The sequence below is a fragment of the Lycium barbarum genome, chromosome 12 (genome assembly GCF_019175385.1).
Source record: "Lycium barbarum isolate Lr01 chromosome 12, ASM1917538v2, whole genome shotgun sequence".
NCBI classification, from domain to species: Eukaryota; Viridiplantae; Streptophyta; class Magnoliopsida; order Solanales; family Solanaceae; genus Lycium; species Lycium barbarum.
In genome coordinates, this window is record NC_083348.1 from 97453314 (window position 1) to 97525402 (window position 72089).

At 35.0% G+C, this 72089-nt stretch overlaps 5 protein-coding genes across 6 annotated transcripts; 3 read left to right on the top strand and 2 right to left on the bottom strand.

Annotated features, from left to right (window-relative positions):
- The first annotated feature begins 533 nt into the window (after positions 1-533).
- LOC132622901 (probable esterase KAI2) lies at positions 534-2424 on the top strand. 2 transcript variants are annotated; one of them, XM_060337583.1, is made up of 3 exons: positions 534-1139; positions 1782-1980; positions 2053-2424. In XM_060337583.1, the coding sequence occupies exons 1-3, from the start codon at positions 772-774 to the stop codon at positions 2227-2229; spliced, it is 744 nt and encodes a 247-aa protein (XP_060193566.1). In that variant the 5' UTR covers positions 534-771; the 3' UTR covers positions 2230-2424. The 2 variants fall into 2 exon arrangements, with proteins under 2 accessions (XP_060193566.1, XP_060193565.1); XM_060337582.1 differs by having other exon boundaries at positions 549-1139; positions 1782-2424.
- Positions 2425-10825: 8401 nt separating this feature from the next.
- LOC132623127 (suppressor of RPS4-RLD 1) lies at positions 10826-30300 on the top strand. The gene is made up of 24 exons (XM_060337832.1): positions 10826-11140; positions 11216-11325; positions 13159-13847; positions 16076-16120; positions 16289-16390; positions 16471-16551; positions 17410-17476; positions 17831-17931; positions 18064-18171; positions 18928-18998; positions 19169-19225; positions 19426-19534; positions 19629-19709; positions 20813-20899; positions 22117-22323; positions 23588-23922; positions 24811-24897; positions 25543-25642; positions 26275-26366; positions 28004-28042; positions 28169-28259; positions 28874-28971; positions 29050-29358; positions 30041-30300. The coding sequence occupies exons 1-23, from the start codon at positions 11019-11021 to the stop codon at positions 29336-29338; spliced, it is 3168 nt and encodes a 1055-aa protein (XP_060193815.1). The 5' UTR covers positions 10826-11018; the 3' UTR covers positions 29339-29358; positions 30041-30300.
- An 871-nt stretch (positions 30301-31171) lies between these two features.
- On the bottom strand, positions 31172-33846 carry LOC132624882 (uncharacterized). Its single transcript, XM_060339623.1, has 2 exons — positions 31885-33846; positions 31172-31592 (listed from the first exon to the last, which is right to left on the bottom strand). The coding sequence occupies exons 1-2, from the start codon at positions 33626-33628 to the stop codon at positions 31426-31428; spliced, it is 1911 nt and encodes a 636-aa protein (XP_060195606.1). The 5' UTR covers positions 33629-33846; the 3' UTR covers positions 31172-31425.
- Positions 33847-55169: 21323 nt separating this feature from the next.
- LOC132621669 (lysine-rich arabinogalactan protein 18) lies at positions 55170-57306 on the top strand. Its single transcript, XM_060336009.1, has 2 exons — positions 55170-55864; positions 56956-57306. The coding sequence occupies exons 1-2, from the start codon at positions 55265-55267 to the stop codon at positions 57028-57030; spliced, it is 675 nt and encodes a 224-aa protein (XP_060191992.1). The 5' UTR covers positions 55170-55264; the 3' UTR covers positions 57031-57306.
- Positions 57307-58329: 1023 nt separating this feature from the next.
- On the bottom strand, positions 58330-62380 carry LOC132624946 (metal transporter Nramp3.1-like). The gene is made up of 4 exons (XM_060339712.1): positions 61740-62380; positions 60886-61022; positions 60125-60777; positions 58330-58998 (listed from the first exon to the last, which is right to left on the bottom strand). The coding sequence occupies exons 1-4, from the start codon at positions 62267-62269 to the stop codon at positions 58783-58785; spliced, it is 1536 nt and encodes a 511-aa protein (XP_060195695.1). The 5' UTR covers positions 62270-62380; the 3' UTR covers positions 58330-58782.
- Between the last annotated feature and the right edge of the window lie 9709 nt (positions 62381-72089).

Genomic DNA, 72089 nt, shown 5'->3' on the forward strand with positions numbered 1-72089 from the left:
AACTAAGTACGGAGTATCATTTAAGATGTAAGATTTGTAATATTAAAGTTACGACATGTTACACACTATACCAGTTTAAGCTAACATGATAGTGTAAGAAATTTCTTAGACTAATGGTATATATAACTTAACCTCTTCCAAAAAAGCAAAATATTCTTTACTTAACTTGGGTAGTTACCATCTTCATCTACGGATATTAATCTTGTGCTAGGGTAATTTGAAAAATCAAGATTGGCTAATAGGACATGTTACTTAAAATTATTTTGTAGTTAATTAGTTTTGCATCAACAATGATTAACTAATAAATTATTGTCCATTTGGGCCATATCAAAATTTTCTTCTCTAAAATATAGCCATCAGATGCCCAAATGTGCAAAGAAGTGAAAAAAAATTGTCCAGTTGGGTAATTTCTTTTCTAAAATATAGCCGTCAGATCAGATGCAACAAAGTGCAAAGAAATGAAAAAAAAATTGTCCAGTTGGGTAATTTCTTTTCTAAAATATAGCCGTCAGATCAGATGCAACAAAGTGCAAAGAAATGAAAAATATCCTATCAACAAAGAGCAACAGCGAATAAGACACCAACACATGCGGTCATATTATCCTTGTTTGCATTGTCCAGACCAAGACCCTAACAAAGCATAAAAGAGTTAAGAAGAAGTCCACACTTTTTCTTTCCCTTGCACCCCCTTTTCTCACCAACAGAAAAAGAACGTAAGAGGCAACCAAAAAACACAAATTCTTGATTTAATTTCCCCAAAGGAAAAGTGAGATGGGGGTAGTTGAAGAAGCACACAACGTGAAGGTTTTAGGAACAGGGGATCGGACCATAGTCCTAGCTCATGGATTCGGGACAGACCAATCAGTGTGGAAACATCTTCTTCCTCATCTAGTTGACGATTATAAGGTTGTCTTATTTGACAATATGGGTGCTGGAACTACCAACCCTGACTACTTTGACTTTGAAAGGTACTCAACCTTAGAAGGATACGCCTATGATGTGATTGCTATTTTGGAAGAACTCCAAATTCCTTGTTGCATTTACGTTGGTCACTCTGTTTCTGCCATGATTGGTGCTATCGCTTCTGTTGTCCGTCCCGATCTCTTCACTAAACTTGTCACCGTCTCTGGTTCTCCAAGGTTAATTTCTTCTTTTCCATTTACCATCTTAGATATTACTGCGTGCTATTAACGTTTGACTATTTCTCTCAAACTATATTTGAAGATTTCTGGCAAATAGTGTATGATTTGTGTAAAGAGATAATAGTAATCAGGTGATCACTTGGATAAAAGTTTCAAGTCTCTTTAAGAAAATAAAGTGATTGAATCAACTGTGTGGGAAATGGTCCTGAGCTATTTTATTTGCACGCGCTTTTGATATTTCCATACTGATATTTTCACGAAGAACTTCTAATGTGTTGTTTGGGTTGTCAATCAACAAGATATAGTCAGAGTTGGACTTATGTTCTACTGACAGTACAAAAAGGCGGTGTGAAAAAAAGGTGGAATTGAATCTTATGCTAGAATATGTGGTCTTCTCAAATTTTCGGAGGATAGGAAAGTACCTTGACAATTTTGTGATAATAAATTTTACTTAAACATTTGGACGACAGTTGTTTCTTAATTAGCACAATGGTGTGCTGGATCCTTTTCTTTATTTGGCTTAGAGATAGTTCTATGAAATTCTAGAAACTCTTTTTTCTTTTTTCAAATTTTTTAGAAGTAAATCTGAAGCAATTTATCTTACTAACTCGATTTTAAAATGTCAAAATTTTTTATTAGGTATTTGAATGACGTGGACTATTACGGAGGATTCGAACAAGAAGATCTGGATCAACTGTATGAAGCACTGAGATCAAATTACAAGGCATGGTGTTCTGGTTTTGCACCTTTAGCTGTTGGAGGTGACATGGACTCTGTAGCGGTACAAGAATTCAGCAGGACATTATTCAACATGAGACCGGACATAGCATTAACCGTGGTACAAATTATATTCCAAAGTGATTTAAGGCATATGTTGCCACATGTGACTGTTCCTTGTCATATAATTCAGAGCATGAAGGACTTGGCTGTGCCTGTGGTTGTCTCTGAATATCTCCACCAAAACCTTGGCGGCGAATCGATCGTGGAGGTGATGTCAACGGAAGGCCATCTGCCGCAGCTGAGCTCACCTGATGTTGTTATTCCGGTGTTGCTTAGGCATATTCGATATGATATTAATGTTGATTAATAATTAATTAGTGTACTACAGTAGAAGGTAGTTTCTTGGTGTAATTTATTTGGGTTATGTACAAAATCAGTCTTGTTGCTTTGCTAAATGCAATTCTTAGCAAAGCAATCCTATGAATGCAACTGTGCAAATTTCAAATGAAGATTATGGGTAGGTATCGATCGATCAATAAATCAATCACGTTTCTCTTCTCAACTTGTTGAGATAGGCTATATAAATTTTCTATTTTCGTTATGCTTTAATGTTGGTTAATCCTGAGGTTCTGGATGGAAGTGTGCATCGGTCTAATAAAAGGAAAAACAAAAATAACAATGAGCAAAAGGTAACGAGTACTGTCACGGGCCGACTCCTCCTAAGCGGCAGCGGCACACAAATAGCCCGTGCAGCGGCCGTAGTCCCACCTGACTACAAGTCAGCCTTTCTCTATCCCAGGTTTTCTTGGCACGACCCGATGCCTATGATGAAGCTTGCCTCAGAGGCTTAGCTTTCCTTGTGCCGCCGGTTTGATGTCAAGGCTTTAGCCTTGTCTTGCTTTCATACCATTGTGGCGCAATTCATATGCTGGGTCTCTTCTATGCGCAACCCATGGGTTGGCTACGGACATGCATGTCCCTCGCCTGGCACTGAGCGTCGCTCCTGCGCGCACAGTCCTATCCTCAAGCTTGACACTTGCCTTGTGTCGTGCCTGAGTAGGGCAACTTCCAATCCTTGGCCTTCGTCATGTGCGGTCCTCTTTTATGTGCCTATGGTTGTCCCATGGCATTGGCAAACATAGCCCTCGCAACATACTTGCATCCTTCTGTTATATCCCGTATTTTGTACATTGGGATATTCCGAGCTAACTACGATAAGGCTATTTTCCGGTTTTGTCTTAATGAACAAGTTGCTTGTAAGTATTATTAGTATGGAATATTAAGGAAGGCTAGGGGTAAAAAGGACAATTCACAAGGTGGTCTATGGTAATATTGAGAAAGGCTAAGGGCAAAATTGGAATTAGGGAAATAATATTTCATGAATTACAAAAACAAAAAAAAAAAAAAAATTAGTCTTGAAACAAATAGGCCAAGTGGGCCGTTTATGTGGTGTGGGCCTTGGCCCACATGGATGCTTAATGTGTATAAATAAAAGATGACCTATGGATCATATTATTCATCTTCTTCTAATTCAAGAAACTTGAAGAAGCTTCAAGAAAGAAAAATATAGTAGTATTCGGCCTTGGCAAAAAAATTTGGTGCCATGGAAATTTATCAAGAAAAATTATTTTCTTCTAGTATTCCAACTAATTTGAAGGCCCTAATTAACATGGAGTGGTTGTTGGAACAAACAAAGTATTCATGGTGCAAGATGGAAGCTCTAGCCGAATAGAGGAGTCAAAGAATAAAGGTAAGGTTTAACCCCTTCTTTCATGTGTTATGGATGATTTGTGAGTGTTGAAGTATGTGGAAATGGATGAAATTCATGATTTATATATGTGGAGGTGGTGGCCGAATAGGGCCATGTTGTGTAGGTATGACGAATTGATTTTATTTAGTAGTTTGATTGTTGATGTTGTGGATTCCATAATAAAAATGAAGGTTTGATGAATTGCAATGAAGTTGGAATCGTTTGTGGATTATTGAAGAAGTTAATGTGATATTAGTATGATTCCTTATATTTAAATGAATGAATTTGTTAATGTGTGGGTTGTGGATATAACTCATGAATTTGGAAGCAAGAGATGTGTTTGGAAGATTGTAAGTTGGGTTGTTGTGATTGTATTGAATATAAGAAAAATGTCGTTAGATCATGTAAAAGAAGTTACTAACGTTAGGATGTATTTTGGATTAATTGATGAAGTTGTTAGTATGTAGATTGTTGGTGTAGTTCATGAACTTGGAAGAGAAGAAATGTGTTGTTATTGTTCTTGTTGAATTTGGAAGGTTTCGGGTGAAGTGGTATGTTGGTTGGGTTGTTTGAACATTATGTGAATTGTTTGAAAGTTCTTGAACCATGTTAGAATATATTTTGGATTGAATTGAATATAAACGAAATGCCGTCGAGTTGTGTGACAAGGGTCGTTAATGTTAGAATGTGTCTTGAATTGATTATTGATGTTGTTGGCCGAGTTAAATTCTCGGATTGTTGATTGATAATTTGGCCGAGTTGGATTCTCGGGGATGTTGTATTTACAGGGGAAATGCTGCCGAAATTTCGGCAGATTGTAAACGAATTCATTTGAAGGATTAAGACAAGTATATGACGACAAATCTAATGATTGTGTAAATCTTCTTGAATGTAGATTAGCGATAGCAAGTTTGGACAATTAAGCGTAACTAATAGGACGCGGAGCAGGTATGTAAGGCTTACCCTTTCTTTCTTTTGGCATGATCCTTGTGAAACGAACAGACGATATGTATATGATTTCAAAGAAATTCCTATTCTTAGAGCCACTAGGATGGCTAATATTTTTGACTTCCATAAGCTATTTCATATGGTTTTGATGCGTATCTATAATGTCTGAAGATCTATTTGATATGTTTCCGAATGGCATTCGAAAGATAATTGATATGACTAAAGTCTTGATTTTCAAATGCTAGCACGTTCGATTATTCCATTGAGTCTTTGATATATTTTGATACGTACATATGGTTCTAAAGGCTCTATTTGATTTGATCCATAACGATATCCGAAAGGTACTTGATATGATTGTTGCTTTGATTTTCCAAAATGGCTTCTGAAACATTCGTAGAAGGTTTTGTACTAAAACGTCCATAATTTTTTCATACTAACTCGGATTGACTTGAAACGTGTTTATGACCCTCAAGTGTCGATTTATGTACGTACTCATCGAGTCTTGAAATTTGTTTTATATGCATATAGTTTCTCACTACTCTGCTCGTGCATGCCTCAATGTATCTTTCACCGAGTCCCGGGTCGGGTATGTTATCGTGCGCACTCTATTGCATTGTTCACCGAGTCCCTCATTAGAGGGCCGGGTACGGTATACGTATATGATGATATGATGAGATGATGATATGTTATGGTGGCCAGGAGGGCATATGATGATTTGATTCACCGAGTCCCTCACTAGAGGGCCGGGTACGGTATGTATATGATATATGATGTTCACATGCATGATTCTATCCACCGAGTCCCTTAATGGGCCGGGTACGGTATGACTTCATTCACCGAGTCCCTCACTAGAGGGTCGGGTACGGTATATATATATGTATATGTATGTGTATGCATGATGATATGAAAGTATGATGACATGATCTTATCCACCGAGTCCCATAACGGGCCGGGTACGCTATATGATATTGATATGCATGATCAATGCTTTAAAGGCAAGAGTTTTGGTATTCTGGACATTGTATATGTTTCTGCACCCCTTACGTCAATTATGATTCTTTTACTGTGATTCTTGCCTTACATGCTCAGTACATTTTCCGTACTGACCTCCATTCTTCGGGGGCTGCGTTTCATGCCACGCAGGTACACCCAGATGAGTGGAAGATATTACTAAAAGATGTTCCAGCGGGATTGGCGAGCTCCACCTCCTCCTGGAGTGTTGTCAAGTCAGAGTATATGTGCTATGATTCTGATTGATGTTAGAGACTTTGCAGACAGAGTCGTGGGTATAGAATGTCAGTTCTGTAAGCGGCTCCATCAGCCGATGTGTCATCTTGTGTTTGATATGAATTCCATATGATTTTATATTTTATTTGATTTGAGAACAGCGGAAAAGAATAATTCTGAAAGTTGTACTATGTATTTCATCTTTACTTGATTTAAAAGTCCAAAAAGATTATGTGTGCACTAAGGGTCAGTGGGTTCGCTTGGCCCTAAGTAAGGGTCGGGTGCCCATCACACCCTAGGGAGATTAGGGTGTGACACCTTCGTAGTGCAGCGTCACCCCACGACTGCACGTCTAAGCCAACATACCCTTGCTTGCAAGGCTGAACCTAAGCCAAGCTCACAAGTCAATACACGAGGCTCTTGAGTGGTGCCTCGAGTACTCAATTGGCGCGGAGGTCTTTAACATCCATAAAGATAGCCCGCGGGGCATAATTAGTTCCTACGTCAAGCCTCCGGCACTCGTTGTGCGCCTAACGCGGGCTCACAGGCACGGCGCCATCCATAGAGTCCCCTAACTCGTATGGATACCTAGGACACTCCTATGAGATGCCTAGGTAAGCCCTTGAGGTCCTCCCTCAAGGTTGCTCACTTAGTGCAACTGGACGACAGCACGCACGGGGAGGCTGGCTGAGCTGTAGACACCTCTGCCCCCTTATATATGCTTTAAAAAGAAAAACCCAAGTTCTAGCACTGGACATCATTTTGCCAGAGAATCACACTTGGCCTTTCTCACTCTTCCGAACTCCAAATAAGGCGCCGTCTGTTCCTAACTCTTTCTCTTGACTTCCTTCACTCCTCCATGAAGTTTCGTCTCATTCCCATACTCGTGGATCGAGATACAGCCTTCGGGAGCTTTATCACTGACACTGCTTCTTGGCTAAGTCAAGCCCTTAGGTGAACGATCTTCAAATGACGCCAACCTTGGTAAGCACATTTCATAACATCCTAGGAAGGGTCCTCTCACCCTAAATCCCAAGATTCCATCCATAGCTCGGAAACACACCAGACTGACACTCAGGCTTGCGCGTGGCCTCGTCCGCCAACGGCCCATGGGCTCATCCCAGATCCTTGCTAAACTTCCTTGGCACTCTTATAATATGCCATAGAGCATATCTAAATGCTTATTGACTCTCGCCCGTCGGAGCCCCTTGTCAGTGCACGTCGCCCGCGGATGGCTGACACTGCCTGCGCGGCCGATCCTGCCTGCGCGCATGGCTGACACTGCCTGCGCGCGGCTGACTCTCATCTGCGCACGTCTCCTGCACGGCTGACACTCGCTTGGCCTTCCTAGGGCACACAAGGGTTATGGGCACCAAGGTACAACGAAGGCAGCCCGTAACAGTACTAATGTAGGCTCTGAGTCCATATGAGATATTAATGCTGGCCCCATTGGATGTTTTGTCATCTTTCTTTGAACGAAAGCTCTGTTTTTGTTTGGGAATCGTTTGCTCCACGTGGATACAAGCAATATTATGTGCTAAACTGCTAATATTTGCTTATTCAGAGCTCAGCCCACCAAGAATCCTGCAAACTTGAGGCATATGTAATTTACTTTGGTTAGTGCTCAAGTTGTATGCACTAGAGTGTAAAAGGTGATTGTGAGTAATTCAATTTATTTGTACGAATGCGATGGAGGTAGAAGAGTGGATACATAAATTGTTTTAAAGTGTGAGATCACTCCACATTCTATCACAAGTATTTTTGCAATTCTAGTTCACTGGCTTGGTGAAACATCACTGCGTTTTCAAAGAAAATGATAAAGTGACTTGAATGTATCAATCGTTTTATGAGTTTTTACTTGAAAATACTTTTATGTTTTTCCTTAATTCCCCACAAAGAGTTGAAAATGAGATTATAAGCTTCATTCGCCAAGTGGAAACCTCTGCTATTCACCAATTGCATTCAACATTGGACCCCACCCTGGAAGCTTCGAAAGCAGCGGATTATTTGTTACTTACAAGTTACAACAAAGACTTTTTAATATACGGAAAAAAGATATGCTATCGAATTATCGGAAATGACTCATTTATGTCATTCGTTAATAGTTTGGCTCATTTATGCCATCGAACTATCAGAAATGGCTCATCCATGCCATTTTTCATTAACGCAGATTTTACAATACCAGATATGATACTTTGTCTTCAATTAGAGGTCCATGTCGTTTAATTAAACCAGCACAGATTTTTGGGTCGGGTTTTAGTTTAATTTAGGATTTAATTTGTGCTGGTTTAATTAAACGACATGGACCTCTAATTAGTGACCAAGTATCATATCTGGTATTGTAAAACCGACTTTATTGGAAAATGGCATGGATGAGCCATTCCGGATAGTTCGATGGCATAAATGAGCCAAACTATTGACGAGTAGCGTAAATGAGCCATTTCCGATAATTTAATGTCATATTTGAGCCTTTTCCGTTTATTATATTACTGCTCGGCAAACAGTGCCTAATACTTGCGGAAGTTGGTGCATTTAAATCGGTCTCTCCTTAGATCCTTTTCTAAAAGCCCAATAAGTTCAATGGGTATGAGAAGGCTACTTGGCGGAAGCTAGAATATGCGTTCCAAAGGCTGTCAGCCCATTTATTGTAGTTCCATCAACGGCGACGAATTCAGAATATTTATTCAGGGGTTCGAAAAAATAATAAAAATTAAATATAAAAATAATATTATTAATGGGAATCGAACCTAGCACGCAATGACAATTTTGAACACCCTGGACCGCTTGAGCTAATCTTTTGCATTTATTCAAGGTGTTCAAAAGTTAATATATTTACATAAACAAAGAAAATTTATCCTATATATACACTGTAATTTTTTGTCGAGGGTGTTCTACACTGTAATTTTTTGCCGAAGGTGTTCGGTGTTCTAAATCCGCCCTGCGGCCATCAGGATGAAAGTTATTTAGACAAGGCCAATTTGGAATCTAATACATTCTCTAAGTTGCATTATAGGAGTGGATTCGTTTAGGTCTTAGAGTTAGGTGGAATCTCAAAAGCTTCTTTATTTCCTCTGAGCATCGAGATAGAGTCGAGCTTTTGAATGATATAACGTCGATTACCCTCCAATTTTAATAGCAGACAAGAAAATTCTCAAATGATTAATTGATTTCTTACCTTGTTGGGTAAAAAGAAGTGTTTTATTAGTTCTCTATGCTTGTGCTAGGGGAAAGAATCTCAGTATGTTCAGTGTTCACACCACAAAATTGACAGAATCGAATTATTCATTGCGTCTTCAATGATCCTTCATATATATATTTTTTTTTAGCTGACTACTTTAATTGTTCTGGAAAAAGGAAAAAAAAAGTTGGTGGTGGAAAAAAGAAGAAGAGTGAAGTACCAGTGGAAGGTCACGTGCTTTCAAGTATCTTTTTTTTTTTTTTTTCCCTAAACGCGCTTTCGGTTGCCAATTTTAAACCAGATATATGTAAAATAAAATGTATGAACAATAAACCAACCTCAGAATTTATATGTCCTTCCCAAATGAGAGGTAGTTAGTTGCCTACTACAAACACTTTGGGATGGTGATGTGTATTACTTGTTTTCTAGTAGTTTTCTTTTCATGTTTATTGAAAACCATTAATTCGTTTATCATTATTTACCCTAGAGGATGTTAAAAAACTGAAAATGGTCACATTAATTTGGCCCAAATTTAGCCACACTTATGTAAAAATCACTATAATCTCTATTGTATAATTTTAAATTAAGATAAACTTTAAGAAAAAAAGATAAAAATGATATTAAGTAAGCATAAATTATTAAATTTGTCCTAAATAATCATATAAATTTATCATTATGATTAAAATAGTGTGGCCAAAAGACTTTATTGTTAAAGAAATATTACTCCCTCGAGGTTATCAAGAATCCCAAGTCACCCACTGTAATAAAGTGGCATAATTAAAATCATGCCTGCTTTCTTGAAACTGAAGCAAATAAATAAAAATAAGTGAGATTCTCCTTTTATTTCTTTTTTCCTTTTCATGGTTTGATTGCACAAAATAAACAAATCCAAAAGAACGAAATTCTTTTTCTCTCTGTGCTCAGTTAGTCACTTTATTAAACGTGAAAAAAGAATATATAGTATTTTCTCTCCTTCTTTGCAAATGCAACACAACATTGGATTGACATGAATCAATGGAAGGGTTTAATTCTCAGTAATATGTAGGAATGCATTCATTGCCTTATTAATCTATATTTAATTTTTTCTAGATTTACATAATTTGTATTAAATTCATTCTTACCACTACAAAAGCATAATTATATGTCATGATATTTTGTAATTCCTTTGTCTTACACTTAATTTTATGCATTTACTATTCGGAGGGTCATTTTTTTTATATAGCTTTGAATATTTTAAATTATGAATTATTACAATTTATAATTTTTTTATGTAATTGTTAGATATATAAATTTTATATTAAAGAACCTAAAAATTATATATTTAAATTCACTTAGAAAATTAAAAAAAATTGATCTCGTACTTTATATCTTCACATAAAAATGAGACGAAGGAAGTACTTATTAGGGATAATTTCAACAATAGACAATCCAGTATAAAATATTACTTTCATGTAAACATAATTTTAATTTACATCTGTCAACTTTTTTTTTTTTGGAACAGTTTTTATACAAACGATATACAGTCAACCTAGTATAAAAGTGTTAAGTGTACAATAATGTACAAAAAGGTCGTCTCAGGTAATATTAGAAATGTGAGCCATTTTGAGTAAATATTTTCTCCAAATAGACATAGAGTGTTATTTTAAATTAAAAAAATTTATGTTGTGACTTTATCGAATCGAATACTGATGTAATTAGTGCCTAAATAAATAGAAAGGTGATTCTCAAGGATCCTGAGTTGCTGGTCAATTTTTTGGGGAGAATTGGGGATGAGAAATGACAAGAACGTTGAGCCAATAGCCACTTGGGCAATTAAACACGTGTAATCCATAAATCATGTAATTAATCTCTTTACTAACCACTTTCCCAAAGTCCCTTAATAACCCCTCTCTCTTTCCTCTCCGTTTCCTCTTTCAGATTTTCCTCTCCTTTTTACCCCTTCTCCGTAAACCAGAACAAAAAATAAAAAATAAAAAAACAGTTTTAGAGCCGCAAGATCAGAACTAGAAAAAATAAAATCAATTAAGGTGTTTCCGATCCATTAGAGGCACCGATGGAATCAAAAGTAACTGAGAGGATTGAATTAGCAAAGCTTTGTAGCTCAAAGGAGTGGTCTAAAGCAATTCGAATTCTCGATTCACTTCTTTCCCAAACTTGCGTCATTCAAGACATCTGGTACGTTACGTCTCTCACTGCTCTATATCTTTTATTTTTTTGTAATCTGATTGATTATTTTTTGTTTTGTTTCAGTAACCGAGCGTATTGCTATAGTCAATTGGAGCTACACAAGCATGTTATAAAGGATTGTGATAAGGCACTTGAGCTCGATCCTAAGCTTCTTCAAGCTTATATACTTAAAGGTTCCTTCTTTGCATTTCCAATAACTGCGTATAAGAAAAAGCAATGGTAGCCGAAACGGCAACGTTTCCAGTTCCCTTAACTCAACTGTGTTACTCTCAATTTACAATTTCCTAGAAGTTTCTTCTTCCAGTAAATTATTTTATGGTTTTCTCTAAGCGTGTATCATTGGTTACTATGCGCCAAAATAATGGTTAGCTTTAAATGAAGTATGTAGCCGAGAAGCCATTTTAAGCTTGATTTTGTTTGATAACGGTCAAATTGGACTTGCATTCTGTATCCTATAGTGGTCTTACATTGTATTTTGGAAATGATTTAACTTTAATATACACTATGTTTGGTTGAGGGGTTGGTAAATAAAGGCGGTCATAATATCATTATTCTCTCACCCTGGTAGGATTATGTAAGAGTAGATATTTCCCTAATCATTCAAGATTTAGTGAAACGAAATTTACTTAATTGTCGTCCTAATTTTTTTTTTATGCTATCAGATTTGCTTCCTTTGTTGTCGTGAGAGGTTCAATAAACCTTATCAATTGTGGGAGAATAACAAGGTTTCCGGTGATATAACATGGTCTCCGTAGGTGAACTTGCAGTAGAATAATCGTCCAAATTTATAAGCAAATGAACCACGATCTCGATTAACCTCAGGAATAGGCGCGGCCACAGTTTTTTAGCCCCTCGATGCCATGAGCATACAAGCTAAAGACGATGACAGATAGTTCGGGGTGGAGATTAAATTGATGTGTTTCACTTTCCTTCGTTTCCCTGGACTGACCATAGTGTTGAGACCTATGTTCTTAGTTATAGGAAATGAAGAGCCCAAATTATATATGATCAATAAATTTAGTGATGAAGACACCAACAAATACTAGAAGTGGGGTTTTTTAGTGTTAGAGGTCACTTACATTAATGGAACAGTGTTCTAAGATTATCCTTCCAAGTGATGTACTTCAGTTCAATGCATAAAATGATACAAAAAAATGATGAATTTGGTGCGCTCGTATCACTTGCTGAATGGTCAAGGTTTCTATCTGTGTACTGGAGGATTGACCTGCTTAGATTGGCTACTGAAGAAGTTCAATGAATGAATAGGCTGTCCAAAACACTTGATAATAGCTTGTATGGTTTTCTAGTTTGAATTGTGGCATTTTCACCATGTTGGTATTTGATTCCCCAATTTTCTCAGTGAGTGGACCAATTAGAAGGACAAACTAAAGTAGACTTCTAGATGTGTGATTGGAGTTGGTCTGTATGAGTTAACAGCGTTTTATGCATCTGTGGAAAAACCTTATTTACACAATAGCATCATATGTTAAACTGATAAATGAAATAACTTCCAACAGGTCATCGAGAATAATTGGAGTGAAAGTATCATTTTACTATTACTCTAACTGATCTTACTGCCTCAAGATTTATACATTCAGAGGAAAATGATTGAATTCTATGCATGGGGTCCAGGGAAGGGTCAGACCATATTGTGTCTATTGTACGCAGCTTTAGTGCCTTACGCACGTTTCTATAAAAGGCTATTTCCACAACATGAACATGTGACCTCCTGGTATCATGACAACAACTCTTACCGTTGGGTCAAATAAGAAGATCAAGTACATTTTTTGTCTTTTGCGTGCAACATAGCCCTTGAAATAATGATATAAAAATCTGTATTGTCAATTATTCTCGTGTGACTTCTGTGGAGTTTCCCTATATGTGGTTCTAGAATATGCAGCAGAAATTTCAATGTTCTTAAAGCCTTGACGAACTGGCAGTTTATGCTTAACTGATTTTGAGTTTGAAGCATTATGTGACGAAGTTACTTGATACTTGTCGTTTAGGACGTGCATTATCTGCTCTTGGTAAGAAAGAGGAATCTCTTCTACTTTGGGAGCAAGGGTATGAACATGCGGTTCATCAGTCTGCAGACTTAAAGCAGCTGTTAGAGCTTGAAGAGCTGCTCAAAATTGCAAAGCAGAACACCGCAGCTGCCAGAGACAATCAGTTGGTGGAGTCATCTGACCCTGAATCCAATACTGGGCCTCTGCTTTCTACCAAATCTGTTGAAACTTGTGATAATAGTAAGGCCTCAGATATGAAGCTCAAAGCATGTAGCAGTGGGATGTTGGATAGCTGTGAGAAATCAAATAATAGCTCTGTTACACAGAATTCCTCAAGTAAGAATGCCAAAAAGCAGAAGAAGATCGAGCGTAAACCAAATGGATTGCATGAGAGACAGGCAAATGGAACCAAAGACAATGGCAAAAAATTGGGTTATCCATCTCTGGTTTGCAGTGAGTTAAGTGATATATCTGAAGACAGCAGGAAATCATCTGCAGTAACTAGTGAATCAAGTGAACAGTCAGAACCAAATGAGTTACAGGAAATTCTCAGTCAGTTGAATAATAAATGTGATGTTCGCCTTGAAATGAGTGATGAAGGCAAGAGAAACAAAAAATTCTGTGTTACCAGGGTTAACAAGACCAAGTCAATTAATGTTGATTTCCGACTATCAAGGGGAATAGCACAGGTACACTGCCTATCTTGTGATATTGCAATGAGGACAGGAAGCATTAGTCCATCAATTGATAATTTCTGTTAGTGCAGTTGTTCATTAATATGCTATTCTTCTTTATTGAAATTCAAATAACAATACATTTTTAACTTCTAATATATGTGAAGGATCAGCTACAAGTCTCAAATTGTGAGCTTATTTTCTATCAAATTAAGTAGGTCGGACAAGAGAAATGAAATTTTTCTTGAGATATCTGCTAGGTACTGGGGTACCATGCTCATGCTTAGCAAACAAGGTTTTCTACTGCAGTCCTCATGTCTGTCATGTTCACTTTGCCTATTTCAGTTGTAATTTGCTGATTGCACTCCACTTTTATTTTTGTGAACTAAACTGGAAGATACTGCATAGGTTCAAGCCTGGGACCTATTTTCAGAACTCGTATTGTTCAGTTGCCAGATTTTAATTTCTATTTCTTTTATATTTGTTAAATTTATGGAGTTAAGTATCAAATTTGCAGTCCGCTTGATTGCAAGTTTTGCTTTGTTTAAACTTAAGATGTCAATAAAAGCTTGTGATTACCAGTCATTGTATTTTTGTTGGTTGTGGGGATCTCTCCTCTGTAAACATGGTTTTTTCACTGCCCTAGTGCTTTCAATACAAATGTTACCAATTTCAAAAAAAGAAAAAACAGTCATTGTTTCTCTCTCTAGTCTCACAACTCTGTACTACATTGGTATAAAAAAGAGAAAAGAAGAGCAGAATTGTGGGAATGTTTAACTTCATTATTTCTTCAAGCTAATGGGGTCATTTTTTACCTTCATATGCCCCTAATCTGTGGGGGAGAGTTATTCAGTATTTGCACCAATCATGTAGATACCCACTGGAATAGTCGAGATGCCTGTAGGGTGGCTCTGACACCATTGTTATTCAAAAGAATGATGGTAATTTGACAGTCTATCTCTGTGTGCATATGGTTTCGTTAAAAACAAGGTTTGCAACAATATATAGCGTGGCTTGATTGTCACAAGGCAACTTAATATATTATTTCCTTCAAATTTCAATTCTAGAAAAAGTTACTTTAACCATAGATGCTCAGATATGGCTGAGATCACGGCTTGATATTCTGCTTTGCAATTGATTTGACCATCATGTCTCGTTGCTTACTTTTCCAAGATATTAGATTATCACGATTTAAAATGTAGTTTTTCTAAATTGGATCTTCTACCTGAGGAACTGCTTGCTCAGTTTACATTAGAATATCCAAAACTTGTGTGTATGCTGTCGTAATGCAAAAGTAGTTGTCCAAAAATCCCTTGATTTATGCTAGAATGAAGATTATGGTATTTCACAAGGAGCCTGGAGAGACTGGTTAGCCACATTAGCAACCAATTAGATGTTGTGTCATGCAATTGCGAAATACTTATTTTTTTTAATGAGAGTAATTTAAAATTTGTTAATGGACTCTATATCAGGACTTGTATCATGAGAAAGAGAGAAGATGAGAATCGTGAAAAATGTTCAGTTTGCTATTGCCTCAAGCGAATAAAGTTTAAATAGTATATACACATGTTTTAATATAGGAAAATTGAATCTCCCTGATTAATGTTTGTTGGTATATGTAATATTGCCTGATCTCCTATACATAATATTTCCTAATCCAAGTCCTTAATTACAGATATTCTCAACAAGATCAATAATCTCTGAGATAATAAATACAATTTGAAATATTATGGTTAATCCACAACACCATGGTTAATCTAGCAACAATAGTTTTTTTTTTCCCCCTTAAAACAAGAAGTTTTACCTTTGTAACTTGAGCAGCAACACCATTTTGTAGTGGAAATTGTGCATAATTAGTATGTTAGATGGAAGCTAGCAAAGTGAACACAAGACTTACCTGAAAGAAGTTTCAAAAGAGATTGCACCCATTCAGAGATTCAATAGATGTAACTAACCAGGACATGAGTTAAACTATTTCTTTCTATTCCCATGTCTTGATTAGCAAAATTAACTTCCTCTTCTTAAGTAGATATTTGTAGATACTGATTTTATCCTCCATTTTCCTGTATAGCCGATATATTTTCTCATTGCTCTCTTCATCGTATTTAAATGGAGAAATATGGTCAGTGAGGATTCATCTAGCCGACCCTAACTTGCTTGGTATTAAGGCGTAGTAATAGTTGTTGTACGCGTCATCGTGTACCAAACATAGAAGTGTAAAACACTATTTCTGGTGATTTCAGGTTAATGAAGGAAGATATGGTAATGCTGTGTCCATCTTTGACAAGGTTAGCATTAGCCTTACTGCTCTTCGGTGGTTTACTAATTGTGTCTGCTAGATGTGCCTTGTGCTTTATTTGCCCTTTTTCATGTTTGATTTATGGATTCAACTGAAGACTTGTGTTTGGCAAGCTGAACTTACTTACGGAGCTTCTTCTCTTCTACCTAAAACACAGATACTAGAAGAAGATCCAACGTATCCTGAGGCACTTATTGGCAGGGGAACAGCGTTGGCATTCCAAAGAGAACTTGATGCAGCTATTTCTGATTTTACAAAGGTTTGCATTGATTTTCCATTTAAGTACCAATTGAGGTAATACTCCAACCCTATTGTAAATATTTACTATCTGCCTTTCAGGCTATACAATCAAATCCATCTGCTGGTGAAGCCTGGAAACGCAGAGGGCAAGCACGTGCTGCATTAGGTGAATCTGCTGAGGTATGAGACTTGTATTTTGTCTATTTATTCAGCTGTCTTTTGGGCTTTGTCTTCAGGGTATTCTTTTCTGTTTTCCAACTTTCAACGATTTCCCCACTTGTGGGATTACACTGGGTTTGTTGTTGTCAACTTTCAATAATTTCTTCCATGGATGTGATGCGCAATGTAATGATGTGGAATTGCTGAATTTTAGCACTTGTGCTATCAGATTCAGAAACTAAATATTCATAAATAGCGTAAATAGCAATCAGACTCTATTTAGACCGCTAGGGATATTATCAAGATGCACTTGGACTTCTTTTTTGATAACCGTGGTGTCCGGGCCAGCTTGCACGCAACTCGACTAATTCACGGGATACATGCCACCTCCCACTAGCAATAGGTACACAAGTAACTCTATCCACCAAGGCTAGAACAAATGGGAAGAAATCACCTAGTGTTTTTGTCTCTGCAGGGAATTGAACCTGAGACCTCATGGTGTCATTGACCACTAGGCCACACTTGTGTAGCTTATAGAGTTAATGATGGAAGATGAAACAGATTTGTATGGTCTAACCAAGGCTTGAGCTATATCACAACTTATGACCATCTTCCAATAAAAGTCGACATCTAAAATGCAGCCAGGATCGTAAAAAAGTTTCAGCTGCATGCTTTTGATCCTGGGAGTTTCTTGGTAGTCTAGAACTTAATTTTATCACTCTGATGGGTTTAGTTTTAGTTTTAGTTTTTTTGCTCCAATGATCCCATTGAGAGTGATAGTAGTTACGGTTAAAGTATTTTCACGCCCTAAAGGTTTGGTTTCACAGTAATAGTACTATGATTGATATTGGCGTACCTAAATGTAATGATTTTCACCAGGCAATTACAGACTTGACCAAAGCGTTGGAGTTTGAGCCAGACTCTGCCGATATCTTACATGAAAGAGGTGACGAGACTGAACTCTTCCATTTACTATGAACAATTAGATATGTGCTGTTAACGTAGTTAGACATAATGTTCCTGTAAATATAATAGCAATAGGCATATGTACTTTCTGTAGATCTTTTTATGGCTGATAGATTATGCGCGTGTCATTTGAAACTTCCAATGTTTTAAGGTTCACTTTCATCTTTCTTATGAGACTCAGATTTGTTATTGAGGCCTATAGGTGGTTTGACCTTGTAACTATTTAGCATTGAATGACCTCTGGCCGAATGTTTCATAATTACCTGAGATTTCAAAAAAGATCATGTCTGTTCAATCTAACATGGGAGTCACTAACTCTCCTTAATTACTGCAGGAATTGTCAATTTTAAGTTTAAAGATTTCAAAACTGCTGTTGAAGACCTCTCTACATGTGTAAAGTTTGATAAGGATAACAAATCTGCGTACACATATTTGGTGAGTCTATGACCTTGAGTCGACTAATTATTGCAGAATGAGCTAATAACGTTTATCCACATGAGTTTTAGAAATTTTTGTTGGATAAATAGTGATATAATGCTGGTGGAAAAAAAATTGGAAAATTGTCAGGGCTTGGCCTTATCCTCTCTTGGAGAATATAGAAAGGCTGAGGAGGCACATAAGAAAGCAATCCAAATTGAAAGAAATTTCCTCGAGGCTTGGGCTCATCTAGCACAGGTATCTCTGAATATATACTGGATACTGTTAATCCTATTTTTCCTGCCACGTGGAATCCTGATACTTCAATTGGTAGTGCTAATGATATAGTCTCTCTTGTGTCTATTTGTAATTATGCCCCTGTAATTATGCATCTACTTGATGCTTTTTTTAAAATGAAACACCTCACTTCATTTAAAAAAAAATGATATAGAGTCTCTTGATGAGGAAGTTGCCATTTGATTTCGAAAATTTTCCCTTTGTTGTACCAATTTCTTGTTTATGTTTGTCTCTTTTTTCACCGGTCTATGAAACTCAAGGTTGAGGTAAATATATACTTCTCCATGTATGTTAAGAAATTCTAGAATCAAGATTTATTTGGCAAGCAGACATTCAACTGCCTAACCAGTGATAGAAGTGCCTAGCTCTCTATTATCAGATATTGTGTGACAGCGTTCATCGTCTGAGATGTATCCTCATTTATTGTAATAGCTTTTGTTGCATTTTCAAATAGGATCTCCTGATTAGCTGGTAGATATTATTGATATTAATTATTTACTATTGATATTAATTATTTACATCATCAAATTAGACGTTTACCGAGTATCTATTGCCTTAACTTAGAAATTTAAAGACTCTGGAGCTGCTTTGAACTAGTTCTTGATTGATTGAGTTTCTTCACTTATTTTAAAAATGTGGGCAAAACAATGAGATTTCTTTGAATATATTATTCTAATGGTGTATTGACAACTGAAGAATCTTTATTTTTGGTGGCAGTTTTATCAAGACCTAGCAAATTCAGAGAAGGCCTTGGAATGCCTTTGTCAGCTTTTGCAAATAGATGGGAGGTAATTTCTGAGGATCTCATGTTGATATTTACATATTTTTCACCGATAAAAAATATTTACTTATTTTTGTTATCTAGTCTTGAGTATTTGAATGGTGAAGTACAAAACCTATCTTTAAATCGGAAAATAGCTGGACAATCCATCCTCTAATTACGCTTTTTCGTTGAAAGGTATGCAAAAGCATATCACCTGCGCGGGCTGCTACTTCATGGAATGGGAGAGCATAGGTACATCCCTTTTGATCTTGTATATTAATGATAGTAGTGTATACAATCGTCATGGAATTGATTCGTGGGTTTTTCCATCAGAAAATTTTCACTGTCATGAGTTCCTTTTTGTTTCTCTCTTTTTTTTCAAGTTCGCTATATATAATCCTCTTTCAATGAAAGATGTACCTGGAATTAACTGCCTATATATACTGTTACAGGAATGCTATAAAAGATTTATCAATGGGGTTGGCTATTGATAACGCAAACATTGAATGCTTGTACCTACGAGCTTCTTGCTACCATGCAATTGGATTATATAAAGAAGCAGTATGAGAGTTTTCAAACGCGGCTGTTGTGACTTTGAATGTTCATAAGTACTTGTCTCCAATTTCAGATTATTGATTCTGAATTTATGCTGTAGGTGAAGGACTATGATGCTGCTTTAGATCTTGAATTAGATTCTATGGAAAAGTTTGTGCTTCAATGTCTGGCGTTCTATCAGGTAAATAAGTATTTGGTATGCCAGATTTCCGTCCATCAAGCTGGTTCATTGTTATGCCTGTACTAAATATTGTTTTCCTTTGTGTTGCACTAGTTTCTTTTTGCTTTCTTAGAGCCCGTTTGGATTGGCTTATAAGTTGCCTATAAGCTGTTTTCAGTTTTTTTGAGTGTTTGGCTGGCCAGCTTAAAGCCATTTTGTGCTTAAAATAAGCCCAAAAAATTAATTGGGTTTGTTTGGCTTAACTTATCTAAAGCAGCTTATAAGCTGAAAACAGCTTATAAGCCAAAAAAAATAAGTTGGACTACACCAATTTTTTTTTTTTTTTTTTGGCTTATAAGCTATTTCCAACTTATAAGCTGCTTTTTTTAAGCCCATCCAAACAGGTTAGTCCTGGCATCTTCATAACCATCTAACTGTTACCTTGCTGGAATATATCTAGATCCTCCTGTTGTACTAATAATGCAGTATGAAATCAATTGTGCAACTCAGATTTCAAATTTCAAATTTGTCTTTTGGTGAAGTGCCATTTTAGTAGTTGCAATTTTACATTTACTTTAGTCAGAAATTTAGCAATACTGCATTTTCCCACATATTGTCCAAACAGTGGCTACATTTCTGACCGTCATTTTGTTCCGTTAAGCCACTGTGGACAGTGTGGGTCGAAGCGGCAAATGTGGATGCAGATGAGCAAAGCCAAGCTTGGCTTGGTTTAAGCTTGATTATGATTGAGTTTTAGGCATCTGGCAAATTCAAACCTAGCACAAATGTCCCTATCAAAAGCTCGAACTGACAGATGCTAGCTCGCGAACCTAGTTAAGTTGGCTAGTGGGTTTTTCACTTTACTATTACACATATTATAAAAAAAACTTTTGCTTCCGTACCATTTAATAATCCCGTGGCAACTCTTTTCATCCTAGTTGCGTGGTACTTCTCCTTCCTCACTCTTGCAAACAACCTCCTGCTGACTGCCTGCAACAAAAGGCTTTCAGGCTCAGCTGTTATCATGAGACACCAATTGATCTCTCTATCGCTGTTAGCTTTTGTCCATATCAATTTAAGTTTGAATAACATATGTTTTACTTTTCAATATTTTTCTTTTGCAGAAAGAAATTGCATTATACACAGCGTCAAAGATCAACAGCGAATTTTGTTGGTTTGATATTGATGGAGATATTGATCCCCTTTTCAAGGTAATGTGTAAAAAGAGAATATATTGCTTAGTAATTCTATAGTTCAAGAGCCGGAGGATTTATTTTGATAGCACCACTCATTAAAACAAAAGGGAATATTCTGGTAGTATCTGTGCCACCTCTTTCTGGGAGAATGAATGAAGTTTGAAGGTATAGCAAAAAGTACTATCTGGTGGGAATTACATCGAACTTTGAAGGTGCGCAGAGAATTGGGAGAACGAATGAAGTTGAAAGAAATGAGGCCTTACAGATTATATTTGAATTGGATTCTAAGCTTCCCCGAAGGATTTAACCCTGAACTCTCGTGGAAGTACAACTCTTTCAAAGTAGTTGTACATTTCACCATATCACTTAACATGCTCATACACTATTATTTAGAGTTCTCCTTTTTAGGCTTTGAAACCTTCTTTAGAGTCCACATCATTTCCTTAACCCCCGCTAAAGGGTTGGAAAATGATATTTAATATCTTCTCAACCGTTTGTCTCATACGATTGCTACAACAGATTCTTGCTCAATAGCTCTATCCTGCATGAGTAGAGTGACCATGGGTTCAAGGACTATCCAGAGACGTAATGGTTGCTGTCACTGAGTTGCCGCCACGGATTGCTCGCACTTTTAAGTCTTTAACTATGTGCTTTATTTGGTGCATATTGCTCCTGCATAGTTAGTTGCCAATGTTCCTTCGCTGATCCATGTTGAATGAGTATGACATGGATGTGGGTAGCTCGTACGGATTCTTGAAAATACTAAAAGTTATGCAAAAAGTCACGGGTTTCCAAATGGATAGAGCAAAATTACCGATTCTAGTCAGGAAAGATAATCAATGAAGGGAGCACATGCAAATATTGGTGACAGTTTTCTTGCATGATGTGTAGCCTCCAGTTCATAAACCTAATGATGCTTTAATTACTTTTATACACCTGGAGGGTCCAGGGTGATACCTTTACAAAGTGATCTGTCATGGGAAAACTTTTGATATGAAATGATGATTTCTTGACAGATATGTAGGATCCATTTCATTAACCTTAGGGGCTAATAATCAGTTTTTGTAAATCTCGGGGTCTAAAGTGGTAAATACTTATATGAAGTGAATTGTCATCTGAAAAGTGCTTTTGTTGGCAGTGAATTCCTTATCTTAAAAGTTATTTATTTCCAGTGACTTCGTGTTCTTATGCTTCTTTCCCAATTCTTCCCTTTTCTTTCCTTCTGTTCTCAGGAGTATTGGTGCAAAAGGCTGCACCCAAAAAATGTTTGTGAAAAGGTCTACAGGCAACCTCCTTTAAAAGAATCTTTGAAAAAGGGAAAGCTAAGAAAGCAAGAATTTAGTTTCACCAAGCAAAAACATGCCCTTCTACAGGCTGCAGATTCTATCGGCAGGAATATCCAGTATCATTGCCCTGGTTTCTTGCATAATAGGCGCCAGGTAATTCTAATAAGAGTTTAATCTTAAGTTAACTATCTTTTTTTCTTTTCTTTTTTTAATCCCAACGCTCTGCATTTTCCTTGACAAACCTAATTGATTTCCCGTTGCTTTTTTGGATACCTTTTTATGCTTGCTTTCACATCTCTGCTGGAGTTATCTTGATATAGATGATGAGAGAAGTGAAGGAAAAGAACAAGCAAATGTTACCAGAAGCTTTTGTTTGGGTTGGTAGCCTTGTAAATGAGGGGTTTGGACTGATATGTAAGAGCCCGTTTGGATTGGCTTATAAGTTGCTTATAAGCTGTTTTCAGCTTTTTGAGTGTTTGGCTGGCCAGCTTAAAGTCATTTTGTGCTTAAAATAAGCTCAAAAAAATAATTGGGTCAATTTGACTTAGCTTATCTAAAGCAGCTTATAAGCTGTTTGCAGCTTATAGGCATAAGCCCATCCAAACAGGCTCTAAATAACTTTTAATATATGAAGTTGATTGGTTTTCTAAGAAGGCCTTGGTTTTCAAAGCACCATTTCAGCAGAATTTACATTACAAACCTGAAGGAATAAAATCTCCAAGAAAATTGGCTACTTCTCAACCTTCTAAATTTGGACCATCTCCGTCCTGTCCCTTTGATAGTATTATCAAAATAGCTTGTAAACTGCTTGAGTTAGCCGCTTGGTAGAGGAACAAAATAACCATTGGAGCGGTTTGAGGTGGCACTCGGCATTGTTCGCTTTGTCCAGATATATTACTTTAGGCTGTAAGTTTAATTGATACATGACGCCGGGTGGTTAAACGTTAGAGGCTCATATTGTGCTACAGGCCATGTCTATGATTGGTTCTGTCTCATGTTTGGGGGAGACACTTTCAAGAAGCAGTTGGGCTTCCGCCTCTAATTCTGTATGTTGTGGAGCAATTTCTTTTGTTAACTGTGATGCTCTTTGTAGTTATTTAGTTGAGTTAGTTTGTGCAGTGGTAGTAAACTGTAGTATTAGATTTGCGCCTCTCTAACTTGTGTTGCTTTTTCATGATCGAAATTTCTCTTTACTTATCTATTGAAGAGGATCTATTGCACCGAGTTTATCCATTAGACCTTATGATTGATATTCTTTTATTTTTGCAATCTTTACTGCAGATGGTGAGTTCATAATTTTTTGTGAAGTCAACTTTCCTTTTTAATTTGATATGTAATTTATATGCTTCTACAAACATGCTTCCCACAAAGTTGTTATTCTTTCATCCTAATCTGAGAATATTTTTGCAATTGTCAGCATCGCATGGCAGGATTAGCTGCTATTGAGATAGCACAAAAAGTCTCAAAAGCTTGGCGTGCCTTACAAGCTGAATGGAGAAACTCAACTAAAGGCACAACGAAGTCTGGGAAGAGACTCAGGAGAAGGGAAAAACTGAATTCTATTAGTTTAAACAGGGGTGGAGCTGGTTGTAGCACTAGCAGTTCCTCAGAACCATCTACTTTATACAGTTTGATTGATGATAGATCAACTGGACGTTCTATGATGTCATGGAACCACTTGTATTCATTGGCTGTCAAATGGAGACAAATATCTGAACCATGTGATCCAGTGGTGTGGATTAACAAGCTAAGGTACTCCACCTTGTTTTCTATTGTTCTCTTAACCAAGCTGTTAATGTACTGAAGTTTAATTAGTCATTAAAAAAAGGGCAGCCCGGTGCACTAAGCTCCGGCTATGCACGGGGCCGGGGAAGGGCCGGACCACAAGGGTCTGTTGTGAAGGTCATTGAAATCTATACTTGGTCTCAGCATTTTAACAAATATCTACTGCATTTTCCAAAGTCTTTTCGAATTTAATTGAGTACACGATGATATTCTCACCGTACATAAAGAATATAAGAATCACCCCCTTCACCTCAAGCATGAACGAAGCCCTCCCTCAACTCGCTTAACTTGCTTCACTCGATCCTTTAGTGCTATGGAGTTATTTCCCAGCTCTCCGTGTTGGTATTGTTGTACTTCACCCTCAAACACTGGTTGTGTTCTCTTGGTACTATCAGCTATGCATCTTATATGGAAAAGGTCATGAGTTTAGCCTTATGCATCAATATATGGATGAAATCATTGTTATATTTGCTCAGTCTCTCCCTTACTTTATCAAAAAAACTTTATGCTTATATTTTCTCAGTCTGTATGTAGCATGGGTAGGGATATTAAAACACCGGTCATGTTCTCTTGCTTTAATCTTCTCTTTCCTCAAATGGCAAATAGAATAAGCCCTTTTCGGAGTAAGGGCGGTTAGCAAGAATGTGTTTGAATCAATCTTGGAAGAATGCGCTCCTATTTCATCAGCATCTCCTATATAGATTCTTTTTCTTCCGTTATGCCCTCTTTCTCTAAGTCTGCATGGATCCCAAGAAATTGTAAGCCCTTCGAGACAACTTCCTTCCAAGTGACTAAAATTCTAATATGCTGCGTTTGGCTTTACTTTTTGATGAGATTCTCGTCTTTTTTGCATAGTGAGGAATTCAATACTGGATTTGGGTCTCACACTCCTCTTGTTCTTGGTCAAGCCAAGGTTGTTCGCTACTATCCTAATTTTCAGAGGTAATAGCTTTACTTTTCTGATTAAGTGCAAACGTACTTCTTTACTGTTTTTGTTTTTTTGGTGTAACATGGCTACTGCAAATGAGACTGATGCCATGATTGACCTTTTGAGCTCGTTACAAGATTTGTAATTGATGCTACCCTTGTAATTACTTTACAACATCTTCTTGCTGCTGGCCATCAATAACATTTCCTTTTTTTTTTTTTGGTGAAGTAATTAAAATGTATTAGAATGGCATCAAGAAGATGCAGAGGTTACAACTAAGCATAGAGCTGCTTCAAACAAGAATTAACATGAAGCTAGCTGAGCAAAAATCTGTAAACCAGTCAAAAGATCCAAAAAGATATCCCCTAAGACCCTACTGTGCTAGAGTTAGGGAGCTAACAAAATCCAAAAATTATCCACACTGTTTACAGGGGAGAAAAAGTGCCAATTGAAAAGATTAACTAAACATCTAGCCTTAATGAAACTTATGGAAGTTGATATTCCATCAAAACATCTGCAGTTTCTCTCTTTCCAAATACTCCAAAAGATTGCTGCTGGGATCATCCTCCAATAACATTTCCTTTTGACGGTCAAAAATCATAACCTTTCTGATTTGTATTAGCTCCTCCTCAAGGTTCTTATTGTCTGTCAATGTTCAGAACCTTGACCGTTGCCAAGGCTGTTATCAAGGAGAAGAAATCAGTGTGCAACAAGGAAGACAAGATAATTGATCTTTCTGAACAACGGAAATTGCAAGAAGTGAGTCTGTTTGCTTATGACCTTAGTTCAATCTTTTGCACTGTCGTACCTATTTTTCACATTGTATAGTTTTTGGTGGTTGATAATTGTTTTTTTGGTTCTTGTCAAAATACTGAATTTATAGCATCTCCCATGACAATAAAATCAGCAAGTTAAGAAATCTAATTAGCTGATGTTATATGGGTCACATTTCTTCCTTGGATGTATCTGATGGCTCTCTGAAATCAAACTAGTAGAATCTTCCATTCAAATATTTTAAGCTGAAAAACAGCACAAGCAACTTCATGTGGCCCTATGAAACATGAAACTGTCTGCTTATTAGTTTCTTCTTTTCTGGTGGATCGTATCCCCGTGTTGCACTGAGGCAAGTCCCCATCATACCAATAAAAAGAGGTGTTGCATAGACACTAGTGAAATTCAACTTTTCAGGATGAAGACCTAATCTTCTCTTCCAGGAAAGCTTGGTTCTTGTGTAGGGGGGCTACTTCTTTTTCCTTATGATAAGCTTTATTTTCCTTTTTGGAGCTTTTTTGTGTTCCTACCTTTTAGATGTTCACTTGCTAGGATTACTACTTTTGTTGCCATGCCTTCTCTCGGCTGGTGGTAATTAACACCTCACCTGTACTTTCCAGATAATGACTGCAGAATCCAGCTCTGATCTTTACAGAGTTGTTGGTCAAGACTTTTGGTTGGCCACCTGGTGTAACAGTACGGCACTTGAAGGGTACTTTTTTATTTGTTGTCTTTATACTGTATAACAGTGTTGAATATTGCTTTCAGTTACTGCAGTAATTTTCTTGGTAGAATAATAAGTAGACTAGTTCTAGGATGAGTCTACTTTATTTGAATTTTAATTTTAGAAAGAGGTTAGGTTGTTGAGTTTTGTTAGGCTTTTAAAATTGTTCTGCAGATTTTATGCAGATTTTTTGTTCTTCAATTGGCTATTTAAAGCCCCTTTATGCTTAATAAAATAATAGAGACTTTTTCAATCAACACTCTCAAACCTTTTTGTTGCCCCATCTTTTAAAAAACCAACAATTGGTATCAAGAGCCTCCATTGATCTTACGGGATCTGTGAGTTCATACCATTTTCAAAAACCATTTTAAACCATTTTTTAACCAATTTTCAAACATGGCAAGCAACAGTCTCTCTCTCAGTGCCCCAAAAATTTTCACTGGCGAAAATTATCAAATTTGGTCGGTGAAAATGAAATTATATCTTGAAGCCTATGATCTGTGGGAAGTCGTAATGGAAGATAGACCCTTACAACCACTCCCTGAAAATCCTACCCTGGCCCAAATTAAATCTCATTCAGAAGAGAAAACCAAAAAATTCAAAGCCAATACTGTAATTCAAAATTCAGTGGCAGATTCAATTTTTTCTAAAATCATTGCTTGTGAGACAGCAAAAGAAGCGTGGGAAAAACTAAAAAAGGAGTACCAAGGAAGTGACCAAATCAGGCAAATGCAAATTTTGAATTTGAAAAGAGATTTTGAATCTCGTAGGATGAGACTACTATTAAGTATTTTGAAAAAATTTCTTTGATTGTTAATAGAATCAGGCTGCTTGGCGAGGATTTCAAAAATGACAGAATAGTAGAAAAAATTCTTGTGACAACTCCAGACAGATTTGAGTCTAAAATTTCATCTCTGGAAGAGTCTAAAGATCTCTCTACCATCTCTGCTGAAGGACTAATAAGTGCTCTTCAAGCACAAGAGCAAAGAAGAGCCTTCAGACAAGACAGAGTTACTGAGGGTGCTTTTTATTCTCAAAACAGAAAAGAAAAAATTAACTATCCTGTTTGCAAATACTGCAAAAAGAAAACACACTTAGAAAATTTTTGTTGGTGGAGACGTGATGCAATATGTGGAAATTGCAAACAAACAGGCCATGTTATGAAAGTGTGCAAGTTTAAAAACAATACTCGAGCACAACTTGCAGAAGCAGAAATTGAGGAGGAGGAACTTTTTTAAATTGTAGCAACTGAAGCAAAGGAGGAGTGTTGGATATTGCTTTCAGTTACTGCAGTAATTTTCTTATTAGAATAATAAGTAGATTAGTTCTAGGATGAGTCTACTTTATTTGAATTTAAATTTTAGAAAGAGGTTAGGTTGTTGAGTTTTTATTAGGCTTTTAAAATTGTTCTGCAGATTTTATGCAGATTTTCTGTTGTTCAATTGACTATTTAAAGCCCCTTTATGATTAATAAAATAATAGAGACACTTTTTCAATCAACACTTTCAAACCTTTTTGCTGCCTCGTCTTTTAAAAACCCAACAAACAGCATGTCACTTTTGAATATTTTCTCTCACCATGGTGTTCTATTTCTAATTTTCCCTCCTTTCTTATTGCCTGATCAGGAAGCGCCTCGAAGGAACAAGGATCACTCTCATGAAAATGTAGGACACCATCTAACCTTATTGGAATTCAACCTTTTGTGTATGGAGAGGATGACTTGAGTGAAGTATCGCTTATATCAGTTCTGATTTTTCTTACTTCCTGTCAACTTTTGTTGTTCCTTTCAGGGGTGAGATTGGTTACGACTTCGCAATTAGAACACCTTGTACACCTGCTAGATGGGATGATTTTGATGTTGAGATGACATCCGCCTGGGAGGTATCCCCCACATTTATTATCTAGAAAGCCATTTTCTACTGCCAGGACATAGTTTTTGGACATTTAAAAGCAATATAACATCAATGTAAGACAGTAGAAACAAAAATCCTTTATAGTATAGTTTTGCAGGGTTGATTCATCTTGTGCCTGCTCGGAGATGATCAGTGAAGTCTTACAATAAGCCTATATTAGTCAGATTGAGAATGTGTTCATATTAGACTCTCATTTTTTATAAAGAGATTTTGCCTCCTCCTCTCTCTCTTATCTCTCTCTAAATTGCTAAGCACTGAATTCAGCAGATTTCCTCCCTGAGACATTTCTAAAACTAAGCATTATACCTGGGAAGATCTGGGTTTGTGTTAAGAGTATCGTCTTTCTGAAATGATTTGGCATATAGTTCATACTTGAACATGTTTGAGACCTAATATTTGGTTCCTACCTGAGGCTTTATCTATGCCCATTCATTTGCTATTATTGCTTGCTTTTGTTTGTGTAGCTCAAATTGTTTTCCCTTTTGTTCTGTTTATTAGTTCTTGAGACACACATGCGGCTTCTGTTTGGTGTTTAAATGATAGTATTCTAGTAACCAAGTTGAATACAAAATTGTTATGCAGGCTCTTTGCGATGCTTACTGTGGTGAGAATTATGGGTCAACAGATTTTGATGTGCTTGAAAATGTGAGAGATGCAATCTTAAGGATGACATATTACTGGTAAGACATATCAACTTCTATTTGGTTGATCTCAAAGGAAGTATATGGTTCTCTTAAATTTGGCTGATAATTTTGCAGGTATAATTTCATGCCGCTTTCCAGAGGAACTGCTGTTGTCGGGTTCACAGTTTTGCTTGGATTATTCCTGGCTGCTAATATGGAGTTCACAGGAAGTATTCCAAAAGGTCTGCAGGTGGATTGGGAAGCTATCCTGGAGTTTGACCCGAATTCCTTTGTAGATTCTGTAAAGAGATGGTTATACCCATCTCTCAAAGTCAGCACATCCTGGAAAAGTTACCCAGATGTCACGTCAACGTTTGAGACGACTGGATCAGTTGTTGCTGCTCTGAGCACCTATTCAGACTAAGGGAGAAACATCATTTATCGGTAAGTTGCTTTACATACGAAGGACACAAATTTCTCTACTCTGTTCTGCTGGATTTTGAGGTTTGCCGTTTGTAGTTAAGCAAAATTTGGGGCACGTCCGCATGTGAAATGGTTTCCCTTGTATTTCACCTCTCCGATTTTAATAGGAGTATTCAATTATACTAAGACCATGCACTTGACAAAGGGCAAATTCTTAATCTACTCAAAAGAGGTGCGTTCACAATAGTCTTGAAATGAGGTTCTTCTAGTCTTTTAGGCAACCAGCATCATAGGCTTGAATTGTTGGTGGCTAAAAAGACTAGAACCCTCATTTGGGGGCTGTGGTGCTAAACACGAGGATTTTTCTGTCAACTGGATGTTAAAACCAGTTGGTCTCTGTCAAATGTTGCATCATTGGAATTAAAACCATAGGAAATTACTTAAATTTTAAGTGGGTGAAAGTATGGGATACAGTACTAGCACCTTTCACAAGGATATAAATGCAATTTGGCTTTGATAGTTCCTGTTCATAAACCCTAAAGCTTCTCTTAACTCGTTAGAAATTTCAGCAGTTCTAAGTTTTGCAATGCTTTTTATCGGTGGGAACAAAGTGAAATGTTTCTATGAAATGTGAGGGTGCAACTACTTGAGTGGATTACTTCTGTTTAATGTCTTAACTTTCTCATATATTCCCTGCAAATAGGTTTCATCTGAGATTATTTATCTGGAGGAATTTCGCTGGTGCATTCCCGGACTTGATCCTGCAACGGATGAATTGAGGCGAGATGTTTTACATTATTGCCATTTTCCAAGTGTATCATTACTTGTGAAATGTTGTATTCTAGTTGTGTTATGTATGATCTGCCTTCTCGTTGTTTCCTTTCTTTTAGATTATAGATTACCATGATAGATTTCAGGATGATTATTTAAAAGAAATAAATAAATGGGTCTGTTATCTCTGTATTTTGTGTTTCTATATGCAGATAGACGAGTCCGTTTCTTCTATAGTTTGCAGGGTGGTGATGAATGAATTAACAAATGGGGGTTAAAATTCTCAGACACTTCTTAGCCCATGTAATGAAAAATAATCATTGGAAATTGGTAGTTTTGAACTTCTGACCTGCTTGCCATTGTGCAAACTTTCCTCCTCCATTTTCTTCCCTACACTTCATCTTCCTTTTGTTTCATTCCGAACGGAGACGAGCAGTCATTTGAAAGAGGCAAAGCAAAATACAGAAATTAATCGTATCAAACTGTTGCAAAATGAGAAGTATTAACCACTGATGGACTAAAAATTATATTAAAAGGAACACTATATTCTCCAACAGGTGTAAATGAAATAAAAAATACGTACGCAAACGCACACCAGTTTTCAGCATTTGGAACCCACAAAATCTACCTTGGTGGGTTAGGTGCGATACGATACCTCAGCAGATCTACTCTAAAAATCTTGTCTATTTGGTATCCATTTATGGTGTATTTGTTGAGTTGTCTTGTCCACTAGGACCATATCAAACCAAAAAGCGCATTGCCGAAAAGGATTGATAAGATGTGAAAAAATCACATCTTTCCTTCACTCTTTAGTCAAAGATGCCCAAATATGATTTAGAGCCCGTAGCTTATAAGTTGCTGAAAAACAGCTTATAAGCTATTTTTTACTTTTTTGAGTGTTTGGTTGATCGCTTATAAACTATTTTGTGCTTACAATAAGCTCAAAAAAATAAGTTGGCCCATTTGGCTTAACTTAAAAAAAACAGTTTATAAGCTGTTTTTCAGCTTAACTTCCAAGTGATTTTTGTTTCCCTAGAGAAACGGGGAAATTGTGGAAAAAATCTTATCCAAAAAACACAAGCTTATGTCGTTTATAAGAATTGACGGGAAAGATGAACAGTGTTTTACAGCGGATATTAGATGATCTAGCTGGAGAATATTTTTAATGAGACATCTGAACAGTGACTGCTCCAAAATCAAACTGGTTTCTCTGTGTTCCTTCTTAAATGGCTCTAGCTTTAGCTTTCTTTGTGAACAAAAGATAGGAAAATCTTTTTCAACATGAAAAACGACCCTTATTATGAACCTGAAAGTTGCTCAACTCTTAACCGAGCCATCACATTTTTCTTGAACTTTTACATTTTTCCTTCCCTTGATACGTTTGAGCAATGGTTCAATAACGCCTTTGCTTCTCGGACTCGTTCTCCAAAGCCGTCCCTTTTTCAAGAGCTGCTGCTCCTTGTTGTTCCCGTGGGTTGGTATGCCTGCTTAAGGACACCAAAATACGTTTATTAGAGATCACTAATCTTGTGCATTTGTACCCTGCTAGTGTAATTTAGCCTGTTGTAACAGGTTATCTACCTTCTGTTTGAGGTTACTCGTCCCTCTTATCATAGGTTGTTAGTTGCAATTATTTTTTAAGTGATCTGATAAAAAAGTCCTAAAAAGAAATCCCTTTTTCAGCCGAGACAAAACTTTTTGTGTTATCATGTGAACTTTGAAGCACTAAAATTGGTGCTATGAAATAAGCATCAAAAATAATAATTCAGTACTTACTTTTTAAGAGTGCCTCTTTCTTCCCTCTCATTTTTCCACCGGCAAAGTCATGCTGGACCCTGGATTCATGCATTCCATCATCATTAATGTCATCTGCCATGGACTTCGCGGCCCCTGCGAAAGTCCACGTGGCTGTCATCTGCTTGTTCAACATTCGCATTGCATAGTATGGGATTTTCCTTCTGTTTCCATTCAATTTGCTGCGTTCATTGATGAACGTCAAACAATCCACTAAACTTAGTCTAGCCAATCCTTTCATGTCATAAGCCTGTGATCTTCGCCATAGGCTCTTAACATGAGGCCTCATTTCACCTGATAAGCATAAGGCTCGAGTTGTATCACTAATAGCTGACTCTGCTTCTCCTAAAACTAAATGACATTGAGCTCTATTGCTATAAAGAACAATCCTTTCTTTTCTTGATTTTAATGGGCACAAATCTAAAGCCTTTGTGTACTTGCTTACAGCTGCTTCAATCTCAGCTGACCAAAATTTCCTGTTTCCTTCACGTTTTAAAATGGAAACCAAAAGCTCTATTTCCTTCACTTCTTGTTCGGACATGATTTTATCCCTTTTCCTTTTTTCCACTTTCAAGTCCCAAATCTCTTCAATTGTTTTTTGTGATACTTTTTCGTCGACATCCAATTGACCATATTTGATTTTAGCATAATCTTGTAAGAGTACTTGCGTTATCATGTCCCCCATTTTTGTTCTTCCTTTGATAGTTCTAAGCTCTACTAAATCTGCAAGAAAAGTAGCTGCAATGTTTATTACACTGTTTCTTGTTTTAGGATCCTTTAGAAGTAAGAGTAAACTTTCAATTGCCATGAATTGCCATTCATCTGAAGACCTTGATAAGTTGCAAATATTTTCAACAACTTCTTCTAATTGAGCTATGTTTTTTCGACCATCTTCGCTTTGACAGAGACTTCTGATAAGGCCGATACCATAGAAAGAATTCTGGTTTTGTAATCCGCCCCATATATTACACAAATTCTTGAGAAATTCTTCTTTGCATATCAAATTGATGCTTTTTTTCTTTCTAACAAAGCAGTTGAGAAGGTAAAGAGACCAGCATTGCATTTGGCAAGTCCAAGACTCTGCTTTTTTGTTCTCCATTTCCAATTCTCCGAATCCTTTTGTCATCAAATAGCCATGATATTCGACTCTGTTTTCACTTTTCTTGCACACAAACTCACTATAGATTGTATAACTGCATTTGGAAGCTATCTCCATTGCTAGCTTTATAATCTCCACTTCATGGATTTTAATGTCTTCAAATGTTCTTCTATGTCTCGCAATATGACCAAGTGCTCTAACAGCCACTCTTTGCTCAACCCAAGTTAACTTACCACTTAATAGCTTTATTAATGGCGAAATTACGCCTGATTTAACGGCCAAGACAGAAAATCGAGCTTTGTTCATGGTGTAGGAGCCAATAATGTGAGCTGCATAGTAAGGAACGTACACGTTTTTTCCTCTTGAAAGCCAATTTTGGTCACGGATGCACCTGTTGAGAAGTTTAGCCATGCAATGAAAGACGCCGAGGGACGGGAATTCAGGGTCATCAGGCTGAGCCACAGCACTATTCCAGAGGCACCTTAAGGTGAGAACAAGTTCCATTTCTTCTCTGAGATGCAACTCTTTGAAGCATTGAGATATTAATGTCTTTCGTACCGATGGATCTTTTTCTTCCAGTGTGCACAACAAGCAACTACGACCAGTACTGTTGCATTTCATGTTCATGTTTTATTTTTGTTCTCTGAGTAGTCAGAGAATGTTCTTAATGGAGTTTCTATGGCAGGTAGTGGAGTACTAGTTTAATTTGCACTGATTGATGGGCAGGTGGGGGTTCATTTTCGAAGTAACTCTTAGTCAGGTGTTTTGTCGTTATTCATGTCTATAGTACATATGACAAAGTTGTGACCCCCCTCCCACGCAAAACTCCAAATAAGAAAATAAAAAAGAAAAGAAATTGAAAGAGAAAGAAAGTGTTTTGACAAACATGTGGACTGAATCATGAGACCAGTTCATCCGACTCTGACAAGAAGTTTTGAGTTGTGAGAATTGTAATGTAATGCACGATGAAGTAACTTTAGTAACAGTAGAGAAATATGATTAATGAAGAAGAAGAAACTGAAGTGTTCTATCGTACAATTCACTACAACAAAATATGCTTTTAGCGGCAATTAATTTACGATAATAACTTAATTGCCGCTAATTATATTCTAGAATTAATTATTACCGGCAACACCAAATTTTAGCCCTAACAATAAATGCCGCAAAAGCCTTTAGCGACCTTGGATCTAATGGCATTAACCAATTGCTGATAAATGTTTTTGTGGCAATAATAACTATTGCCGTTAAAAGAAAAATATATTGTCAATTCTTTGGTACAGTGTGCAAGCGTCAAGAACAAAAGAGGAATTGAAGGAATAGAAATATAAATTACTGTATCATTGGAGAAAAGGACACCAACAATGATATCTTTAATGACGAACCATTTCAAGAGTATGGGTGTTGTGGTGCCACTAGGACCTTGGAAGTATTGGAAAAGATGCGCTCACAAGTCATAAATGACCAACTTCTTTCACTAGGTGTAATACATTCTAATAAAAAATAAAAAAATCCTCCTCTTTTTTTTGGCTGAACTCTCACGTTACAATCAACCTAGTCGGTCGAGAAGTAAAATTGGAGAAAGCTAGGAACAACGTTTCATATTCGTTCTTGCCCCACCGTTGCTAATGGGATCACGGTTAATTTTTCTTCATTTAATTACTTATGTTTCAGTTTGTTAAGTTGTTTACACGAAAAATTAATACAGTTGAATTTGTGTTCGTGGTCAAGGATACGTGGATCAATATGACCGAAATAATGAGAAAAATAACATTAGAACGTAATATGAACGATATGTAATTGAAAACAAGGAGTTAGAATAATCTGAGCCTTGGAGAAGCCCTTGAGCTAGAGTCTCCGGACAAGCGAACAATCTGAACTTTGCTTAATTAAACAAGAGCAATTAAAATTGAGAGCAAAATAAGAGCAAGGTATTTCTTGTATATATTTTCAAATGTCCTTTATAATGAAATGAAAAGCTTTATTTATACTTGAGTTATGGGATACAAGTTCCATGAATCATGCCCCCTTAATTACCAATATTAATGATACAATGAAAGGTAATTAAGCGGTGATAAAGGCTGGAAAAATCTTGGGGTCTTCTGTAATGGCTGTGCATTGAATGATGTTTGACCGATGAGTTGGCACGCTCCTCCGAACAATTTATAGTTTCTGTCTCTGGTAACTATTACTAAATTACTTCTCCCGAACATCATATGTTTTTCCGGAGCCCCTCGCTTGTTGACTCGAATCTGACCTGTCACCACCGCTACATGTCATCTCTTGATACGTCCACTTGGTGTCTACGGATTTTGCCCTATACATAAGTATTAAAACTCCAATGATTGCAGATTAGCCACATAGCTAAAATACAATTTGCAAATTAGAGATCCATGTATCACACATGATATTTCAGGAAATTAATATGCTCATCCGAAATTAGAGATAGAATTTTTTTTAATTCTACAGTATGCTTTACTTTGAGACTTTTGTCTTTTTACTGCGCGATAGATCAGCGAAGCATGGGTGGTAGAATTTATGATAACAAGGTTAAGACCGTTATGCTATTTTTAAGTATATAGACCCTATGAAGTATATTTGTGGTCCCCCCTCCTATGGAAACCAATGAAGATCCTCTAAGGCAGGCCCTTTTTTGACATCAAATGATCTATAGTAGCTTCATGGTATCCAGATTTAACTTGAAAAGCAAAGAAAGGGCAAATCCAGCAATAGTTTACTTTGTTAATTGGACCAGGAGTACAAATGGGGTTGGTCTCAAGAAAATGCGGCTAACCTATGAATGAGTTAAAGTATCTTTTTGGGATTCTTTTTGAGTTGAAGTAGAGTTCGCAACTCAGTTAAACTGAAGGGGCATTGCTTTTGATGGCAAAAATAATCATTACAAATCTGGGATATGTACTACTAACATGCTTAGTCCAGGTTTCAAAATGTGTCTATGTTTGTATTAAGTACTCTATCTTTACATATGTCTTCCTTACTTTCTACTAATTTCTTTTTGTAAGATCATTTCATTCTAATTTTTTAAACATTTTTCTTACATTGCTATCTTTATTTTTCTTTTCTTCTTTAAGTCCTTTTTATATGTTTATGGTGGAAATGGAATAAGTTGGAAACGAATTCCAGTCATACTAACAGCAACAGGTAAAATGTTAGAAACTAGAAAGGCCCTTTAATGCCAATACACTACGGATGAAGTGTCAAATAATTAACCCAAAATAAAAACATGATTTTCGCTGTAGCCTCCTCGAACCAGATTTTTTAGTGTGGGTATATTCTAAATTTGAGCCCTTTTTTCTCTCTCTCAAATTTGCATATAAATATATAGGTATGCCGTTCTTCTAAATAATAAGGGCCTCTTACCTAAAAGACTCTTTTTCCAATATCTAAATACTTATGAAAGAGTATTAGCTACCTGATACCAACAACAACATAACAGTGTATCCTCACAAGTGGGATCTGGAGCTACTTGAGTCTTGATACCAAGCTTATATAAAATATCAACACATACCAAATTTAATGTTTCTCAATACAAGAAAACCAAAACAATTAACTTTGATGCATAATTTCACTAAAATCAAATAAGTCGCACTTTTCAGTCACAATTATCTTAATAACGTCAGATGGAAGTAAGACAAAAGATGGGAGAATGGTACACAGATATCTAAATGGATTGGAAGTCCCTTCTACCGGCCCACAAATAATCTCTTGTATTATTGGTCTTTATCATTGGGCCCAAGCCCAATAAATCTATGGGCCTGAACAACCGAAAAGTGATTGTTTGCTTTTCTAAAAATGGTCAAGTTTTTAATGAACAATTCTAGGCATCAAATTCAAAACCTCAAGGCCATGGTAGAACTTTTACAAAACATGAGGGCGAGTATACCATTCTCTAACCCCACTAGTACATGTAACCTTGTTATAGTGATTAGAGGACAAATTAGGCTTAACAAGCTAATGAGTTACTTCATGAGTCAAATTGAGTGACAAAAAGAAGCTTAGAGAAGCTCCCTTCCATTGGCCAGCTGATGGAAATAGACTGACTATCGGAGATAGTCGTGTTAGTCCATCTGCGCTAGTTCTATTAGTTGAGCTAAGAAAAAGAAGCTCAGAGCGATAGAACGTGAAAAGAGAATATATGTGCAAATGAACTCACGAAAGTTTTGCTCTAAATCTTATAAAAAATTTGAGCATTCAATCCAAGAGTGACCAACAACCATTTAAGCTTCTTTAGAAACCATTCCGCAACTACCGATGAGAGTTGTGTAACAATATAAAGGTAAGTTGTTAAATCTCCATGGCAAAGAAATTCAATTATCAACTTGTAATATTTGAAAATAAGATGGTCAGCAAGCTATTTATTTTTTATTTTACGTCATATTAAACGAAAGTTGAGATTATACAGTCAAACCTCTCTATAACAGCATCGTTGGTTCCGAAATTTTTTTGCTGTTATACACCTATAATAGTATTGACATTTAAATAATATTTCGCCATTATAGGCAAAAAAGATACATAAAATCTAATTCTTCATTTTTAATTGTCAAATTCTAAGCTTAATCACACTTTGTATAGCGAAGAAAAATATTTAAATGATGAAAATTATATATTCATATAATATTTGTCATAAATAGTGTATTAAAGGATCAAATATTTGGTCAAAATGTCTACACTTATTATTGAGAATCATAGATATTCTATTTTTATGAAGATGGTTAATATTATGTTACCAAAAAATGAAGATAGCTGTTATATGGGGTAAAATATGTTATAGGTAAAATGCTATTATAAAGAAGTAAAATATAACATAAAAAATCGATTTTGAAAAAATTTAATTATTATAAAAAAATGTTATTATATACGGATACTGTTATAGATAAGTGTGATTGTATTTCTCTTCGGGAGCTATAGTGGGACAGTAGCTAAGTAACCCTGATTCATGCACTCATATCAAGTTTTTAACTTTCTCGAATGGATGGAATAGTATAAAAAAATTATCCTTAAAACTAGTCTCGTCACAAAACAAAGACAAAAAACTATCAAATGAAAAAAAACCAAGTGTAAATTCTCAAACCTTAAAGGAGTAAAACTCTACCAGACAAACCTAAGGATAGATCAGGTCCATAGAGAGAGAAAAGTGTGAGATAAGCATGTAATCGCATAATATTGAAGTTCAAATTAAGCAAAGTTTAAAGTTTCACAACTCTCAATCGCATTACATTAATTATTTTTCTATTAAAAGAAAAAGGTTGAAACTTTTTGCATAAATATACTTGTAGATTGTAGGTGCAAGCAAAGGAAAGCCTAGTTTATGGCTGGAAAAATTAGAATAAGGCTCTTGAGTGAGACAGAAGGGATATGGTTATCCATTCTCTAGTTTCTTTATTCTTCAACAAGTTCTAGGAACTTAAATAATTAACGTGTCACGTCACGTTAGATTCTCCTTTTCCACATAAAAGGGACGTATCAATAATTCTAATTTTTCGTGTGGACAATTCCTCAATATTTTGTTCATTCGCAATAAAATATTTTTTTTGTGCGTTGGTAACAAATTATATGCTTTTTGGGAGAGAGATACTATTTCACCAATCGAGTCACAAGTTTTTAACATATTCACACCTAACGATTTTTCACAAAATGGTGAGGAAACGTATAACTTCTAAGATTGCATTAAGGGTGTCAACCGGTTTGAACCGGAACCGGACCGGTAACCGGTTATAAAATCGGCCAGTTTTCGGTCTAAAAACTGGAACCTGCCACCGGTTCCGGTTTACCGGTTAAAAACCCGAAACCGGAACCGATCCGGTCCAAAACCTCTTTTTTTTTTTTTGTATAGTATATATATATTATAGTATTTATTAGTATATTGTAGGTATATTTACATATGTTATATAAGTTTATAAGTAAAGTTTATATATTTACTGACTAACAGGCTAACAACAAGTCAGCAATACATCATATACGTATATATATATAAAAGTTATATAACTTAAGTATATTGATTATATATAAGTATATTCTTACTATATTTTAGGTATATGTAGTATAACTTAAGCATATAACTTAATATATATATATACTTATATATAATCAATATACTTAAGTTATATAACTTTTATATATATATATATATATATATATATATATATATATATATATATGTGTGTGTGTGTGTGTGTGTGTTTAAGTTATATGTATACTATATATTATAAGTATATTCTTAGTATATTTTAGGTATATTTCTAACTTAATATAAGTAAAAATATGAACACAAGTAAATAGAAGAAAACTCAATGAGCCATATATTTTATTCATTCTTGGATAACATTTATTTGCAAGTTGTAGTTTTTTTTTAACTTGCAAATAATACATGAGTTGCAAAGAAATAGTAGAATAATAAAATCACCAATTCTCAATCATTTGGTTAATTTCCCCCATATCATATTCGGCCATGGAGATATCTTCAAAGTCTTCCATTTGGTCCGGTCCACTTGCTATCAAATCTTCAATCTCTTCTTCTTCGCCTTCCTCCGCTTCTAAGTTTTGGTTGCGTCGCTCCGATCTAATCCAATCGCGAATGCACACCAGTACTTGCAAGCTAAAGCCGGATAATGAGTGTCTATGGTCTCCAATTTGTTGTCTTCCCTGGCTAAATGCACTCTCCGAAGCCACGGTTGATACTTGAACCGTAAGGATATCTCGAGCCATTCTTGAGAGTATCGGATGACTTGCCTTGTATTTCTTCCACCATGCTAAGACGTCCAGCTCATCTAGTTCCTTGATATCCACATTTGGCTGCATCAAATAAAAGTGATATTCATCGAAATTTGCATTACAAGAAAGAGTTGGATGTGAATGTAAAACTTTTAAACCCGACAAGCCCTTTTTGCTACTTTGAGAAGTAGTAGGGCGTGGAGCAACGGGTGTAGCATGTTCTTCCAAATTAGAATAATGAGTAAAAACTTTTATAAACTCGTCATCAATAGCAGTTTCGGCTTCAGCTAAAGATGGTTGAACTCTCTCTTCAATTTCTAAAAATGTATAAATTTGACCAACCAATGCTTTAGTATAAGACACTTTTAAACAATAATTTAAAAGAGAACCCAATATAAATAAAGTTGGGATGCGAAAAAAATACTTCTTAAATTTTGCTGTCATATCAAAAATAGCCGCTTAATAACCGGGTTTATATTTATACTCTTGTAAAACTCTAGCTATTTCCGCTAGGTAGGCTAAAATTCCGATTACCGTGGGATAGAATTGTTTAGAAAAAGCAAGAGTTGCATTATAAAAAATTTCTAAGAGTTCAACACATTCCTTAATATCTTCCCAATCCGTAAAATTTAACCAATCATCACTATTAATATTATATTTGTTGTGAACTTGTTGTATGGGAATGCTATACTCATATGCTTGTTGTAGCATAATGTAAGTGTAGTTCCACCTAGTCTCAATTTCTACTTGAATTTTTCTAGGTCTAAGGTTATTTTTCGCACAAGCATTCTTAAAATCTCTAATTCTTCCCCTATTAGCATTACAAAAAAGAAACACAACTGCATCTCTAACTTTTTAAATAGAATCGTCAAAACGCACAAGACCATCTTTAACAATTAAGTTTAAAATGTGACAACTACATCTTACATGAAAAAATATTTTTTAGCGGAGGGTTTAGTTCTCTTTTTAAAAGACCAATCGCCTTTGTATTTTTAGAAACATTATCTAAAGCAATACAAAGTGTTTTTCTATAAATGTTAAAAAATCTCATAATAGTAGACATTGAATCTGCTAAAAAAAATTCATCGTGACGACCTTTTCCTTCATCATATAAAAAAGCTATAATTCTTTTTTGCATAACCCAATTGTCATCAACCCAATGACATGTAATAGCAAAAAAATCTAACTTGTTAAGACTAAGACCCAAATCAGCGGTAAGACAAACATTACAATTTAAAGAATTAAATACATGGAGCAAATAAAATCTATATTTTTTATACAAATCTATAACATCCGCTCTACAAGTACTTCTAGGAATACCCTCAAATAACGGATTATAACAACGTTGAATGTAAGTAACAAACCCAAACCCGAAGGAAAGGAAAATGGTAAACAATCATAAGTTACCATTTTAGCTATTTCTACACGCTCTTTTTTCTTGTCATACTTAAAATTTTTACCCGTTCGTGCGTCTATCGTCATTTGAATACCCCCCACATTTGAACCTGTTTGCTCTCCCCAAACATTCATATGTTTCTTTCTCATATGAGCATTTAGTGTATCCGTTCCACCATCCTTACTAGTTTCTTGCTTAAAAGTAAATATTTGTCCACATATGGTACATTTAGCTGTTTGGCTTTCCCTATCCTTAGTCATAAATTTTTAAATTTTAGCGGTTGGCTTACGAGTTCTAGGCGGTTTGTCTTGTGTATGTGATTGTGCAAGACATGTATCTCCTATGGGATTTTCGGGGGGTTGTATTTCATCATCATCATCGTCATCAAAAGTGTCGGTATAATGTTGTTGCATTGCCTCATGACCTAAAAGTGGATTATTTCCACCAATATCAATACCTAAATTAGGTGTTTCTTCCACAAATGTTTCCTCATTAAGCCCCCGCCTAACAATACCACTACTACCGGCACCACGTCTAAATTTCTTCGCCGTTATTAAATAGAATTAATTTAAATCACACTCAAATAAATCAAAAGAAAATGAATTGCAACAAATTAAATTGCTAGAATTAAATTGCGAAAAATAAAGATAGAGTTGGAACAAATGTACCAAATTGTCGGACTAATTTCCAACAAAGTGAAGGCGGCTAGAATTACAAATCCACCAAAGCTAGTTCGGATTGTTGCAAAATCACGAATTCCACCAACAATATTATAATTGCAAAATTAATAATTGAAACTATAATAAGACTTTAAAATATTTATTTGAGAGAAATTTATAGTGGCTAATTGTTGCAAAGTAACTATAATTGAGATATTGAGATTTGAGAGAAAGAGAAGAGTGAATTGGTGTGGATTAAAATAGAAATGGAGAGGGGTTTATATAGGGGTGGGGGATGGGTTAAAGTGTTAAAAAAAAATTGGGGGGTTTGGGGGGGGGGGGGGGGGGGAAATGAGTTGGGGACCGTTGGCAACGACCATTTTTGCCAATTTGGGGCCCAAGCTTGCAACGGCTACAAACTAAAAAAAAAAAAAAAAAAAAAATCCACCGGTTTTATCGGTTCCGGTTTTACCGGTTTAATTGATTCCGATTTCAAAAAAATTGAAACCGGACCGGTATAAAATAAACGGTTAACCGATTCCGATTTTATCGGTCCGATTTTACCGGTCCCGTTGACGAGTTTAGATTGCATAAACAAATACTTTATACTCCAATAAACAGGAACATCTACAGATGTAAGGACTTGATTTCGGCTGAGATAAAAATAGATAAAGAGTTTGACACGTGTCTATCAATTTAAAAAATTACATACCACTGTCCTATTTTTGGATTGCTTCAAAATATTTGATGTGATTAGGTGATATTGTTTTATAAAAGTTTCAATATATATTATTTAAGTATTTTTATCCTCGAAACAACTTTAACTTCTCATTTTATATTTAATGACAACTTCTTGTAGTCACATAAATTAATGTTATGAATTACAATATGTTTGAGACCATAATATAGGTATCGAAAGATAGTCACACAATTTTTTTTAAAAAAATCTGTTTTTCTTAAATGTTGTGCCCATTTAAATTATGTCATGATTCATGAATTGAAACTGAGAGAGTGATATTAGTAATATTCTTTTATTTTCCTGTTTCCAACCTTTTACGTTAAGCCTCTTTAGTTGCAGATTGCTTGAGGAAAAAAAAAAGGATAAGTTCGCCGGGAAGGAAAGAAAAATATTATTGAGCTGGCATAATATAATTTCCGGCGAAGACCGACTAAAATGAGCTCAGCTAATATGAAAACAGAAAACGAAAACATTGGTAGACAGTTTTACAATTCATAGACAGCAAGTTATTTAAGGAAAATACATAATTACGTAAGTTACTTCCTAAGTTTATTCAAAAGTAGACTTTTTTTTGCCATATCATCACCTAGTGATACTAATTCCACTTTGCACAAGAATAGAGAATAAAATTTGAAGTGTATAACTAACTTTTCCGGACAAATGTTAGAGACAATTTATGCATTTTCCTTGTAAATTTAGAAAAAGTTATAAGATTTACTTGAATTGCATACTTCTATTTATTGCGATACATAATAGGCAGCCCATCATATTATATGGAAGATAGTCTTAACCAGTGAGAACTGAGAACAATTATTTCAGTACTGCTATTACTCGTCCGTGATAATTGCGCATCTATTAAAACAGCAAAAAGAAAAAGTCAAATTCAATGGCATGTGACTTAAATATTCAATAACTATATAAAAAGTACTATAAATTACAACTTTTTTCTTGTCAATACGATGAAAAACACATTATAAAATGACGGTCAAAGTTTACATAGCTTGAATCTTAAAAATAAAAAGTGTCACATAAATTGAGTCAGAGAGAGTATAATTTAGTCCATAATACAGATTAGTTACAATTTTGTTAAGTTAGCAATTAATGTTTCTCATAAAAAATTTATAAGTAATTTGATCGCGGAAATAAACTCAACAAAATAGTACGTGGGGGTGGGGTAGCTTCTTCCCTGTGTCTTGTCAATTTAATTCTCTTCCCTATAACGGCTAGAAAAAACGAGATCGGCTTTGTCTTATTAAAAGATAGTGTAGATTTTTCATACAAAACGCCATGCTTTATTCTTTTTTTATCCCCCTATATTAGTATGGTAAAAGATTAAACAGAGTTGGGCAATGGTGGGTACCCTTCTGCCAATCTTACAAATGGATATAAACAAATGAAGGACGCAGGCAACAACTATTGGATTCACGCGAATGCCATTAGGAGGTTGTTGGATGCCCATCATATCAATCATTATTCACACACACCTACTATCCATTCTGTAAATTAGTACTAGTAATATATGCCTCTTGTTTCTAATTTTCTCCCTTTTCCTCTTTGTATCCAATTCTTTTACTATTGGGTGAGTTGTCTATTTCTTTCCTTCGTTGTCTTTAGCTATCTTCTGCTCGATTCCAATGTAATCAAACCAAAAGCGTTTAAGCTAGGCCAACTCTAAGAATGATTGTTCTTTTTCTTAGTACCATCTCATATTCGGAACTTGGCTCATTCGGTTAATGATTTTTGTTATGCATCCAAAATCTAAGATTAAAAAAGGATACTCTAATCCAATCCACCATATACTTCATTTAAGAAAAAAATACTCGATATTAAAAATCTTTTATTTTCAGGACTTGAATCCAAATCTGAATTATAAATGGATACTCTAATCCATTCCACCATATACTTCATTGTTGAATAGTACTAGTGGGTGCTTTATCCTCCCGCTTTACGAGTCTTGATATGAAATTGTCTTTGTTAGGGAGCGATTTATCCTCCCGACGGCGTAAATTTAAATTTAGTCGAGCCTCATCATGAGTACCAAACACCAAGTAGAAAAACAAAAAATGACAAGGTGACATTCAAAGTTTTTATTTATTTTTTTCCGGCGAATAAGGCAGTTGGCGGTGGGTGTTGAGGATTCAACGGTGACCTTTTAGTGGAGGAACACATGGTATAGAATAGGCGCATAGAAGTTTCAGCTTGTAATGGGCTGCTGAAGGCAAACTAGATGAGCGAATGGCTAATTGGAGTAACAAGTTGATTGTTGGGCTAATTTTGATAAATTAGATGTCTAAATGGACACTCAGCTTAATTTTCCCTTTTTTATACCCTTCTGAAACAACGAAGAGTTTAAATAAGACCAAATTTATGTTTCTCAATACAAGAAAAAAAAAAAAATATGACGCATAATCTCACTAAATAAAATAAATAAGTCGCACTTTTCAGTTTTCATTATTTACTACTATATATAAGAGGCTAGGAAGCAGCTGTCAGTCGACATGCCGGCTTCCTAGCTGAGGGTATTTTTGGTATTTCAAGATTTCAACGCTTTAAGACCGTTGTACCAAATTGCTTTATAAAGATACCTATCTACAATCGGACAAGAAAACCAGTATACGCTGGCTTAATTACTCCTGTTCAACCGATTTTGTATATGTGGGCCCCATTACTTTCCGTAGTTGAGACTTCTCTTTGCATTCGCTGGAGTTATCCTGTAAATTTGTGGGTCCCATTACAACAATACATTTTATACTTTCAGTAGTATTCCAATCTTCACTGATTGTATTTGTACACTTAAAAGAATATATGTAACTTTTTATCAAACTTCATCTTAAATAAAAGTATTTCTATATCAATAAGCGTGTTCGGAATTTAAATAAATATCAATAAAGTATATATTTAGATTTTAGTAATATCTTTAAAATTGCTGAAAATATAATAGAGTAAACATATGATTTTTAAAAGATAACAAAATGTAGGGAACCATAACTTGCAAACATTAGCTAGAAATTTTAAAAATTACATGCACAAGATTTATAATTCTATAATACTAAATATCGGTTATTTTATTAATATAAATTTAAAATTTCTTAAAAAGTTAATCATCAATTTCAATATTTTAATCATTAATATCAATTTTCAATAATTCTATAATACTAGATATCAGTTGTATATCTAGTATCTTAATAATCTTGTCAAACGAAAGTTAGGAAAAAAGATAGGAGAATGGTACACAGAAATCTAAATGGATTAGAGGTCCCTTCTGCCGGCCCATAAATGATCTCTTGTATTATTGGTCTTTGTCATTGGGCCCAAGCCCAATGAATATATGGGCCTTAACAACCGAAAAGTGATCTTTTTTTTTTTTGCGCGGATAGTCCTTCTTTTTGGGTGGTTTTTGGGTGGTCTTTAATTTTTGTCCCTCAAATGGTGATCTTTAATTTTTATCCTTTGCCTAATACCTTGAGATTCTGGGTTCGAATCCAGCTCAATCAAAAAAAAAAAAAAAGAATTTAGCAAGGTAGATATTTGAATTCGCTAGGCAGAGTTTTGACCTTAAGGTAGAGTTTGAACCTCTGACTGAAGCATGCAAAACTCTGTCTAGCGATTTTTTAAAAAAAAAATTGACTGAGCGGGGTTTCGAACCCGAAACCAAGGAATTCTAACGAAGGACAAAAATTAAAGACCACCCCAAAATAAGGGCATTCCTGCGAATTGCCCAAAAGCCATTGCTTGGATTTTTATTTAAAAAAAATATACTGTATAAGATCAAGTTCTTACTGTATATGATCACGTTTATAATTAATATTTGAAAGATTCTAGGCATCAAATTCAAAACCTTAGGGCTATTGGTAAAACTTTTATAAAAGATGAGAGACAAGTATACTATTCTCTAACCCCTCTTGTAGCACCTCGTGCATTCGGGCTAAGATTTGACTCATAAGACGGGAGTATAATGATCCCAATATGAGTATTGTAGAAAGGGTTTTTGAAACCCAATCAAGCCACAAGAAGAGTCATTGGGCAAAGTAAAGTCGGAAGCTACTCTACGGAGTATATTTTCAAGTGAGTTTGCACCAGGTCTCACTTAAAGTGAGTATACAGAAAAATTTATATGGAATTTGAAAAAAAATTTAGAAAGTTGTAGATCTTTGAAATACCTTCCTAACGGTATATTATGGAGGTCAAACAAACATATGTACAAAAAGTTATGTCCGTTTTACTAAAACAGTATTTTGCCGATTTACGGCAGAATTTACGGGCTATAAATTTTTGCCCAAAAATCACAAACACTGTTACTAATTTATGGTAGGATTTACGGGCCGTAAAATGGGCCTAAAGTGAACGTAAAACAAGTCCGACAATAATTTTAAAACTTCGTTTTAAGGCCTTTTCGCTTCATTCTTCACATCCCCAAGCCCTAGAACGACCCTTCTCTCTTCTCCTCATCCTCATACATCAAGGTAAGTACCTCCCATGTATTTCCAATTGAATTTTAATGATTATACATAAATTCTAAGCGAAATCCTATGTTAACAACCTAGGGTTTTTCAGAAAACCCATCTCAAGGTTCAAGATTCAAGATTTTGGAATTCTTCTTCAAAGATTCAGACTTTTCTCAAGTTTTTGAAGCAATTAAGGTGTGTAGAGTTTTTATCTACATGTGGGAACATCATTGTTCTTCCCCACGCCTGACGCCACGTTCTTCCGTGATTATACGAAAGCTCATAAAAAATTAGCGTTTCAGACATGTTCACGATAACCGTAAGTACATGTACCATGATATACCATGTTTGTATTAATAATTCGTTATTGTGTTCTTGATATTCCATTTTGGTTATTGAGAATCTGTCTATAATCCATGAAAACCCATACTTTGCATTCCATGGGTTCTTAAATGCAGGATATGAACCGTTATGCTTATTTTCATGAAAATCCTACATGTCTCCATGTTTTCATACAAGTATATTATGTAATTATATATTCACGTTATATTATACTTACCATTTATGTCAACAAATCGTGTTTAAGAAAACCATGGGCTCAGATGCCACCTATTTTCATGTTCATATTTTTGGAAATTGCACAGATTACCAAGAAGGCTCAGATAGCCTGAAATTACGCTTGCCACCGCAAGGATCGCTCCGCCCAATTAGGACGATTCTTTCATGTTTTATTGAGTAGATCATTTAATGTCATGTTTATGTCTCATACCCCTGGCAAGGTATGAGATTGCTCTGCTGGTCGGGCCAGGTACCAGACTCCACGTACCTACGTGGTGATTTATGCTGTCGGTTATATTAATGCTCTCCCTACTAAAAATTCTTTTACTCATGTGAGATGATATTCATGTTCACAACATATGGATACAATTTCAATTTCAGTTATATTATTTTCATGTGCTATGCTTATTTCGTTCAGTTGCTTTACATACTAGTACAATTCGAATGTACTGACATCCCCTTTTATTTGTCTGGGGGCCTGCATTTCACGATGCAGATTTACAGGACGACGGCTCAGCACGTATCAGCTTTTGGTGAGCCCTATTCTATTCGGGTTGTTATCTCTATTTATGCTTATTTCAGTTATGCTTTAAAGGTATGCGCCTTGTCCCGCTAAACAGTTTAGCAGTCAAACTCATGTTAGATGTTTCATTGACTAGTCAGTTTTGTTATGTCAGATATTCAGAGTCGTATAGCCATTTTGGCTCAGTATTATCATGTTTATTCATACTATTTCTGATTCACGTTTTAAACAAGTATTTCCATTTCCATTACGAGATTCCATGATTATTGAGATTATCCATGTTTTAAAGTGTATTCCGTATTAGTTCTTGTCCATGTTGATTTATCAAGCCACGTGGTCCGCTCGGTCACATACAACAAGACACCGAGTGTCGTGTGACGCCCAAACTATGGTTCAAGGCGTGACACCTCTAGTACGTGTAACCCAGCTATAGTGTGAATAGAGAGATAAATTAGGCCTAACAAGTTAATGAGTGTTTGAGATGTTGCTGATTTGATGAGCTAAATTGAGTAACAAGAGGAAGCCGAGAGCAGGTCATTCCCATCGGCCAGCTGATAGAAATAGACAAACTATCAAAGATATTCATGTTACTTCAACTGCACTAGTTCCATTAGCCGAGCTAAGAGAAAGAAGATCAGAGCGATGGAACGTGAAAAGAGAATATATGTGCAAATGAACTCGCGGAAGTTTTGCTCTAAATCATATAAAAAATTTGAGGATTCAATCCAAAACTTTAAAATTATAATCGGAGGGACCCATAACGTACCATTTAAACTTCTTTATAAACCGTTTCACAATTACCGATGAGAGTTGTGTATAGCATTCTCTAACAATATAAAGGTAAGTTGTTAAATCTCCATGGCAAAGAAATTCAATTATCAACTTGTAATGTTTGAAAATAAGATGGTCAGCAAGCTATTTATTTTTTATTTTACATCATATTAAACGAACGTTGAGATTATATTTCTCTCTAGTAGCTATAGTGGGACAGTAGCTAAGTAACCCGATTCATGCACTCATATAAAGTTTCTTAGTTTCTCGAATCGATGGAATAATATAAACATTTTATCCTTAATTAACGCTAGTCTCTTCACAAAACAAAAAAAAACTATCAAATGAAAAAAAATCAAGTGTAAAATCACAAACCTTAAAGGAGTAATATTCTACCAGACAAACCTAAGGATAAATCAGGTCCATAGAGAGAAAAATGTGTGAGATAAGCATGTAATCGCATAATATTGAAGTTGGAATGAAGTAAAGTTTAAAGTTTCATAACTCTCAATCGCATTACATTCATTATTTTTGTATTAAAATAAAAATATAAAAAAAGAGTAGAAACTTTTTGCATAAATATACTTGTAGATTGCAGGTGCAAGCAAAGGAAAGCCAAGTTTATGACTGGAACAATTAGAATAAGGCCCTTGAGTGAGACAGAAGGGATATGGTTATTCATTCTCTAGTTGCTTTCTTCTTCAGCAAGTTCAAGGAACTTAAATAATTAACGTGCCACGTCGCGTATATTTTTCCGAAAGATTGCAGAAGCAAGTACTTTATAGTTTATATAAAGAGGAACAGATGGAAGGACTTGATTTCGGCGGAGATAAAAATAGAGTAAGAGTTTGACATGTGTCTATCTATTACTCCCTCGGTCCCATAATAAGTGTCGCTTTAGCCAAATTTTTTTATCCATAATAAGTGTCATCTTACATCTTACGGAACCAGAGAAAAGGACATAAATGGTCCCTTAACTATGAAGGTAGGTTTAAAATAGTCCCTTAACTATGCACTTAACAGTTTTGGTCCTTTAAGTTTGCCATAAGTTAACAAAAATAATCCTTTAATTATGAGGATTGGTTAAAAATAGTCCCTTAAGTATGCACTTAACAGTTTTGATCCTTTAAGTTCGCCAAAAGTTAACACTTTAGTCTCCGATAAAATATTTATCGAACTCTGTTTGTTAGATTTGACGAGAACTATAAAAAATAAAAAATAAATTAGCGAGAACTCACATTTAGAGGTACACATTACTAAAGAACAGACCAAATATCTCGGGACAAAACTGACGGACATTAGTCCGTTATAGGGAAATACCAAGGAAAAACCAACAGACTTGATAATGTAAGAAAATAGTGTCTTGGAACACAAAGACCGACGGACTCTGTCGATTAAACCGAGAGAGTCCATTGGCTAAGTAAAATACACCAGGCTTTAGAAATAAATTAGAAATAACAGAAACTACAAAAGTTATCACTACTAAAAACAAGCGAAAAAATGATGGACGGAAACCGATGGATAAAATCCAGGGACACTATTTTTTTTTTTAATTTTTATTATTTTTTACGAAAATCAACGGCCGTCCATTTAGTTATTTTCAAGGAAAAATGCGCGGAAACTTTTTTTTTCTTTTTAAAGAATCACTATAATGGAAGTATTTATTCTTATACCAAATTTTGAGTAAAAATGATTCTAGTGTATGTACTTAGCCTATGGGCTCCCTCGGTTTTAATCGACAGAGTCTGTCAGTCTTTGTGTTTCGAGACACTATCTTCTGACATTATCAAGTCTTTAGGTTTTTCCTTATAACCAACTGACGTCCGTCGGTTTTGTCCCGAGTTATTTGGTCTTTTTCTTTAGTAATGTGTGCCTCTAAATGTGAGTTCTCGCTAATTATTTTTCATAGTTCTCATCAAATCTAACAAACAGGGTTATGAATATTTGTCAGAGACTAAAAGTGTTAACTTTTGGCGAACTTAAAGGACCAAAACTATTAAGTGCATACTGAAGGGACTATTTTTAACCAACCCTCATAGTTAAGGGATCATTTTTGTTAACTTGTGGCAAACTTAAAGGACCAAAACGGTTAAATGCATAGTTAAGGGACTATTTTGAACCTACTCCCATAGTTAAGAGACCATTTACGTCCTTTTCTAGACATAAATTATCTTATTTTTCCAATTCTACCCCTTAGACAATAAAGTACTCTCTCCGTCCCATAATAAGTGTCACTCTAGCCAAAAACACGCATATTACGAAAGCAATAATGTAATATGAAGTTTACCAAATTACCCTTATATAATAAAAATAAATTACTTTCCTCTTGATTAAAGCATGCACAAGTAGTGAATCTTTTGACATTGGGAATCTAACAATACTAAGTTACTATGTGGCTTTTTTCCAATCATCATTTAGATGTTACTTTAACTTGTCTTTTTTTCTAAGGATAAAATTGGAAAAAACTAGCCAATTTATGTCTTGGTTTCCTAAGGTGACACTTATTATGGGATAAATTTTTTGGCTAAGGTGACACTTATTATGGGACGGAGGGAGACGTATAAATGATGATTGGAAAAGTCACATAGTAACTTGGTATTATTGGATTCTCAGTGTCAAAAGGTTACTTCTTGTGTGTGCTCTAATAAAAAGGTAAAACTAATTTATTTTTATTATATAGGGATAATTTGGTAAACTTCACATTATATTATTGATTTCTTAATATGCGTGTTTTTGAATAAGGTGACACTTATTATGAAACGGAAGGAGTACTACCACTATCCTATTTTTGGATTGCTTCACAATATTTGATGCGACTAGGTAATATTGTTTTATAAAAGTTTCAATATATATATATTTAAGTATTTTTATTCTCAAAACAACTTCAACTTCTCATTTTATATTCAATGACAAATTCTTGTATTCACATAAATTAATGTTATGAATTATAATATGTTTGAGACCATAAGTATCAAAAGTTTTATAGTCGCACAATATTTTATCAAGATCACAAATTTTAAAATTCTTCATGTCTTTCTTAAACTTTGTGCCAATTAAATTATGCCACGACTCATGAATTGAAACTGAGAGTGCTATCAGTATTATGCTTTATTTTTTGGTTTCCAACTTTTTACGTTAAGCCTCTTTAGTTGCGAATTGCTTGAGGAAAAAAAAATGATAAGTTCGCTAGGAAGGAAAGAAAAATATTATTGAGCTGGGAAAATATAATTTCCGGCGAAGGAAGGACCATTCGTATCAACCAAATTAGCTCAGCTCATATGAAAACCAAAAAAAAAACATTGGTAGACAGTTTTACAATTCATACAGAGCTGGGATCTAGTAGCTCAATTGGTTGGTTACATGACTTTTACCTTGTTGGTGAGAATTCGAATCTCCACGTTGTAATCCCTTCTCTCATTTTCCCTTCTCCTACTCCATATATAATAAAACAATTAAAAAAAATAAAATTCATACAGAAGTTATTTAGGGAAAGTACTTAAATACATAAGTTACTTCCAAAATTTATTCGAAAGTACACTTTTTTTTCTGTCACATCATCACTTAGTGACACTAATTCCACTTTTCACAAGAATAGAGAATAAGAAGTAGTATAACTAAATTAAAGTGTATAACTAACTTTTTCGGATAAATTTTAAAAACAATTTATGTATTTTCTTTGTAAAGTCAGAACAAAGCTATAAGTAGTTGATTTATTAGATTGCATAGTTCTATTGATTGCGATACATAATAAGCACTCCATTGTATTATATTGAAGATGGTCTTAGCCAGTGAGAACAATTATTACTACTACTATTCGTCCATAATAATTGCGCGTCTATTACAACGGAAAAAAAAAAAAAGTCAAATCAATCGCATGTGACTTTACCCAAAAAAGAAGACTTAAAAGGAACCTTCTTATCATGTACTGTAACAAGAAAAATAAACTTATATACATCCATAATTTAACATATTTTACACTATTATATATTTTAGTCCATAATACAGATTAGTTGCTATTGTGTTAAATTTGCAATTGTTCTCGGAAATAAACTCAACAAAATAGGAGGTGGGGGTAGGGTAGCTTCTTCCCTGCGTCGTTGTCAATTTAATTCTCTTCCCTATAACGGCTAGAAAAACGAGATAGGCCCTGTCTTATTAAAACAAAACGTAGTGTAGATTTTTCCATACAAAACGCCATGCTTTGTTCTTTTTTTATCCCCCCATATAGTACTAGTCAGAGTATTAAACAGAATTGGGCAATGGTCAGTACAAATGGATATAAACAAATGAACGACGCAGCTAACTTTACAGCAACAATTGGATTCACGCGAATGCCGTTAGGAGTTTCCTGGAAGCGCATTATATCAATCATTATTTACACCTACTGTTCCATTCTACATATACATTACTCGTAATAAATATATACCTACTATGTCTTATTTTCTCCTTTTTACCTCTTTGGATCCAGTTCTTTTACTATTCGGTGAGTGTATTTGAGGTTTGTGGGTTCAGAATTTTAAGACAGGACAATGACCTCAAGTTAATGTATAACAACCGCCAAACTAATGAACAAGTACTGGTAATTAATATATTGAAATAAATATATTAAACAGTCGAATGTTTTGTTTTAGAGCAGACGTTGCATTTTTTATTTTTTTCAATTACTAATTTTATGTTTTGTTTTTTAAAAATAAAAACCTACACATAGGAAAAAGAAAAAAAGAAAAAAAAGCTTACGAGTTAAGCCTAGGAAAAAACTAATACAGGAGTGAGCTATATTATTTTATTGTTTAAAAAAGAGAGCATATATATAGCAAAATAGGAACTAGCGTAAAAAATGAAACATGTGGGTCTCGAACCCACATCTCGGGGAAACAAAGGGCCTTACAAGCCGCGCCTCAAACCACTAAATCTTCAGCTTGCATTTGTATGTAGGTTCGGATGCAAATAAATATATAAACTTACTAGATTTTCTAGTACAAATATAAGGTCTACGCAAAAGTTACTGAGTTCGGCTGAACCCCCAATTACACTGTAGCTCCGCCCCTGGTTGTCTATTTCTTTCCTTCATTGTATTTAGCTATCTTTTGCTCGATTCCAACGTAATCAAACCAAAAGTATTTAAGCCAGGCCAACTGTGAGAATGATAGTTCTTTTTCTTAACCATCTCATATTCAGAATTTTCTCATTCGAATAATTCAGACTTTTATTGTGTAGGACTTATTTAAGAAGAAAATATTGGATATTAAAAAAGAAAAATTAATCCAATTTATCGTAATCGATTAATTAACATGTTGCTTAACCGTATTCTGAAACATGAAGAAAAAAATCATTAGCGAGATTTTTTTGATTATTTTAGGGCTTGAATCCAAAATCTAAGTTAAAAATGGACACTAATCCATCCCACCATATATTTCATTGTAGAATAGTATTGGTGGGTGCTTTACCCTCCCGCTTCACGAGCTTTGAATATGAAATTGTCTTTGTTAAGGAGCGTTTTATGTGCCGATATAAATTTAAGTTTGGTCGAGTTTTAATGTGAGTACCGGATGAGTAGAAAAAAAAAAGATGATGACATTCAGACAGTTTTTGTAGAACTTTTCGATGAACATTTTTGTGAAGTTTCTCGAGAAAAAATTTCAGCAAAAATAAGACTCATTGTTGACTATAAGAAATTTTATTTCACAACAAAAATTGTTGTGTGATAATTAAGATATCTTCACCTTCAACACAATTTCAAATTTGTGTCTAAAAAGAAAAAGCTTCTTCATTGGGAACTTCTTCTGCTTTCCCCTTTAATGAATCTAAATTAATTGGACCCAAATAAGTACTTGAATAACATGAGAAACCAAAAATTAATTGTTTCATTTTCAAAAAGATTTCTTAAGTCAGGAAAAATAATTTGAAGCAAAAGTAGCTCCACCGTAAGGGTCCTACCTTTGTCGGTGGAATGAGAGTCCAGCTAACCAATTTCTTGTAGTTTTCTTTTCCACAATCATCGCTTACGCGTAGGGTCTTGGTTTGCTCGTGACCCAATGGGTCCCATATCTAGCCATGTTCCAGCTGTGAGCTTTGCCCTCAATCGAAGACACCAAATCACACCTCCAGGCTCCAGCTAAAGAAATCACCTATACTCCGCACAACCCAAAACACCTGACGTGGGTGAGCCCATTACCTAATCACATGGCCTATTGGGCCCACATTTTGCTAAGTCCAGCCTGTTTAATTGCCACACCAACATGGTTAATTTTGTATTTTTTTGCATGGCCCCACCCAGATGTCGACCCTCCTCTAGCCGTTATGCCTTTGTTCCACATCTTAACTTTGCCTACTTATATGCACTTGACTTCACTCTCTTTAAGCCACAATTACACGCTTTCCTCTTCTCATTACTCTCTTTTTTACTCTATATTCTCTTGATTTTATTACAAAGAATAGAAGCCATGGATAGGAAATGTTTATGTTTAATATCAATTTTGTGCATTGTAGTGGCCGGTGTCACGGGTCAGACACCAGCAGCAGCACCAGCCAAAGCACCCGTAGGTGCTAAGGCTAGTACTCCACCAGCTGCTGCCCCCACTAAGCCCAAAACTCCTGCTCCTGCTGCAGCACCAGCCTCGGCCCCACCAACAGCTGTTTCAGCTGCTCCAGTAACCGCACCAGCTGCTGCTCCCACTACACCTGTTGTTAAAGCACCAGTATCAGCACCACCAGCTAAAACACCAACAAGTTCCCCACCTGCTAAAGCACCCGCTAGTTCTCCACCAGTGCAATCTCCACCAGCACCAGCTCCAGTGGCAGCAACACCACCAGCTGTTGCTTCTGCTCCACCGGCTGCAGTTCCAGTTGCAGCACCTGTTGCTGCAGAGACAGTACCAGCACCAGCTCCTAGCAAGAGCAAGGGAAAGAAGAAGGGAAAGAAACACAATGCATCTTCACCAGCACCTTCTCCTGATATGATGAGCCCACCTGCACCTCCTACTGAAGCTCCTGGACCTAATGGACTTGACTCTGACTCTCCCAGCCCATCTCTTAACGATGAGGTACATAATCTCATAAAATTCTCTCTTTTTTCTTAAAGTTTTAATCTTCTTTTTGCTGTCTAATATATGATGGATCTTTAGTGCGCATCCAGATCTAGTAATATATGCAACGAATTCATAATCTAGTAGGAGTATTAGCTTATCTGCATTTCCGTAATTCGGGATAAATAGGATTTACGCTAATTGTATACCGAGGCGGAGCTAAAGTTTGGTTTGCCAAAATTCAATAGCTCGGGTACATTTTATATTTATGTTAAGAAATTTATGTAATATGTATATACTCGTATAAATTATTTAAAACCTTGTAAGCTATTTGTAGAATTTAGAATTCATAAACTGAAATTTATGAATCCGGCTTTGATTAAATAATTTAACGGGTAATAAAGTTCCATCTTTATATTAATTAGTTGTTATAGATAAGCATATAGGTGCATTAGAGAAAATTGACAATTTACTGCTGCATACTAATTGTATGAATATGGTGCCGTAACGTATGTTTGCATTGTCGGTGGCAAGTGATGTAAGTCAATTAGATTATCAGAAGACATTTACGTTTTACAGCTGCAAAATATGGTCTTTTTCAAGGTCGCCTATGTCAGTTGTGCATGATGATGACATATGAAGATGCAACTTTAGTTTTTTTCAGCATGGTACCCTTCACAGACTTGCACATTGACTTGATTTCAATTTTCAAGTGCCTGTTAAGTATTTCTGTATTAGGCAACCCAGTGCACAATAGCTTATGGTGTCGGTGGAAAGTCATAAATAATGCATAGATCTGTTGAGGTTTATAATAGCTGACTTCCACGGTGACAGCCAAAGGTTCTTCTGATCTTCTTTAATTGTAGTGTTCACTTCAGACCAAACAGTAATATAGATTCGACAAAGAAACATTAAAGGTCACTAAGCACGAGGCAGCACAATGGTAGGGTCGGGTCAATCAATGTACATACTGGTCATTTACAGTACTAAAATGGATCCGATTTATATAAAACTTTAATATTATCATTCAAAAATATGTTGTCGATCTGATTCTTTATATTTTGAAGAACTGGAAATAAAGATTTTAACATATTGTGGATCTAATGCAGAGTGGAGCAGAGAAATTGAAGATGCTCGGAAGTTTGGTAGCTGGATGTGCTGTGATGAGCTGGCTCTTGTTCTAGAGAAGCTGTCATTTCATTTTTTTAAACATATATTGTCCAGTATTTTATCATTTTGATATTCACATGTATAATTTATCTTTTGGTTATTTCTGGTGCTTTATGGGTCCCCATTTAGATCCGCTTAGATTTGGCCACATTGGCTCCTTTTTATATTCTTTCGTGGAGTGAAGGGTAGAGATTTGTACTAGTCTTCACTACTTTACTCCTTTTGGACTATATTTTCTTCATCTCCCCCACTTTCTTCTATTATATAAATTTCATTTGTTTATTTGTCGATTTCTGATGTCTCCATCTGATTACTGCCTCCATTAATGCACTTGGACATGATTATTTGTTTATCAATTAACTATTTATCCAGTCTTATCACTTTACGGTTTCCAAATTTCAACTTTGAAATAGTAGTTAACCACAGCAGCAATCATCTAAGTCATTCGAGTTTGGTTCACTTTTACTTTTCAATTTTAAACTTTTCACGTTTTCAAGAAATAATAAGTTAGTGCATAATTTATCAATGTATTCATATTAATCGATGCATATTCTTATTGAATTTTAAAAATAATTTGAAGTGAGTAATTAATATTATGAATAAAATAAAATAAAAAAATTATCTTATTTGATATGCTAAGTAAAAGTGAAAATTTGTTTTTTAAATATTGGACAAGTAAAGTGAACAAAGAGAGTGATAATAACTCTTAAAACTTGTGAACGAGTCAAAACTCAAAAGCATTAAAAGTATGTGTCATCATTGTAATTGAATTAATCAAAAAATACACTAAATAACTTATTGATTACTTGATGCATAAGAAACGTGTCTTGTACGTATCAACTTTATCGTGCGATGACGAAAAAATAAGAAGCTTCAAACAAAAATCTTTCACATTCGGTTGAGGGAAAGAGGATCAAACACAACTCTATCATGATTCTTGAATTTAACAATACGTTTCCCCTTAATTATGTAGAGTTCAATTCCAAAATAATTGCTCCTCTGACAAAGATTTATCAGTTCGAATTCAAATACTATATAACCCGTAATACATTTTGGAATTGCTCCTCTGAGAAAGATTTCTTATAGATACCACCACAATTGACTCACATATAACTACATTCTTGGCCCAATTGAAGGAATTACACTTTCTCGAACTTAAGAGTCCCTCGAGTAATTCATTTAAGCCCAGAAGTCTGAGGACTTCAGCCTGATATAAGCAGAACTGAATGCAAGAAAATAACGAAATCCCAAGGAGAAAAAGGAAAGAATTCCTCATGAACAGAATTCCCAAGCTCAAGATTGAGACGGGCAGATTAAAGAGAACAAAAGTGGGATTGTTTATTTCCACAAAAATCCAAAACTGCCGGTCAATACAAGTGTGGGCTTATTTTTTAAGAGAAGGAATTATTACAAGCTCTAACTAATTTTCCTACCAGCGTTATGCTACTAACTAAAATCACTGTCTCAAATAGTCCCATAACACTAAGATACCCAAAGACAAGTGATGTAATCACAGCAACTCCAAACACACATCACATAGTCCAATCCAAAAGGCTAGTGTACATGCTTTTCGTTTTCCTTGTTAGAAGGTAATAAGTAACCATTGATCAATGATATACAAAAACCTTATTGAGCTGCAGTCACACTTTCAGCTTGGCAAATTCGACATGTTAACACAGCAAGCACTAGCTATTACGAAGCTAATATTGAAGCACAGACTCAAAGGGTACATACAGCATGATCTCAGCTTTCTGCCAATAACATTATCAATTATCTATGCTCGTGATACTCTTGTTTTTTACAAAACAATCGGGGAAGGTAATTTCCCGCAAAATGAGGTATACAATAAAAGCAACGTATGCACCCGTAAATGCTAAAACAACGGATGTAAACAACACCCCACTGACTGCAGAAGATAAGGAGTCCATCAAAAGATAGCCATTAATCAGCATAACCAGCGCAGCCACAAGCCATGATGTCACCTAAAAGAACAAAAGAAACATAAGATGTAAGCAGTATAAGAACCATCAAGCATGCAAAACTGGATCACAGTGAAACTACAGTCCCCTAACAAAAGTACAATTCTAAGAGACAATGATAAGCTTGGACGGATTATGTCTAATGAAGCACGATTAAGATTTTATCACTTATTCTGAACAGGGGCGGATGCAGTCAAGGCCCGGGGTGTTCACCCGAACACCCTCGGCAAAAAATTACAGTGTATATTTAGGGTCAATTTTATGTGTTCATGTACATATATTGACTTTTGAACACCCTGAACAAATGCAAAAATTGGTTCATTTGTTTTTTCGAACACCCTGATTGAAAATTTTGGATCCGCCACTGATTCTGAAAGCTGATAAAATTAATAAGCTATGATCTCAATCTTCATAACTACGCCTATAGCAGTTCCTTGAAATTTATTCGTTCAATCGAATCAAGTGATCAAGACAAAAGTAAATGTAGGAGATTTGATCTTCTCGGACAAGTAAAAATCTAAAAACTAAAATGATGTGAATCAGACAATTCCCACATCGTACTGCACTTGCTGATACTCTATAAAGGTTAGCAAAAAGACAGTACACAATTAGACAAATACCAGTAGGAAGAAGGTTCTCCAAGTCCTAAAATCTATCAACAATACATAATTTTCGACAAAATATACCAGTAGATTCTGTCAATGTCCAAGTGTATTTGGATTTCATAAACTGGAAAACATTGGGATTATATCGCAACTTTAGTGGTAGAAATGCATCATATCAAAAACAAATCTAAGAGTGGAACAAAAGGCACCTCTAACTTCAATCGGTTGACCACATCTAAACTAGAAGCACCCATTCAAAACTAAAACATAATTATAGTATTCCTCATCTTTTAATCAAAAAATTATAGTATTTGGTGTGACGAAATAAGTTAAGGATCAGGAAACTTGATAATTTAAAGATTAACAAATTCTAATCCCCAGACCTGTTGTGAAAATGATAACTGTTTATGAAAGATATCTCTAATATTTTGGATAAATTCCAAATTCAAGAGGAAAAGGATAGGAATTATGATTTGTGAGAATATCAGTTCACTCGAGCAGATCGTTTGAAGATAACAACATACCTTCAGAGTAGAGCCAATCTTGAAAACACCCATGATTTCTTCTCTGGATACAAGACAAAGAAGGGGGATCAGGGCAAAAGGGATTTGGACAGACTGAAGAATATTAAGCCACTCGTTGAGAACATCTAATGATTTCTCAGAGGTGTCAAAAGCAAGAGCAACGATCAGAGTTGGGAGGATAGCACAACTTCTTGTTATTAACGCTCTCTGCCATTTTTTCAACCTCATGTGCAGAAAACCTCCCATTATAAATTGCCCAGCATAAGTGCCAGTTATAGTGCTACTTTGTCCAGCAGCCAGTAATCCAATAGCCCAGATAGAAAGGATGGGGAACACTCCCCCACCATACTTTTCCTGAAGATATTGACCAGCATTTTCTAGGCCAATGCTATTGGCTATTTCACTACCATAAAATGACTTTGCAAACACTGTTGTAACAAACAGATTGATAATGAATGAAACTGCCAAGGCAATTGTCGACTCTATGGAGTAGTATTTAAGTGCTTCTCGAACTCTGCCGGTCTTATGGTGGTCAATATGTCTGGACTGCACTAGAGCAGAATGAAGATACACATTGTGAGGCATGATAACACACCCTACAATTCCAACTGCCTGCTTTATTGTCTTGGAGCTTAGTCTTGGAACCACCATACCTACAATTAGTTAGAAGACTTTAAGGCCTTGGATAAAAAATGGTTTATGATTTGGAAACTTAATAAGTGGGAGATCTTAATTTATTTTTTTGCGCTGCATTTTCTCACCAACAAGAAGTTCAACCCCATTAGGTTTCGTTTCTCCAAACATCCATGCAAATGAGACCGCCATAACTGCAATAAGGATGCCAAAGAGTGCTTCCAGCTTCCTCACTCCATAGTTTTCAAGAAATAAGAATATAAAGCTGCATAAGAAAAAAGGATTGGAAAGGTGGGTCATGAGCTCAATAGGGAATTAAACAACAACAACATATCCGGTGTAATACCACAAGTGGAGTGTGGAGAGGGCAAGATGTGCAGACCTTACCCCTACCTTTGTAGTAAGGTTATTAAACAGTTACATAAACTGCTATTATGCTTCTTCATTCAAAGAAAAAATGCTAACAGTTTTTTAATTAAAGATAAAGAAAAGGAATGACACATGATTCCCAAGTCTGGATAATATAGAATGCAACCCTGGGTGTAGACGACTATTTAAAAAAAAAAAAAAAAAAAAGTCAATCATTCAACTATACTTCAATCCAAACTAATTGTGTCAGCCATATGAATCCTCTTTATCCATTCCACTGACCATTATAAAAAAAAAAAAAATGAGAAAACTATTCTCTTATGTATCACTATTTAATTATTTGACCTGGAAAAATTAAAACCGTATCTTCTCCTCCGTCTTCTACTTCTCCATTAATTATATTTAAGTATAAACAAGTAACCGTGATAAACTACAGAATGAAAAGAGGCAACAAACAGAGCCCTTTCGTTAATCAAAAGCTGAAATGAATTACAATATGTTATTATTAAGACACTTAAGAAGTTAAACATCAAAGCGTTCAAAATATCTAATCGATAAAAAACCAGAGCTCGAATTCAAAAAGGATAACAAGAGAGAAGAAAAAAGAAGATACCAATCAAGAGCAGTAATGACAACACCAGACCAAAGAGGCAAGAACCCACGACTCAAAATCTTGATAGCAATAGCACTACCAATAACCTCTTGGATATCAGCTCCAATAAGAGCCAATTCAGTCATGATCCACAAAAGCAACCTAGCCCATTTAGGATATTCATCTCTACAAAGCTCAGCCAAATGTCTAGACGTAGCCACACCCAAACGAGCCGCCAAAAGCTGAACAAGCAACCCAATAGCCGTAGCCCAAAATAGTAACCATAACAGTGAATACCCAGCAATAGCACCAGCCTGAAGATCTCCTTCAAGATTTCCCGGATCCAAAAAGGCAATACTCATCAAGAAACCAGGCCCAGTAAAAGCCCATAGTTTTTTCCAGGAAAAAGGAGGTGTTTTTGTGAAATCTCCATCGTCAGGTTCGTTGAATCCGATAATATGGACTTTGTCGGAATATTCATAGGCTGTTTCTTCTTCCTCAAGTAATCTGTTAGCCAACAATTGTTGCTGTTCTTCATCGTGTGGAGGCATTTTTACACACAATATATTTTTTTATAAAAGAAGAGTTAGCGGTTAAAAGTAACAGGTGGGTTCGGTTAGTGGGGAAGTGATGCTCTTTATAGTGGTGGCTTTGGATCTTTTCTGGTTTTTCTTTTCACACGATAAGACGAATTTCTTTTCTATTGCACCTATTTTCTTTCCTCCATCCTTTTCATTTCCTTTTTTTTTTTTTTTTTGCCCCCATTTGATGTAAGTGTGAATTTATTTAGCTAAAAAATAAAATACAATATATATATTTGGGTAGCTCTAATAGTTCCTTATATTTATGAGCAGTTTTAGTCCTTTACATTTATTAAAATGAATATTTTTTATTTCCGATTAATATTTAACAAACATCATATAATCAGAAAAATTCCATAAAATCTAAAAAGCTATTCTTACTCAATCTATGTTATCATCATGACAAATAGTTTTGACGTTTTCTCTAAGATTGTGCTTGTAATTTTTTTTTTTATATTCCTTGCATATTATTCAACTTATAGCACAAGAAGCGGACATCTAGATTAGTCTCTGTTCTTTATATTTGTGATGAATCTATAGGCTATGGCCCGTTGATTGAGGACTGCGCTTCGACAACATTGAAGAATTTTTTTTACGATGACACTGTCCAAATTACAGTTATATTCTCCAAATTCCTAATTTTGTAACGAGACAGCATAAGTAGCTTTCATTTTATTACTATAAACAAAAAAATAATGATGAAATCCGATTCATCTCTTTCGAAGCGAGCCGTATAAGCTCGCGAAAACTGGAAATGTGATGTAAGATTGAAAAGAATTCACCGGGACCGGGTGTGTCGACGACACTTATGATGTGGACAATTATACAAACCACTCTTATGGGCCATTGTCTATGAGATAAAATTATATTTGGACATAAAATTTGAATTTCTTGAGTTATTTTTTTTTTATAAACATAAAAATTCCATAAATTGTAAAAATCATCAATTTTTTTTTCAATTCTTATACAATCTTACCAAATGAGTAAATCATAGTTCATAATAAAATTAATACGCTCCTAGAAGGCCTTTCTAAAAAATACAATATTAATTGATCAAACTTTAATGCAATAAAAAGAGAATATTTAACATGTATAGTAACGTAACTAGAGGTGTCAATATGGGCTGGCCCAGCCCAACCCAACCCATCCCTAAAGGGCCAAAGAATTAAATGGGCTAGGACGGGCTGACCCTTTTAATTGAAGGGCCTACAAAATGGCAGCCCAACCCAGCCCTAAGCGGGCTGCAGGTTAGGACGGGCCAGCCTTTTAAGTTTTTTCGTCTTCCGAAATAACATTTTCTAAGTGATTTTTGGTATAATTTGAACATGAAACTTTTGTCATATGAAATAGAATCTTCTACCACACCATTCTTAAGCAAAATCATATCATAGAAGAAAAAAATTTAAGAGAACAAATATAATTTATTATTTTTTATCACTAATTCAGATCACGTTCAAAAGAAATTAAACATAACATAAATTCTAAGACTAAAAAGTATTACTTTAGTTTCTAATTTACTACTTAGTAGTAAGTACATTCTTTTTTTATCATTACTTTTTATCTTTTTGTTCAATTTACTTATATTTTTTTAAAATTAATTAATTTATTATTCTTTTCTGGCCTCAAGGGCTGGCCTCAGCCCAACCCTTGAGGCCGGCGGGCCAAGAGAGGCTGGGCTTTTGAGCCTCACTTCTATATGGGCCAAAGAAATCCTAGCCCAACCCTACTTAAATGAAGGGTTGGGTTGGGCCGGCCTCGTGGGCCAAGCCCATATTGACAGCTCTAAACGTAACTACTCTTTAATATAATTCTCCCACATGGTATGAACATTATATCTGTCAACTTATGATTGGTAAATATATCTATCAACTTATGGGTCTTTTTTTTTTACAAAATATAAACGTATGGGTCGAAATTTTACATTTATATTTTTTGAAATCATGATTTCAAATCCCAAATCATGCCTTTTTTGATGATTTGGGATTTCATCTCATGAGATGAAATCAGAGATGAAATTGCATGTCCAAACGCTGATTTCATCTCATGAGTTAAAAATCGCATGTCCAAACGCCTACTTATAAAGATTATTTTAACGAGCAAGAAAGGGGATGCGCTAAGGCGCAACGGCTTTCGCGCAGCAGCTGCGCCGAACCCCTTCTATTATATATATAATCCTTTCCTGACATAATTGGAAGTTCCTATAATAAATTGATAGCTTTGGGAAAGGGAGGAAGGCGTTCTAGAGGACCCTGAACAAGAAGAGGCAAAGATGCCCTTACTATTTCATGACACAGCTACAATATCAGGATGAATCTAGTTATATTAGCAGGTTTAGTGAATAAAAATTAAACTGATATCAAAGCACAGTCAAATCTCTCTATAATGACAATGTTTGTCCGAAAATTTTCTAACTGCTATAGTGAGGTGTTGTTATGTATGTATGTTGTCATTTGATGTTTAGATCTCATTTAAATGTTATAAATAAAAATATGCAAAAATTTATTTTTATGTACTTTTTATGTTGAGGCTCTTCACGACAAGTAGCAGCAAGTTGAGGCTCTTCATGACATTAATGATGATTATCATAAATATCTTAATCTTTATTTTTATACATAATATATTTTTTACAAGATATTATTACACAATATTTGAGTTCAATTGTTATAGAGAGGTAATTTTACAAAGAATGTACCGCTATAATGAATGTCACTGTCGTTTTAGGTAGAATGATGTTATAGAGAAATAAAATATAACATGAAAGATCGGTTCCGGAAAAAATCAGATCATTACAGTGAAATGTTATTATAATGAATGACAATTATAGAGAAGTTTGACTGTAGATGATTTAAAAATTGCAGCCTAACAGTTAGTAAAGCGGGTGAAAATTATACGAAATCAAAGTGATGAAAACAAAAACAAAAAAATAGATAATTTTTAAGCTGAATGAGGGTTGTTACCCATATACTGTCGAAGTGCACATGATATATATGTCTAAAAATCACAATTATTAAAGAGAAATAAAGAACAAGGTAATTAAACAAAGTTAGCAGTTTGACAAAACTCAATATCTTTGACCTCAATCATATATTTGTGTTAAAAGAGTTACTTAATATTTATCCAAATTAATGTCCCATTTATATTCGTGGAGAGCGCGTGACTGCAGTGCACACTATCCAAAGAGCATACATTCTTTGAAAGGAATCTTGTTTTCCGGTCTTCATCATCCTCCAATAATATGTCCCAGTTTCATTCCAAAAATCCAACCTTGATATCATCTGCCAAAAAAAAATAAAAAATTAACGTGGCATTAATAAAGAAGGTAGAAATGGGTAAGTTTTGAGTAGGTAGGGATAAGAAAGGAAACTTCTGCGAAGCCGAGTCTAGCGTTGCCAAGTGCGAGCGTGTGCCGCAATAGGCAAGCGTGTGTTACTGTCGTGGCTGCTCAAGCTTCTCCTCTTGCGTTACACGACAAAATTCCAATCTAACTTTTCTTTTGTCTTTTTAAACCTTACACTGCCCTGCTTTATTGCAGATAAAAAAATTAATTGGGTTTATTAGAGATTAATTAAAGATTCTCTGAGAGACTATGGAACAAATTGATGTGCTCACCAACAGAATCTTTTTGGAAAGAATTGAAGAAACAATTGTTAAGTCTAGTGCACGCAAGTGCAAGGCATGAAAAGCACTGCAGCATTATTCCTAGAATTTCTGAATGGGTGTTCACGGTTCGATTGGATTTGGTTTTTGATTAAAATCAAACCAAATCAATTAAGTTATTTTTTTTTAATATCCAAACCAAACCAATCCATTATAGTATAAATTATAGGAATAACTACATGATATAACAAACAATAGTGGATATTGACATTTAACAGCTATAGTTTAATTTAATTACTTCTCATAGCAAATATTTATGTGTTAATACCATTTAGTAACTATATATATATATATACACACAAAAAAAATAGAATACTCATTCCACTATTCACTTCCAACCCATCTCTCTTATCTCTTTCCCCCCTCTTCTCCCCACTACCCCGCCGCCGGCCACCACCGCCACCGAAGCTCCGGCGAAATGCCGTGACCTTTCACCACCATCACCGCCCCTTCCCCTTTTCCCGTTCTTATTCGGCCATGCCCTTTTTTCCTTTCTTCTCCGGCGCCAACAAGGGGAAAAAAACTCAGATCTACGCCCGAAAAGCACCAAATAGCGACGGATCTAAGCATTGTTGGAAGCAAAAATAGAAAAAAAAACTCAGATCTATAACGAATCTGAACATTGTTAGAAGCAAAAACGAAAAAAATGTTGTTGTTGTATTAGCCGAAATTTTTTCCGATCGCCGAATTTTTTTCCGGTCAGATCTAGAAAAAATCTAGATTTTCACTGTTTTTGTTGTATATTTACCGTGTATATAATATTTTTCGCTTGTATTTGTTGTATACATACCGAAAAATATGGCGTACTTGTTAATTTTTTTGTGTATCTATGTTGTATACAGTTTTTTCGCTTGTATTTGTTGTATACATACAGAAAAATATGGCATATTTGTTAATTTTTTGGTGTATTTTATATTATTGGTGTATATGTATTCAGTTTTTTAATAGTTGTATTCATGAATACAACAAGCCAATTTATGAATACAGATAATTATTTTATGAATACAGTTGAAAAAAATTGTTGTATTCATGAATACAGCTAAAAAAAAAAAATTGAATACACATATGGGAGCTGGACTGATTTGCTACAGAACGTAAATATTGAAACATTAGCTATGCAGCTTGATTAAACCCTAAATGTTTGTCATTTATGTGAAATGCCCTAAATTATATTGGTTTTGATTTTTTCGATTTTATCGGTTTGATTCGATTTTTGCGGTTTTCGAATTTTAAGAATGTATTAATACAAAAAACCTTTGAATTAAATGGTAACTGAATACGACTTTGACGTGATCCATTCAAATCTAAGAATCTTCTTAATTATTTCATTAACTTTATTTAGGTATAGGCCTATGATTATGGGTATAGAAATTTCAGAAACATGACATCTATTCTAGTTACCTCCCTACATATAGCCTTTTGATATTACGCAGCCCTCCGGAAGTTTTGTTATCTAGACTCATCGTGTTTATGAAGCATTGAGAAGAAAACACAGAAGTTAAAACGGAAAATGATAAACAGAAAGACAAAATTATCTACCAAATCTTTTTAAATTTCAATTGCCATTTTCTTCCCTTTAATTTGTTACGGATAAAATGCTAGTTCATTAGTATTAATTCAGATAGCATGTAAAAGCGAGAACCGTAAAACTGGATAAGGGAAAAAATTTTATTTTACCTTTAGCAATTTTTTTTTTTACCTTAAATTTAAATGGGCTACACTTTTCTTTCTAATTATTTGAATTTATATTTGACTTGGTCTGAGCCAAAATTTTGAAGAATATATATATATATAATATTTTAAATATGTATGTATCTATCAGTTTGGTTCGGGTTTTTTTGGTTTAACACCAAACCAAATCAAATATTATCGATTTTTTAATATTTAAAATCAAATTAAGTCAAACCAAGCCGATTTTCGATTTATTAAGTCAATTTGATTCGATTTATCGGTTCGGATCGATTTTTCGATCTCATTTGAACACCCCTATCCGTTAGTTTAAATGGGGACCCTTTAAAATGTATATATATCGTGATCCTAATTCATAGCTTGTGCTGGTTCCTGCTGCTTTCTCAAACGATAAGTCACTATCAGGTCAACACTATGACACAGCATCAGCCATCACCTATAAGCCGTGCAAAATTATTCTACTCACGTTTAAAAAATCAGGGGAGACGGAGTGTCCGGAGCCTAAAGGACACTATTTTGAAGCCAAAAAATCAAAAGAGGTTGTGAAATTTGGAATATATCAAAAGGGATTTATCGCATACCCCTCTACGACTTGCTGCAACTTTAACTACCCACGCCAAACACTTTTGATCTGTGAGCCCCGTTTTTTCTCTAAATTATCTTTATAACTCGTGGACCACTCCACGAGTTACCACCACTTTTTTTTTTTTGGTCCCCAGTTCGTTCCTGGGCAGAAAAAAGAAAAAAAAAAAAAAAGTTACCACTTTTTTTTGGATTGATACACTACTTGATACAGTTCTTTTTTAAGAAATTAATTAATAACTCGTGGAGACCAACACGAGTTACAACTTAATTATAACTCATGTCTTCTTCATTCTTTTGCTCTTTACTCTCTCTATTTTTTTTTATTTTAAAAGGAAAGAATCTTCCCCGTATTTCATATGTGGAAACATATACTCTACTCTAGTTGTTAGAAATTTCAAATAGTTTCAAAAAAGAAAGTAGATATTGTGTTTTAAATATACAAGTATCTATATTAATAGTTTATAAGTCATGTACAAGGCTACGAGTTGCAACTATTTCTTTTAACGGAAAAAGTGCAAATATACTCCTCAACTTTGCGATTGAGAACAAATATATTCATCGTCAAAAAATATTCTCTTTTCATTACACAAATGACACGAATATATCTTTTTCGCTGACGGAAACTTTTTTAAAATTATTTAGCTTATCTTTTAATTAAAAAAATATCATGTGGCTTTAGAAAAATAAGTCTACCCATATTTTTTGAGTGGAATTACTACGTGGCAACTTTTGTCCTAGTGGGTTGTCTGGTTCGTTTAAAAAAGTATATCTGTGGCTTTTAAAAAAATAAGTCTATCCATTTTTTAAATGAACTAGATTAGACCCATCAGGAAAAAAAATTACCACGTGGCTTTAAAAAAATAAGTCTCCTAAAAAAATGGGTAGACTTTTTTTTTTTTAAGCCACTTGACATTTTTTAATTAAAAACAAGCTAAATATTTTTAAAAAAAGTTTTCGTCAGCGAAAAGATATATTTGCTTCATTTGTGTAACGGCAGGAGTATATATGCACCATTTTTTACGAAGAGTATATCTGATGTCAAGCACAAAGTTAAGGGTTATATTTGCACCTTTTCTCTTTAAAAAAATAGTTGCAACTCATAGGCTTGTACCCGACTTATAAGCTATTAAAATAGATACTTGTATATTTAAAGCACAATGTTTATTTAAAAAAAAAACTATTTTCTAACAACTAGAGTAGAGTACATGTTTCCACATATTAAATACGGGGAAGGTTCTTTCCTTTTTAAATTAAAAAAGAAAACAGAGAGAGTAAAGAGCAAAAGAATGAAGAAGACATGAGTTATAGTTAAGTTGTAACTCGTGTTGGTCTCCATGAGTTATCAATTAATTTCCAAAAAAGAACTGTAGCAAGTAGTATACCAATCAAAAAAAAAAAATTGTAACTCGTGGAGTAGTCCACGAGTTATAAAGATAATTTAGAAGAAAAAACGGGGGCCATAGATCAAACATCGTTTGGTGCGGGTTGTTAAAGTTGCTGCAACTCCTTTTAGTTTATCCAAAATTCCACAACCTCTTTTGATTTTTTGGCTTCAAAATAGTGTCCTTTAGGCTCCGGGCTAGGAGACGGGAGAGGGGGAAGATTTTTTTTTTTTTTGGTTGCTTTTTAAAAAATTATTTTCAATTATTTCGACTTAATTGGTTTAAACTCGTGTTATTTTGTCCTTGCTGGCTACTTGAGCATTTGTTTAAGAAGCGTGAGAAGCTAGTGTCCCATATGAATATTATGGAGATAATAATAATGGGCGGACAATACACGTCGGAAAAAGTTTCAAAGCGACATGAATCGCTCACTTTTGAAAGATATTGTCCTCACATAAAATTTACTAACTAAAATAGGCAATAACACTTGTCATATATACAACGAAATATTATGACCTCTACAACGAGTGATATTGACTATCCATGTAAATACACATAATTGGTCATTTTGGTACTTAATACGCAAATATACACATTCTGGAACCAAAAATCACGGGGAGTGAGATCATTGTGAAATTGCTAACTATCGTATGAACTTGTTTCTCTGCTGTTGAAGAAGAATATTAATTCCACTAAGGTTATATCTGAAGAAAAAGGAAAGATAGAACGTTGCAATTAAGGGTGGTAACCGGTTTGGTCTTACCGGTTTTAACCGGTAACCGGACCGGTTAAACCGGAACCGGAACCGGAACCGGTAGAACCGGTTAACCGGTTCCGGTTAACCGTTTAATGGTTTACCGGTCCGGTTCCAATATTTTGGAAACCGGAACCGGTTAAACCGGTAAAACCGGAACCGGTTAAACCGGTAAAAAATTAAAAAAAAAAAAAATAAAGTATATAAGTAAGTATATATAGTATATAGTACATATATATAAGTATATATATTAAGTATATATAGTATATAGTACATATATATAAGTATATATAGTATATATATTAAGTATATATAGTATATAGTACATATATATTAAGTATATTAAGTATATATAGTACATATATATAAGTATATATAGTATATATATTAAGTATATATAGTAGATATGTATATATATATATTAAGTATATATAGTAGATATGTATATATATATATAGTATATATATTAAGTTATACATATATATAAGTATATAGAGTATATAGTACATATATATTAAGTATATATAGTATATATAGTAGATATGTATTAAGTATATTAAGTATATATAGTATATATAGTAGATATGTATATATAGTATATATATTAAGTTATACATATATATAAGTATATAGAGTATATAGTACATATATATTAAGTATATATAGTATATATAGTAGATATGTATATATAGTATATATATTAAGTTATACATATATATAAGTATATATAGTATATAGTACATATAATATATGTATAACTTAATATATATACTATATATACATATCTACTATATAGTATATATAGTAGATATGTATATATAGTATATATATGTAAGTTATACATATATATAAGTATATGTAAGTTATACATATATATGTATACGAAAAGCACTATTCTGTATTGCTGACTTGCTGTTAGGCTGTTAGTCAGTAAATATTTAAACTTTAATTATAAAGTTGTATAACATATGAAAATATAGCTACAATATACAAATAAATACTATAATATATATATATATAATACAAAAAACAAAAAAAAAATAGATTTTAATCACTTCAAACCGGACCGGTTCCGGTTTGAGGTTTAAAACCGGTAAACCGGAACCGGTTAGGCGGTTCCGGTTTTGGAACCGGAACCGGCCGGTTTCCTAACCGGTTCCATAACCGGTTCCGGTTCCAACCGGTTAACACCTTTAGTTGCAATGGTCCATCCAAATATGCTTTTCTCACTAAGCTTCACGGACGAATTCATGCCTGTTTCTTTAATATTCTAATTTGCTGGCAGCTACGTGGGGAGTTCTTTTTGCTCCTCGATCTTTTCAGTCGTTATCCATGATTCTTAAATATCTCAAGTAGCGCCTTTGAAGTAAGGGTGTTAACCGGTTGGAACCGGAACCGGTTATGGAACCGGTTAGGAAACCGGCCGGTTCCGGTTCCAAAACCGGAACCGCCTAACCGGTTCCGGTTTAACCGGTTCCGGTTTAACCGGTTCCGGTTTACCGGTTTTAAACCTCAAACCGGAACCGGTCCGGTTTGGAGTGATTAAAATCTTTTTTTTTTTTTTTGTATTATATATATATATTATAGTATTTATTTGTATATTGTAGCTATATTTTCATATGTTATACAACTTTATAATTAAAGTTTAAATATTTACTGACTAACAGCCTAACAGCAAGTCAGCAATACAGAATAGTGCTTTTCGTATACATATATATGTATA

What these genes read in the sequence shown, in the direction of transcription:
- LOC132622901 (XM_060337582.1), top strand. Translation starts at nt 772, where the DNA reads ATGGGGGTAGTTGAAGAAGCACACAACGTGAAGGTTTTAGGAACAGGG. An exon ending in ACCGTCTCTGGTTCTCCAAG is followed by an intron (nt 1,140 to 1,781) that starts GTTAATTTCTTC and finishes ATTTTTTATTAG; the next exon opens with GTATTTGAATGACGTGGACT.
- LOC132623127 (XM_060337832.1), top strand. Translation starts at nt 11,019, where the DNA reads ATGGAATCAAAAGTAACTGAGAGGATTGAATTAGCAAAGCTTTGTAGC. An exon ending in CATTAGGTGAATCTGCTGAG is followed by an intron (nt 16,552 to 17,409) that starts GTATGAGACTTG and finishes GATTTTCACCAG; the next exon opens with GCAATTACAGACTTGACCAA. An exon ending in CATGGAATGGGAGAGCATAG is followed by an intron (nt 19,226 to 19,425) that starts GTACATCCCTTT and finishes ATACTGTTACAG; the next exon opens with GAATGCTATAAAAGATTTAT.
- LOC132624882 (XM_060339623.1), bottom strand. Translation starts at nt 33,628, where the DNA reads ATGAACATGAAATGCAACAGTACTGGTCGTAGTTGCTTGTTGTGCACA. An exon ending in GAAAGAGGCACTCTTAAAAA is followed by an intron (nt 31,593 to 31,884) that starts GTAAGTACTGAA and finishes GTCCTTAAGCAG; the next exon opens with GCATACCAACCCACGGGAAC.
- LOC132621669 (XM_060336009.1), top strand. Translation starts at nt 55,265, where the DNA reads ATGGATAGGAAATGTTTATGTTTAATATCAATTTTGTGCATTGTAGTG. An exon ending in GCCCATCTCTTAACGATGAG is followed by an intron (nt 55,865 to 56,955) that starts GTACATAATCTC and finishes GATCTAATGCAG; the next exon opens with AGTGGAGCAGAGAAATTGAA.
- LOC132624946 (XM_060339712.1), bottom strand. Translation starts at nt 62,269, where the DNA reads ATGCCTCCACACGATGAAGAACAGCAACAATTGTTGGCTAACAGATTA. An exon ending in TGGGGTTGAACTTCTTGTTG is followed by an intron (nt 60,778 to 60,885) that starts GTGAGAAAATGC and finishes AACTAATTGTAG; the next exon opens with GTATGGTGGTTCCAAGACTA. An exon ending in AGATTGGCTCTACTCTGAAG is followed by an intron (nt 58,999 to 60,124) that starts GTATGTTGTTAT and finishes TTGTTCTTTTAG; the next exon opens with GTGACATCATGGCTTGTGGC.